This window comes from Enoplosus armatus, chromosome 11 (assembly GCF_043641665.1).
Source record: "Enoplosus armatus isolate fEnoArm2 chromosome 11, fEnoArm2.hap1, whole genome shotgun sequence".
NCBI lineage: Eukaryota > Metazoa > Chordata > Actinopteri > Centrarchiformes > Enoplosidae > Enoplosus > Enoplosus armatus.
The window spans coordinates 16,487,453-16,559,541 of record NC_092190.1 but is presented as its reverse complement, the minus strand read 5'-3'; the positions used below and the strand labels follow the sequence as shown (position 1 = coordinate 16,559,541).

Below are 72,089 nucleotides of genomic sequence, written 5' to 3'. Positions count from 1 at the left end.
GAGGCCCCTGGGGGCTCCAGTGTCGGAGAGATGAAAACTGACGCCCAAAGGAAGTGCATGCGGGACCCAGAAGATGCCCCTGCCATGAACTCCCCACAGATACGAGAGCTGGAGATGTTTGCCAATGACTTCAAAATACAGAGGATCAAACTTGGTGAGCATTATACTAGAATGATGATAATAATAGCTGATAGATAGATAGTAATTACCCCACTATCCAACTGCACCAATACTTTACCACAAATGTTTCTGTTGTGTGTTTGTACTTGCATTGCTGCTTCTCTGCTTTTGTGAATTCTATAAAGTGTTTCTATTTCTGTCTCATGTTGACCTCCAGGCTACACGCAGACGAATGTAGGCGAGGCTCTCGCTGCAGTGCACGGCTCAGAGTTCAGTCAGACCACGATCTGCCGCTTTGAAAATCTGCAGCTGAGCTTCAAGAACGCCTGCAAACTCAAGGCCATTCTGGCTAAATGGCTCGACGAAGCTGAGCTGGCTGGAGGTGAGTCACACACATCCACTCCACTACGTTGACGCCCATGCAGAGCTTAAATATGTCCTTTACCTGGACAGCTCATCTATATGTAGTTAATATAGCTTGTAAATGACAACCTTTTTGCAATAATTGCAGTAATTAAAACAATATCTTCCTGAAAATCACCAGCATGCTGAAGTAACAACATATTATTTTTCTTTCCTGCAGCCTTGTACAGTGATAAAATAGGAATGAATGAGCGGAAGAGGAAAAGGAGAACAACTATCAGGTATCAACTGTCAGGAGCAAAGATTCGATGCATACCATACAATGACATTTAGTTTCATAGAGTTCATCCTCATTCTCTTTCCCTTGTTCCCCACTGCAGCCTGGGAGCTAAAGAGGCTCTGGAGCGGAGCTTTGTGGAAAAAAGTAAGCCATCCTCCCAGGAAATCGCCCGGATAGCCAAAGGCCTCCATCTGGAGAAGGAGGTGGTCAGAGTCTGGTTCTGCAACAGACGCCAAAGAGAGAAACGGGTCAAAACCAGCCTCAACCTTAGCTCCTGTTTGACCAAAATCAGTCCAAACTGCATAGCACAGATGAGTAAAAGGCCGATGGCATAACTGAAGGTTCAGTCAGTGAGTGTCAGTTCACCTCTAGTCTGATGGAGGCTCCTTCATGACCACAACGAGTGAAAATGTGTTGTTTTTAAATCGGATGCCTGACACAAAGTCATTCTACCACAAAGTGGGAGAATTTTTCCCAACAGGAAACAGAAAAAATGAAGAATAAAAACTGCCCTCACCCTGCATTAAGCTGCTGCTGATGCACTTCAAACTATTTCATTCATTTAATACTCAGATAACGGTTTATATCCTGTGATGGTCAGCCTGGTGAAAACAAAAAATACCTTGAAAAACACTGAGTCATTGTCAGTTTGTAACTTGAATCCAAAGCATCAAATGTTTGTTTAATTTGAAGAGACATCCCTTATTGCAATGTGCACCACTTTTCTTAATGTCATTTTAATTAAATGTTGTTATTTTTTCTTATTTACTTGAATAGAAATGTTTCTTTACAGTACTTTAATCAGCCATTATTTTTTATTTCTTGAAGTTGAGACTGAGAAGATAAAAGGTTTTCATTAACCGCATATGATCTGCTGCTTTGACGCTGCAGCTGCCAGACCTAACACTTAAATGTACTGAATCTTGGCTGTGCCTTGTTTGCTGAAAGCATATTAATTACACAGACCAAATCTATTTTATTTAATCAGCACCAGAGTGCAGATGAGCACTCATATACATCAGCCCTGTGCCTTTCTAAAAACAGACATTAGCAATACTGTCCTTCGCTTTGAGAAGGGAAGGGAAGTGTAATTGTGGATGAAATGTTCTACATTTAACAGCAGGACTCTTTGTGTTGTAGTTGTGTTTGTTTGTGTGTTTGTAGAGCTGATGCCTCTGTGTCCTCTCATTAATAACCTGTCTTATGACAAATGTTGTGACCATGTAAATGTGGTCAAAACAGTAATATATTTAAAGTGTCACAACAACCTATTTATCTGAGATCTAATATATTATGTTGATCTACTTTGCTGAGTTCAACTTCTTTGATTTATGGCTTTGAAGTCAGGGACATGGGAAACTTTTTTGACATTTTTGTCAACAAATGGATCTGACGTCTGCTGTTTCCCCGTCGTAAGATGGATTTAATTTTTCATACTGTATTTGTTGATGTTATGTTGTTGTTGTTGCTTCTGCTGCTGCTGCCTTGACAAAGTGTCACACAAAGCAGAACATCAGCCAGTCACGACTCTGACCTGGTTGGGATGACTAATGTGAAACGTCTCAAGTGAAGAGACAAGCCAACACACCACAACTTCCCTCTCAGACTAAATCTTTATATTCAACTTCCATCAGCTACCAGTAATTGGTGCTTGGAAGAGATGGAAATTAGAATGTCAAGGTAATATAGTGCAGAAAATGATAGAACATGTAAGAATGTATTCACATAGACAGATAGATATGAAGTGCCTTCATTCAACTTGATTGAAAATATCAGTAAATATGCAAAAGACATAGCTGGTTAATACAAAAATTTGAAAAAAAATACTGAACAACTGTAAATCAGTTTAATTGATTTCTGCCAATAAAGGAGAGCTGTGCTTGATGAAGAGATACATGTACCATTGCTCATTTTAACTAATGTCGTTATACTACCCTATGAATACATACAGTCTGGTCATGTGTACAGCACTGAAATGTACAATTCATGGGTGTGTCGCTGCAGATTCATAAATAAACATCTTAATTCAGAAACAAGCCGTTTCTACTGTGATTCATGCACAGCTGTCTAACTGGAGAGCCGTCAGGGGACATAAACGCAGCGAGGTCGTCGACTGCCGACACATTTCTGAGGCTGTACGTGGAACGTTATAGGGGTTGTATGCTGAATAGGATAAAGCTTCTCAGTGCTGGTGTCAGAGACGCCTAAAGCTATAGCACGACTGCTCTTCAAGATATACAACTTGGATTGAAAATGACTCTTGGTATTTTTCTTCACTTTTGTATGTATGTAGAGAACATTGTGGCCATATCACTTAATTGTTGCCGATGAGCAATCTCACATTTTTCCAGACGTTCTGAATGCATATACCTGATGCAATATTACTAAAGAATCAGCAGAAGTAAATGCAGAGTGATCAGTCAGTTTGTATTTCAGTGTCTTGCGCTTACTGGTGATTTTGCAGGTTTTCTCCAATTTACTACAAATCACATACACTTCACATATAAGGTAGCGCTTTTGCAGTGACCAAGCTGTTTTTTTTTTAATACTTTTGGATGTAGCTTTCCACCAGTCCAGCCATCTATTGACTTCTATGCATTTCTGTATGACATGAAAATCTATTAGCAGACTCTTGGTAATGCAGTTTCATTGCAAATTGATTTTAAAAGTCTGCACTGCTTTACTCTGATGATGCCACTTTGACAAAAATAATGAAGACTGCAGTCTGTCATTCATGTGGAAATGAAAGGGAACCAATGGCCGTCTGGAAGCTGAGTAAAAATACATCGGAGTATCTAAAAATATACAGCAATTGGGAAATGGTCTGTAGAAATGTGAAAAGTATACATTATTTGTAGTTAAGGAGCTTACCTTGAAAAATGCTGGAATGGAAAAACATAATAGAGGCTCACCAAACTATACCTGAAGAAACTTTATTCCTTATAAAAGCCATAAACCCTTTACAATGACTAAAGAAACAAAGAGTATACATACACCTTTTAAAAAGGATGGAGATTTGCTAACCATGGAACTGCACTCAATGTCAAAATCTGTTAAAACATTGTTTCTGCTCACAATCACAATAGACTGTTAAAAAGGTAGAGGAAAGAATGATTTACAAAAAAATCCAATGAATTATGTATTGCAAATGTCAGATACATGCAAGAATGAAAACATTTTCAATTTGTTTTGGCAATGGGAATCAATACGGGAACAAAAGTTCAGAGACAGAGAAAAGACAGAGACTTCATATTATGTCTCTGTCACTCTCGTTGTGAAGCTGGCTGACATTAACAAATCACTGAATAGAGGAGTCCGCCTCTGCTCTGAAGAACAGAAAACATCTCTTGGATCACAGTGACATTTTAGCAAACACTTCTACCATTTTGTTGCTGTAGTGTGCGTGTATGTTTGTGAGTGAGGCAGCTTCAAATAACTAATGACAGTAACTGCACAGCAGCTGAAAGAGAGGAGGAACTGCAGGACCAGTGTAAATCCCATGTCCAATATAAGATTCACAATCAGATAGCAAACATCAACCAATGAAGCCAAAAAAAACCTCATTTGATTACCCAGTAGTACCAAACAATCAATTCAAATCTCTTTGATATGCCAGTCTTTCTTTAGTCCTAATTTGTGTTTGATTAAGTTTTGTCACACAATCTGTACAGCAGCACAACTTCAGCGGTGCTAATGAAATGCTTTCCCTCAGATCAATCCATCTTGCCATCTCATGCATTATTTTGAAGTTAAGTGAAGGCCTTACCCTCGCCCGAAGGCGTCAGTGTCAGTTACACATTTCACATGCATATGCTTGTCTGAGTTACATCAACTCCAGTATCTATGGTGGCATGTCTAAGGATTTATAAAAACATGATAATTAATTAGCTAGTTGACCAGACGACGCCTTTTCTTCCTCTCACTTGCATGACTAAGTAACTGTGTCCCAAGTCTTGACCCACCAGGATATTTTACCCACAGAACAATGACAAACCTGTACATAGAGTGGAGGGTAGTTTGCATCAGATGGGTTTTAAATTAACCAGTGGCAACACATGAAAGCAGGTGAATAGCCCCATCTGGTTACTGACAACCCTTAAGCTCTTTTTAATTACCATATTTTACTAATTTAAACTTTGCCGCAGAAAAGACCATCCATCTTCAGTCCCGTAAAAGCTGATAGATTACATGACTAACTAACTCAAGTTTGGCCAAAACATCAGATGGGAAAAGCCAGATGCAAGGTCACATATACTGTAGCCCTTATAAAGACAAAGATGGGTGGTAAACAACAGCGTGGGTGGTTCAGAACTCTTGAGGTCAAGTATCTATTACAGGTCCACCTTCAGGCTGTGGCCACTCGTGTGTCATCATAAATATTATTTTCACGTAAATAGATCAGATGTTCTGCCCTAATGATCTGTAAGGCAACCTGCTGAAGAATGCGTGAATATGTGTGTGTTAATATACATGTCAGCCCGCATGCCTTCGAATGTCTTAATGTCTTAATGTCTTAGTGTGTGTGTGTGTCTGTTGGTGCGCACAGTTTGTCACACCTGTAGCATTTGAGTGATGACAAAACCAATGTGACTGACAGAGTCTGTATCAGTAAGTACTAATGTTGCACAGGTTTATGATGTGAACATTAATACGGAGAGAAGACAATTAGTCCACTCCCAGAGCTCGGAGCTGTCTCTCGATATCGTCGTCAGAGATGGTGGCTTGTTTGGAGGAAGCAGCGCTGGGGACACTCTTTCCTGCAGCTGGAGCTCTCACCATCTGGAAAACACACATGGGCAGAAAAATTGCCATTAGCAGGCACACTCATTTCAAACTTATCACATACACACACACAAAATCACTAAGCTTCATACTTGTTGCAAAATTGGCTGCCATGTACAGCTGCCTACTACAGCTCCAAAGCCAAATGTAAAAGACGATCACACAATTATTGTCAATTATATTGGAAAACTATTAACAGCACATAACAATTCAAATGGCATAAATACTTTGTGATGTCTCTTTAAATTACTGTGGTCCACCTCCGCTGTAATGCAAGTGGGAGTCAGTTACACAAGCGTTATTTTTACAACATTAATCATCCTTCATTTGCAAGAAAACAACAGGGTAAAGTTGTAAGAAATCACTTTTCAACTTTCTTTAATCTCTCCTTTAAAAGTATGGCTTTCTATGTTTGTTGGTTAATCTTTGAATATTGTCTGTGCTGCAACATTCTTCAAGCTTTTTAACAAGTTATACAAGTGTTACAACAATCTGGTACTCATCACCAAAAGGCATAATTAAATTATGTGGCTCTCAAGTCAAACTATTATTGAATTACAGTTGTATTTGTGGAGAGACTAAAGCAATTTACCTGCATTTGTTATTTTCCATACTTAAAACCATAATACATTGAAAGATAATTCTACTGAACATGACAACAACACACATGGCTGCTTTCTGACTTAGTTTCTCCTCTCAAACTACCATAGTTTATGAGTGTTGAAACTTCCTTTCAGCTTTAGGCTTTCAGGGTTTATTGTTTCGCTTTTCCAAGAAAGTGCATGATACGAGTACATTCAGAGAATTATCTGCTTGGTCTATTATTGTGACGGAGCAGGAAATTAAATACCCCCACAGTTTTGCGGATTTTATTGAAACTTGCCTGTTTGTTCTCTCCAGCTGTGGGCCATTTTATGGGACAATTTGTGGGTTTGTACATTGCGCTATGAGAGGTAATAACTCACGAAGCCCCCCAGGGGGAGACACACACACAGCAGATGGAAAGCCTGGCAGTTACACAGACTACAGTGTACGGGAGTTAGAAGAGCTGAGGGCTAGCCCCACCATGTGGCAGCTGGAATATATTTTAAAAGTTGAGTAAAAGCCATGTGGACTCCTTATTGTTCAGTTCATGTTGCTAGGGCATGTGCACTCCATTAAGACATGTGTAAAATGTGTGGTAAAACCTTTAACTTCTATATTACCAAAAAAATTGTTATGTTGTGGAACAGGAATTGCCAATGGGCTTCAAGTGTTTTCTGTTCATACAGTACATAGTATAAAGTTAAGGTATGTAGGATATATAAGGTCAGTGGTAGTTTCTCTGTCTCTCTCTCTCTCTTTTTGAATTCATTACCTTTCCTGAGATCTCAATGCCGATCTCATCCAGAACCTGGTTGACAATGTCCTGAGACTCTTCTTCATCCCCAGACTCATCAAAGATCTCATCCAAAGTGTCGTTGACTGGACAGATAGTGAGACAGGGGGGTGAGGAGATAAGGACAGACAGGTTAAGTACAAGTCAAAGACATTGATTTTCAGTCCCAGTGTGGACTTTAGAGTAAGCTAAAAATGTTGCATTCACACAAGGAAAGGTATGTATGTGTGGATGCTTGTGTGTTGGCATTCGCACTCTCTATATACATGTCACTATCACATGTTCTTATTTATCTTACCCTCATCAAAACACAGACGTCAGCAGCAACACACTCCTCACACCATTCACATAAATCCTGACAATCTGGTTTTGGCAAGCCTGTAAATACTACAGCTCTTTGTGTGTGTGTGTGTGTGTGTTCTCTGTCCTTACTCATGTCCTCGGTCATGCCCATCTTCATGTTCTCCCTCTGGAAGTCCTGCATGGTCTTCAGCGTCTTCTGTGGATCCATCTTTTTGTTCACTGCTTGCATTGTCTGTATACATTATAAAAAGAAGGTTAGAGAATGAATGTTGAGGTTTCAAGCAGACACTGAGGAGAAGCAACATACTGTAAGAGCTGCTCTTGAGCAAAGATGTAGCAAATAAGCAAGACATTCATGCTGGACTTTTTTTGGAATTAACTCTTACACAGCCTTCTTTTTCATCATAGGATAGTGGTAAAATATGTGCAAAAAAACAAATTAAACTAAAATTTAAGTTTGAATCAATTGGTCGTCATATAGACAGGACCTTCATTCTCACAGAAAATACTCCAGGTAAATTACATTACTGCACAAATCAGTGTGTGTCGCAAGAAAATATTACGGCTTGCTCTGCAGTCATTAGCATATGAGGATAATAGACTATCTTACAAATTATGCATCTCCTTCCTTCCTGTGAAAGATCAGCACAAACGTGACTTACTTCCACAGCCGAGCCTGACGCAACAGATAAGATATATCCCTCTTTCCACTTTACTGTCATTCTCAACATACTGCTGCAAAGTATACGAACCCATAGCTCCCAATATTGTGGGAGAAAAGCGCTCCACTATTCATTGAATAAACTGAATGGAAGCTGCAACTTTTTTCAAGGAAAATCTGTGTGTGTGTGTGTGTGTGTATGCAAACTAACCCTAACGTCTGACATAAAATAATTAACACACACTCTCTCTCTCCATCTCTCTCCCTCTCTCTGAAACACAGCCACCTCATCACACTCCATTAATCTGAAGCCTAATTATATTTGACCTGTCTAATGTTTGCTAAGTCTGACTCTGCACCGTACATCGCTCCTGGCCAATTACTACCTTTCACACTTCATTAACAACAACGCCATGAGACTTGGCTTTAAACATGAACAGATCCCACATTAATACTTTAATTACGACATTAAAATATTGATACAAGTAAACACTGAAACTAGTTCAAATGCAAAACGGAAACACACCAAACTTCTCTCACAGTGAGTTGAATATAGTGGATATCAAATGTCTAAATGGCCATTTAAGTATTAATCGAAGTGCGGGCAAACATATGCAACAAAGGAGTTCTAGTTGTCTGCTTATTATTAGAAAAGAGAATAATTTTGTTTGCTAGTAAGTATACTGTATCTATCTGTAAGATACGCACAATTTACTTAAATAAAAAAGATGACTATGAATACGTATAAACAACAAATCCAGAGACAATAAACTCAGCAGCCTATGTTGGTTGTTATACAATGTGCAGGTACTGTTTTTCACAATAGCTTGTCTTAACGCTAAACATTTATATATTTTAAAACCTGACCTCAGACCAGTTGAACTGGGTCCAGGCTCTTACCTTGGCTGTGGTGGACATGGCGCCTGCCATCTTCATTTGGGAGTTCATGACCTTTGTCTGCGTGGACATGGAGGTGACTTTGGAGCTGACGGCGAATGTGCGGTTCTTTTGCTTCCTCAGCTGGATCAGCTGCTTGGCGAGAATCTTGCATCCCTCCTTGTTACCGCTCCTAGCCATTTTCTTGATTTCTGCCTCCTGAAGGGGGAAAAGGAGAATTTGGGATATAAGGACACTTAAATGACACTCATAAAGCTCTTCAGTGGTGTCTGAATTTGAGCATAATGTGCAATTAGTGTGCACAAAATATGAATGAAAATTGTAAGAATGGAGTCCATGTTCCATATTACAGAATGGTATTATATGACAGAGGAGGAAGCAGATGGAGCAGCCTCTAAAAGCTCCAAATTGTAATTTAACTATACTATAGATATCTGGAACAAATCCACAGAGGCTACTGAGAGCCCAAGTGTCTCCTGATTTTATGGTTAAGGTTTATTAATTATAAGTCACCTGCCTAACAGCGAAAATAAGCATTAAATTTAGAGATAATGTTCCTGCGTATAAGCATATAAATTAAGAAAAGGGGGTTTTAGTGCTGCTTATATTGCAGATTAACTGTAGCAGAGCAGCTACTTTACACAACAGATACACTTCTTTAATGTAATGTTTTGTAATTTTTTTGTCAGTGAGTGCCACCAATTTTCCATCTGTTTCAGCAATACAACATGCTTAACCATGTCACAAGCCACATTTAGGATCTTGGAGACTCAGGATGGAATAATCAGCAGCCTTGTCAACTGCGAGGAGATCACTGGTGACCCACAAGTACTCGTGCATGCAAATGCGCACTATGTATTGATAAACAAACAGAAACATAGGGTTAGCTCCAGAGAGACCAATGTGTTTGCAAATATAGACATAGTAAATAAAGTCATCTGGATCGGGCCTCACACACTGGCAAGCAAATACATGCTTTTAGCTTTGGTAAACATCAGAAAACAAACCGATGCCCACAGGGAACCTGTGTGTGGGCATGTGAGTGTGTGAGCATCCCAAGAGACAAGAGTGGAGCTCCAGGTTACAGTAAGCTAGCCAGGCCTCTCAGCACTGCTACGTACAGCAGCCCTGGCATGTGTTGTTTATTTCTTGGGTGTGAGCTAAGAGCATCTTCAGGAAACAACAATCAGTTATAAATGTTTGATGAAGCAATAGACGTTCCACACTCAGCTCAGTGTCTCTTTGTCACACACACACACACACACCACACACACCACACACACCACACACACACACACAGGTTCAGTCTGTATTTGCTTGGTTGTGAGAGAAAATTCAAATGAATGCCGTGGAAAAAAAACTGTAGAACGGTGAGAGAGGAAAAAAGGCACAGCAACAATAATAATGTCATCTGAAAAACTATGAATGCTTTACAGATGAGACCATGGAACTGCTGCTGATGTGAAGCTTATGATGTCTTATTTACTGCCCTGTCAGAAAAGCAGGAAGGGGGTGTGATGGATGCACCCCTCTCAGAGACATGAAGGAATACAGCACACAAGGCTCCAGGCTTTGCCTGCCAGGAGCTGGCAATCTTTATGTATTAATAAAAGGCCAAAGATTTTTCTGAACAACAGCTGGAAATGTTTTAAGGCCTTACATTCAATAATATACATTACTTGTTTTTGCAAACTTGTAAAAGGACTTATGCATGCCATGACCTCCTGAATGTGGACCTTCCTGACATGTTTGTTTCCATTCTCTTTCTAATGTATTAAGTTCTACAAAATACACGGAAATCGAACAACTAGGCTTAAAATTTTCTTTTATTCTGGGGTTGATAACCTCTGCCCTGTGCCACTTTTAAGCAGTGAATGTGTGAGTATGTGCATACACTCACATTTGAAGCATGCATGGTGGGGGGCAACAGACACGATTGTGCTAAACTGCAAATATATAGGTAATTTACATTTCTTAGCAAAAGTATCTTTTATTCAGAACATGTAACAAAGCTTAAAAAAAAAATAGACTAATTAGTGGAAAGCATTAACGAAAAATAAAAATCTGGTTCCCCAGGGAGGTAATTATGTCCTGTATGATATTTACTTAATACAATAGAGGGGAGAAGACACAGCCGTCTTCTTTCATCTTTCAGAAACAGGAAATGTTTTGTACGTCTGGGAATATAGCCTTATCGTGTAACTCTGTGTGTGTGTGTGTGTGTGTGTGTGTGTGTGTGTGTGTGTGTGTGTGTGTGTGTGTGTGTGTGTGTGTGTGTGTGTGTGTGTGTGTGAGAGAGAGAGCGTAGTCTCACTTGCCTGAAGCAAAGCCATCACACCAGACCATTCTTGTCTATTCATTTAGACCCATTAGCCAATCAGGCTCAATCCCAGATTAAAGGAAGTGGATGTAATATGCATCTCTAGCCGTGTGTGTGTGTGTATTCAAAGAGCAAGGGTGTCTTAATAAAGCATTGATGCAATATGTAGAAATCTATGGGAAATGCCTTGCGTAGAGATACTTTTGTTCCCCAGACTCTTTGTATGCGTGCGTGCGTGCGTATGTGTGTGCGTGTGTGTGTGTGTGTGTGTGTGTGTGTGGTCCCACCATTTGTTTCTCTTGTTTCTCCAGTGCTGCTCTGTCCCTGGTGATCTGTCTCTGAGTGCCACGCAGCTCCTTCGACTGTTCCTTGATTATGTCTTTGGAGAAAGACAGGAAGGACGAAAGATTAAAGCTAAAACACCTGCACATTACACACACCTGCAGGTTACATGCATGGACTTTTACTTGTGAACTTTGATTAAATATGTATGAATACAGATCAGTTGTATTTCAACATGGAAGTCAAGCTAAAGCATTTTAGCTTGGTAAAAATTGTCCTCTGTGGTGACCCTCCCAAAAAAAAAAAATACAGCTATGTGCCATGTGTGGTAAAATAATTCCTGTCTCAAAATCTGGCTTCACTCATGACTTGCATAGTCTACATATTCAGAAGCTGACAGCTGAACAGAAAGCACATATAAAAGACCAGCTACAAGAATGTGGAGTACTATCTTTTTTTCTTCTTATGTGTGATTTAATCATGGACCGCCCTCTACCCCTCTCTCCTGCCCTGTTTCTTTATTCTCAGTGCAGTATAGGTGGTGTAAAATTGACTGAAAATCAGGACAGATGATAACGTTTTCACCGTGTTTCTTGTGCCATCCAGTTAGAAAGGGCGGGGTCTACGTCAGCTGCACAGCTTTGGAAGAAATCTAAAACTATTCTATCTATTCAGTGCCTGAATGGTGAGCATGTTTGCATGTGTGTGCCCACATGCACGCGAAATACCACAGAGTAATAAGCTGCACATTGAGAAGACACACTGACACTGGCAACTGTGGAAGTGCCTGGACAGCTCACACCATTACTGAGTCAGCTCTAAACCACCCACACAAAGACAGAGTGGCATCATGTGAGATAATGTATGACCCTGTATGTCACACATTCATCCGTGACTTCTGAACAACAATGCAAGCAATCAGTGTCTCACACACACACACACACACCTTCAGGACGTCCAGAGAGAAAGCAAATATAGTTGCAGGTGTTGCACTTTCAGTAAACACTCTATTGTACGCTTGGCACTGACTACAGAAAAAATACAGTTTTGAGATTTTTCTGAAATCAGCGGCTTTATAACCTGCACCAGAATCAGGTTAAATTTGGAGGTGCTTTTGGATGTTGCAATATACAGCACAACAGACACACAATATATCTTTAGACATTTTAAATCTATAATGAATCTGCAAGCATTAGATAAAGTTAACATTCAGGATAAATAAATACATAACTTAGTTAATATAAATTAATATAAATTCAAGTCAACTTTATTCACATAGCAAATCTGTGATCACTACATTACATATTTGCAGATACCCTTTAGGGAAAAATTTTGGGAAATAACAGAAGAAACTTCAGAAAGAGCAACAGAGGAGGGATCCCTCTGACAGGACGGACAGATGGGAACAGATGAGTACAGAATTACACAACATCTCTAAACAGCTGTATGTTCATAAGTTGTGATATAATACAATAGGTAACATCCCTTTTTGGAAAAAGTGAACCTCTGCCAAAAAATGCTTATTCTTTCTGAAAAGTTCAGCAATGATGAACTCGGTCAAGACACGTCAGTGCGTTGGACCACTTGTGGGAACGACGCATGTACACGTGCAAGGTGACGTGCCGCCAACGTCTCAAAGTGGGAGGGATATCGTCCTACAAATATGTGTGATCTAATCCCCCCCCCCATTCGCCAAATAACCACAAACCACTTCGACCACCCAACCCAGGGCAACGACGAAAACACTGTGCCCCGTGAGCGAGAGATGAGAGAAGTGAAGAACATGATATGGAGACTGCGAAATGTCTGAGAAGACCTGACAATGGCCTGGCATGGAGTGGAGGTAACAAAGCACAGTGAGTACAGTATGCAGATCGGTACGGGTGAAACTGGAATGCCAATGATGGGAGGAGTAGGTAGGCGGTGCTGTGAAAAGATGTGTGTTAACCCACAGAGGCTATTTTAAAACTGCAGATAAAAATACTTATTTATTTTATACTTATATATTTTTATGGAATTCTCCACACAAATAAGTTTTGGGGTCCAGAAGAGGTGAAGCTAAATCTGCCCTCCCCCTGTAAATCCTAGGAGTCAATATAATCAGTATTTGAAATAGAATAATTGATTCATTAAATCTGATAAAAGAGAGGCTGGTTTTTGACCTTGTGAGGCTGATTGCCTAGCCTGGAGAAACATATTTAAATATTTAGATTGACAGGCTTTTCAGAATTACTGTATATTACAGATTCAAATTACCATATCCAACTATGAAGACAGCATGACATAGTGTCATATTTTAACAGCCTTTCAATTATATTATAGAATTTTCTCACACTGTTTGTGATAAATTTGTATTTATTTAACCACAACACAGCAAGCCAGTTACCTTAGAGCTTATGTGTCAAACACAAATGAACAGTAATGTAGCTTATTTAATGTCTTCCTGGGAGAGAAAATGTGAGAGATGGAACTGAGGTAGAATAGCCCTTCGACTAATCTAAATAAATAAAAACCAATGATAGAAAGTACAAGTTAAAACAAATGTTATATCTGCTAACATCTGTTATATTCAACGTTTTGACATACATTTCATGATAACTGGGGCTTATGTTTCTGGTTTCTGTTCAGTAATTGGAAAACAATTACCTAACCTTAGCTGAAGTGTAGCAACACAGACACCTTCCTCCTATATGGACATAATGTTAACATATAGCTAACGATCAGTTTCATCTGTAAGTGGGACCTAAACGACCCTTGTAACAAGGAACAACACATATTGTTGTTCAGAGTTACACTGTAATCTAGCGATGTTACAAAAATAGCATGTTCACCTAAGCTATTACATTAAGTTTGGCAGCGCTTTAGCGCTGGTTTTAGACTTCAGTCGGCAGACTGGTGACTCAACTACACCCGGAACAGGTTAAACAAGTTAGCGTTAAATAAGGATGGCTCATGTAAGATGGGAACAACACAGCAGTCTGTTCACCCGGGCTAAAAACAAGTTAGCTAGCTTTTTCCACAGAGCACTTACCATCGACAGTCTTCTTCTTGAAAAGGGAAGCCATGTCGCTGCTTTGTATCAACTTAAATATTGAATACAGGTCCCGTACTGGTATACTGAGTGATTCCTATCGTTAATACCGCCGTTTAGCCGTCACACCGAGGCGGTGGGTCAGTTTCGGAGCTTCGGTTTCCTGGTTGACTTTCTGTTGTCGGAGTTCCTCCCTCAGCTGACTGACTTAACGGCTGCGGGTGACGTCACGGCGGGACTCTCATGCTGCCTTCATATGTGCCTCGTAAAATGTCTCATGATCAGAAAAGTGTATTACACCCGTCGGAAAACTAATTAATGAAAAATGTCAATCCGTTGTGTCATGTCCTCCGTCTATTTTCTGTTGGACTGTAAGCCCTATCAATGTCTGGACTACACCTGAAAGCTAACGTGCATGTTTGGACCCAGAGATCTGTGTATCTGTGTACAGGGGTGGAACAGGAAAAGCCAGTTAACGATAGCCTCACTGTCATTACCACTGTAGTTGAACCTTACGAAGTGGCCACTCCAATGACTAAATAATAGTAAAATAATGTGAGTTGAAATTGAGACATTAGTCCTGTTTACCACTCTTTTGGTTTATTGATGTCCATTGGACATAGAGCTCAATTTTCCATGCAGGATGTTAAGGCAGCATAGGATGCAGAGGAACTGACAATAAAATGCTCTTTGGCAACAAAGACATTTCTTAGTATTGCTTAATGATAAGGCTAAGCAAGCAAACGAAGTCCTATTGGCATGTGTGGGTCGATCGTTTACAGTTTGCATGGGTTTTACTTTTCACATTTTAATATTTAATCCAATTGATGTCTTAATTGACTCTCCCTTCCTTTTTAGTCTTTCAAGTGAGTTTTTGCATGTAGTGTATGCGGGCAGTCTATGCATCTGGGCATGTTATCAGTATACACACTGGCCATAGCACACAACTGTTGTAAGGAAACAATCCACAGAGAGTTAGTGTCTATAAAATAACCCCCACAGCTTCTCACAGCCTCATAAATTCCGTTCTTCTCAATTTCCCTCCTCATCTCTTTATCCCAAGGGGCGAGGGTTTTCATTCACTCCTGTATGTATTCATATATTCGTATTGACTTGTTTCATATTGATGCTGAGAGCAACTTTATGTGGGACTCTTGAACCATAACCAACTCAATTTGGTACATGTGTGTGTCTGTGTTGGAGGTGGCGGTGGGAGGTAGCACGGAAGATGCAAGGTGTGTGGGGGGGGGTCTCAGCCCAGAAATAGTGAGAGGTGCCAAGTTATGGCTGAAGCAGAGGAGAGAGGGGTGACTTTGAGGAAAAGGAGAGGAGGATGGGTAGCCCTAAGCTCTTTTCTCTATCTCCAAGGGGATGTGTGTGTGTGTATGCGTGCACGCACTTTCCTGTGTGCATCAGCATGTCGTCCTGAGGCGTTGTTCTTGTTAAGGTTATTAAGGAAGATGTTTGGCGCTAATCAGTTGAGGACTACGGGGACCCCCACTAAACGGCCTCATCATCAGAGGGCCCCAGTGGTGATAAATCTAGCCCCAAGCACCCAGAGGGCCTGCAGGTACAAAGCCTGTATCTGTCTCTGGCTTTGCTGCTACAAAGTAGGAGCATGTAAATCAATACCTTGGTATCAAATTTGAGCCTTTTTCTACTTGTGATGGATATATTGGAGTTTGATTAAATATGCATTATAGAATTGATCAATAGTACACCATGGGAAGGCTTTAGCCTTTACTGTACCTTAAACCTTAAAGTTTACTGTAATGAGACATTTTAATTTGATTCCATATACATATACCTTGTGTCTATTATTGTTGTTAATGTTAATACCACTTTTTAAGGTGAGGGTTTTTCAGTGTTAATGTTTCAGAAGCTTCTGCAACCCAATATAAAAAGAACACAAAAAGCAAAGAAAATCTTTAGGAAACAACCATTTATATTTAGCAAAACTTGTCCACTATACAGTTAGTGAACACTGGTGCAACACATTAGTGTGTAAGTTTATTAGTATGTGCAACCAAGGAAAAGGATGAATTAAAATAAAATCAAACAAATAAATAAAATGCAAAGAAATGCTTCTCTTCTCTTTTTCATTTTCACTGTCTTTCAGCATCACTTTCTCCCCTTTTTTCCTCCACTTTCTTCAACTATCTATCTCACCCATTCTCCTCCTCCTCCTCCCTGTGATCTAGCCCCGGGGCAAGCACACACGTAATGTTAAGGCACTAACTACAGAGTGTATGGACACACACACACACACACACACACACACACACACACACACAGCAGAGAGAGAGACGTTCATGTGTGAAATGAGATCTCTGCACAATCAGTGGGAGTCGCAGCCATAAAGCACATCAAGCTTTTCAGCTTTAAGGTATCATCGAACAAATCGCACAGATCCTTTCATCTGATGACTGTGGAGTTATTCTTGTAACAACTGTGTTTTTTCTCCTCTTTACAGATACCAACCATTCATGGACATCCAATGAGTTGGGTCTAGCAGTTTACTTAAAAGGAAATGAACTTATAGTTTGTACAGAATAACAATTAACAACAACCCCCCATGCAGTAACTGCAAGTATTCAATCTCTCTTTTATTCTTGCAACTTTACAGTAATATAATTTAGACACATGCAGTGTTTTTACGGCAAAGATCCGCCCCATATGTCAGCTAAACCACGGATCCCATTATTTTTTTCTGTTCTGTCATTTGCAATAGAATTTCAACAAAGCTCCCTCAGGATGTGTATCTCGTTCCCCATATTTATCAATCGTAAATTCTGAATCATAATAGGATATAAGATATGACTGTATGCCGCATTTTTCCCAGTGTCCCTGACATGTTAGTAGGCTGAAATATGTTTGTATGCAAACGTAGAGAGACAAGGGGCTGTGATGGGAGGCACGGGACTTCAACAGTACTTCTTCTCTCTGATGGATGGCTATATCACTGCTACCCAGATGGAGAGAGACAGATAGAAGGACGCAGGCAGGACACAAGGAGTGCCAGGGGGATTAAAGGAAGAGGAGACTAGAGGGCAAATTCGCAGAGAGGAAGAGAGGGATGAATCAATGGAACAATCAAAGATAAAGGCAAGGAGAGAAGTTGCAGTTTACAGGGTGACAAAAGTCTGGAATTACTAGGAACCCTTGTTCTAAACAAATACCTTGGATTCACAGTAGGCTCATACATATATATGCTTTTTATTGTCCCTATCAAAGGAACCGTTTTACATTTTAAGAAATACACTTATTCGCATTCTTGTCGGAAATTAGAAGATTAGAAGATTGATACAACTCTCAAATCTCTCTAAATTTGAAGCTACAGCCAGGAGAAGGTTATCTTAGCTTAGCGTAAACTGATCTTTTTCGTTTGTTTAATCCACACAAAAACTAAATAGTAAGAACGACAAGTTTTAGTTATACAGGGTGTTATGTGCCAAATGATTTCCTGGCCACAGTAACTTGGCCAAACAGTTTGTCAGGTTGCCCCACGGTGATGGCTAGACTACAGGAGGTCACTGCACCCGCACAAGAAATGGTCAGACACATAACCCCCATAACACCACAACTTGTCATTTTTACACTTCGGTTTTTGTATGAATTAAACAAAAGAGAACATGTTAGTTTGTGAGCTTTCGAGGTGCCGATAGGGGGATTTTGTTACCATTGGACAAACCTGGAACTGTTTCTCCCTGTTTAAAGTCTTGATGCTAAGCTAAGCTAACAGGCTGCTGACTGTAGCTTCAAATTTGTTATACAGATATGGGAGTGTATTGATCTTCTCATGGAACTTTTGGCATGAAGGCAAATAACCATATTTCCCAAAATGTCGAACGATTCCTTTAAAAATTTGTATCTATGAGAAACGGTTTAGAGGAATAATTTCTAACATGACTTTTTGATCAGTTTCCAAACAAAGTATGTAAGTAGTGGAGAGGATTTAGGACATATGGAAGACAGCAGGTGGCTGAGAGAGCGGGAAGAGACTGGGGATGGTAGGAAGCAAGAAGACAGGGAGACAGCGGGGGAAGGCAGGGGGCAGGGAGTTTGGGATGGTCTAATAAATCGAGTGAGTGACTCCGCTCATTTCTGCCCGTGGGACGAATCTAGGCGCACTCACCGGCGTAGCCCAGTGTCAGGGAATTGTGGGTAATGAGAGATTATTCTCCCCTGTAGTGTTTGCTCATCATCATTGCCACCTCCCCAGCCTCCCACAAAGCACACAGATTTAACATTCAGATGCAGGTGTGGAGATATACGTATATATGAACACTTGCAGACACACATACACTCAGTGGCACACACATCTTGCAGACATGCTGTTGGTTTTGTGAGTAAGGTCAAACAGCGAGGTGTTATTGTTTAAATCTGCTGCTGGCGCCAATTTTGGATGTCACACTCAGTGAGGCGCGCACACACACACGGTTCAATGACACCCTCTTTTATCCACAGGTCCTTTTTGCCTGAGGAGGCCAATCTGTCTGCGGGTGGATTCTACATGCATCAAACCAGAACCTTCTTTTGCCCTTTCTCTCTCTCTCTTCTGTCTCTCCAGTCCATGGTCCTCCTCGCCCTGGGGCCAGGCTGGGACCACAAGAAGTAGGCTGGTGGTCCCAGCAGGAGCCGAGGCTAAGACACACCATTAGCATGAGGGAATTAGAGTCATTACAACTGGAAGGGCAACAGAGGACAAGTTCTTCGCACTGCAGTGGAGGGAGGAGGTTTGGGAAGTTGTGTGAGGGAGGAAACAGACAAAGTGGGAAGCATCATTAATCAGATAGTTGAGAAACATGTGTCCAACATGTAGTACATGGATTTATTTATTTATGGAAGAATGTGTTTTAAATGAATGTATTTTTATTGTAGATATTGCATTTGAGATGAAAGTCTGTGTAATCCATGTAGCGCAGTGAAATTTGTAATGACAGCTGAACAGGTAGATAAGGTGAGTTTGTCATTTGAGAATCACCATGAGCTAGTATGTTTTAGATTTTGGTTCTGGTGTAATAAATGATGATGAAATGTTGAAATACGAAGGGTCTTCTTATTCTGCAATACAATTACACTCATCCAAAACACATTGAATATGTATATATATTATATATACATATATGTATATATATTATATATACATATATGTATATATTACTTTGAATTAATTCATGTAGAGTCTTGGATGAACGCAGAAAAATCTCACCCAGAGCACCCAAAAGGCTCAGACTGGCCGTGTCCCTCATTTTTACTCAAAGGTGCCAGCACAGCAAAAGAAGCTTCCTGTGTCTCCATGTATTCCTTTGTGTTTTCATTCATGCTGGAGAGCATTTTCTCACTGTCACAGATAATATGAATTATCTACATTCTTCCCCATGTCATTGTTCAAACCAGACATCAAAATCTAGCTTGGAAAAGTAATAGAGCTGAATGGTGTGGAAAGGAACCTGTATGTTTAATTTCACACAAATCCGACGTACGAACCCAAATGTTCTGAATAAACAGTAAGTTTTTCCAATTTGCTGCAGATTTTCAGATTTAACATTTTAACCCATGTCCATCTTTTGTTTTAATGGAAAATTCCTCCCAATTTTAACCCTCCAAGGGGGACACACATCTGTCAAGTGGATTCCCCTCCATCAACGTGACCCTGTCTTTGAGTCTCCATCATCTCATTAACTTCTGCCGGGCAGCCTGGGCAGTTTCCTTTATCTTTATACACACAGAATATGAGCTAAAACTGGAGGATAAACTAAGTAATTATCTGCTTTTTAAGCAAGGTCAGCATGGTGACTCTGAGGGAACCCGATATCCACTGGTCACTTTGTTAACAGACAGACAGACTGTGTGGGTGCAGGACACACAAGCACGCACACAGTGAAGGAAGTACTTTTCTTTGTCTAGTCTTTGCAATTAAAACTCTCATTTCCATTTATAAAACATGCAATAATGGCTAGAACAATTAAAACTGAACATGTGAGATCACTGAGATAATAAAATGGCGAATGCGTGGCGCTTTTGTTTGACAAAAAACCCTTGTAACAGTTTTTTTTCCTTTGGCTTAACATGGAAATTCCATTTCCATTAACTTACAAATGACTGTCTTTTGCTCATTAGAAGACACACTGGTGCTACAGCGCTAATGATCCCACCACGTTGTTTTGTGTCTCACTTAAACTGAATTATACATCAAGACTCATGTTCTAGTTTTAAATTAGAGGCAAATTGTGTTGTGTAAGTAGCAAGTAGTTTTTTCTGAATATGACAGTGAATAAAAATCACTCACACACACAATTGGAACCAATACGTCAGTTGTTTTATTTGAGCAGATTGGCTTCTTAGATATATTTCCTTTGACTTAACGTCCCACAGGTTTATGACAATGAAATATGAAATGAGTGGTGGCACTCACTGTAACACATTTCATCCACATTTTAAACTTGTCATCTTTGCCATCAAAACCCTAAAATACCGTAAATGCTGTTTTGTAGGATTTTCCACAATTTACCAAGAATATAATCATAAATATATAATGATATATAGTCAATGTCAATAGTCAAGTATCCAAACGTAAATGAGAGAACCTGCATGTGCAGTGTTCATTTTGTTTGCTTTAGTGGGCGCAGGAGCCTTGTGCATCATCGTCCTCATCATCATCTTCATCATCATCAACATCATCATCAACATCATCATCATCATTGGTGTCTTCTTCAGGTCGTCCAGAGAGTCAGCTCAGGCAGGTGTGTGTTTCTACATACTCTCTCCGGGGCAGAAAAACGATAGCAAACGCACTACAAAACTCATGATGCTGCAGTCTGCTTAATGTGAGATATCATCATCAACAGCACTCAGCGTTATCTCACACCTGCCTCATCAGGAGCGCAATGTAAGGTTGAAAATGATCATTTTTTTTAACCTGGCAGGATACTGTATTGTACTTTATGGTTGGTAAAACTGTTTTTAATTGCCAGTGTCAATGTCTGCAAACTTAGAGGGTCAAACTTGCTGTGATCTTTTTTTCTTTTACCTCTGAGACTCAGATCTGGGACACAACACTCGTGACCTGTTTTTTTGGTTTCTTGGGATGTATCCCCCAAAACCTCCTCCCTCCCTGAGAAGATTGTTCCTCTGAAATGTGTCTGTGATCTGAAGTAGTGGAAGTTTATTAGGCGTGTGAAATTTCTTTAGATCTAAAAGCACTGGAGGTGCCCCTCATTCTTTGAGGGGGTTATAACAGCAGAAAAAGCAAACAGTTCTCCAACTCTACTTTAATTTCTGTCCCTTCCCTTCTCCTCCCTCCGCTTTCCCCTCTAAAACATCCACTAATAATCATCTCTGTGCCTCATTAAGGAGCAGAGGAGTAGAGGCACAGGCTGCTCCAGATGTTTGGTAGAAAACCCCTGAGGTCCAACGTCTGTGTCAGAGAGACCCGCTTGTATCTGTCTGTTGTAATGTGCACTACCAAGTGTGCATGATTGCATGAGAGTGTGCATGTATGTGTATGCGGCACCACTGTAAATCTGTGCATTTGATACTTCCTGCACTGTCTCCAGGCATCACTCTGAGTGTCCCACTGCCCCACTTCCAAAGCAAGCGAAGGCAGCGAGGGAAAAGTTTTCCTCAATGACAACACTAGATGGAGATGTGGACTAACGCTGCCATCTCTGTTTTGATCTTCTAATCAGTCTGTTTGTCTGCTGGTGTTTGTCACAGTGAGCGATCCGTCAGGTCAAGACATGCAGGTGGCAGTAGGATATGTTTGATTCATGGGGCTGATACTGACTGTTTATTAAAATCTGCCCTGGTCACTGTCTTTAAATACTGTTTTTTTCCTTCTGGAGGACACAATGTGTACTTGCATGTTTGGCAAAAAGGAGCACAAAATCCACTGAAGAGTTTTAATTGAAACATTTTCACATCATGGTCCTTGACGAGCGCAGTTGAGCTCTTCTGAAATAACCAAATTCCTGTCTAAGTTCTTTTCTTTTCAATATGCTGCCCCACTTCCATGATGTCTAATCGCATCAGCAGCTTGTGACTGAATAATTCACGCTCCCGTCGTGACATCAAAGTGAATGAAACATGAGTGAAAATGATGAGCCTTGTTATTCACTAGTCTCTGAGGTCTCATCAGACCTGGCACCTGGCAACCAGCACACAGGGCTGATCCAGGAAATAAATAATAAATCTTCCTGTTGTCTTTCCTAAACATTTACCTTTCACCAGATCCCACAGCGGGGGAACACTGCACACGGATGAAAGGTAAGAAGGAGAAGAGAGAAATGAAGAGCAAAGAGAAAAATTATATCTCTGATGCAGACATTGAAGCAATTCTATAACAAAACTTTTTTGCCTCTTTGCCTTTCATGAGTACAGATCCACTTAATTTTCAAAAGGATCTATGGACAAAATATTATGTATGTCTTTGACCTTTAAAAAATGCCTCAATTTCAGGGTTCTGGTATTGTGCATACTGGCTCACTGTCACACTGTCACAGCTTACAGGGACACTAGAATAGAACATTGTTCATGTTATTAGTAACTTTTAGTAAGTATCTTCTGTTGCTGTGACAAGTCAGAAGGCCTGTGTGACTACATGATGGATTGATGTATGGTGTGTGGGTCTGTGAATGGAAATGGGAGGGTATATTTTCAGTATGTGTGGCGAGGCTTCAAAGAGTACCAATGGCACTCAAGCTGTTCAGTCCCAAGCACTGGGTTCATTTATGAAAACATAAACTGCTGGCAGGGCTGATGATCATGGAGGGTGGAGTAATCCCCAAGAACACCAAAGCACCCAAGGATGATAATGGGGTTAAAGACATTCAGTCTCAAGAGTTGTAATTGAAGTAAATTACACATTGCAAAATAATTTTTTATAGTTTAATAGTTTTGCAGGTATTTAGTCATAAACCAAAGTATTCGGCAAATTTATATTTTGACCTGACGATGGCGCTGGAGGAAAAGTCAGGGGATAACCAAAGTCAATGGGATTCACCCTCTGGGGACCAATACCTGTACAAAATTTCCTGGCAATCCAAAAGTTTTTGACATATTTCAGTTTGGACCAAAGTGGTGGACCGACCCACAAACAGATCGACATCACCATCCACACCAGTAACATGGCTAAAAATCCCTGAATCCTGGAACAGGTACTTTATTTGCTATTTCCTGTAGCCAGAACCTACATGTCCCAATTTCACACTACACTGTATACATTAACCTTCACAGTATATCACTTAACTAATTTGATATATTCTATGTGTACTTTTTTAACAGGAAATCATACCTACATGTGCCAATAAATGTCAGTTGAACTGCAAATTCGGAAAGTTACTGCCAACTTTATTAATCTAGAAACTTAAAGAGCAATATTTTTCAAAATATATACTCTTTGTAATGTTTCTGGAGGTGTCTCATTGTCTGGAGCTGAGACACAGCATGCTGTCCGATCGTTCCTTGCTCAACAATAGAAAATTCACAATCAATGAATATCTGCTTTTCTATCTTTCCAGTTGATTTTAATACACAGGTTTGGGTTTTTGACATTATTTTGTAAAGTAATAGATACAGAAAGTGTCAAAATGTAATGTCTATTTTGTTCTTGAAATATTTCATTAAGATTTACAAGTATAAGGAAGTCAAAATAAGCTTTAGCTTGATAGTTTAAATAAAATGATCACAATCAAAGTTTAAACAGGGTTCAGCATACCATTGAGAGGGCAATCATGCCACATCATACATGAGTATGAGTCTTCAGGTTTTCATTGCAACCAAAAACCTCACTGATTAGCTTGAGGAAAATTACCCAATAATGTCATGTATACTCTCTGCACTTCACTGCACATCTATTCCTGCTGTAGTGCAGTAGGGGGACAGTAGACTCTGTCAAAACCTGAAAAATAAGCTGTAACATGTACTTTAAGTAGAAGCACAGCTATGATTATAGTAAATCAAGTATGCATCTCATTACTGAACAGTAAGTATTCAAAGTAGCCTGGGAATCCCTTCTCATGACTATGGATAATCTGCCTAATTTTAATGACTTCATAAGAACAGATTCACAGATTGCATTTACTTCACATTCATGACTCAAACTGACTGGAAGAAACTTCAAACCAGTATTGAATGGAGTTGATGTTTATCAGTTTTGAGACATTATCTTCAGCAAATGGTCCCGCATTATTTTTTGTTCACTTCAATGTGTAATCTATTCATTTTTTTAAATATCAATATCTCCCATTTGGGGTCATTTGTTTCTATAACAGATGGCATGGATGTGTGGCAGGTGTCTAAGGGTCAAACTGAAAACCATGTCATGTCATTAACCAACAGGTGGCAGCAAACAGCTCAACTCAGTCAATCAGGGAGCTTCATTTAAAGAGGGACAACTGATATGGAACAGTCCCAGTATGGCACATGGCAGTGATCAGGGTGTCCTGACAGCTGAATGGTTAGGGGACATTACCACTGCAACGTCTATGGTTCGATTTCAACTTACCCCTTTCTCTCTCCTCCTTTTTACCTCCACACTCTCCTATGAAAGTGAAAATCTTAAGAAAAAATATGGCAGTGATTTGAGCAACTTTTATTTTAATTTAAACATGTTAAGAACTGAAGACATAGAGGAAGGAAACCAAGATCAACAATGGTATACGCACAAACACACAAACAATGCTTTTCAACAGAAAGGTTTTTTTTGTATCTTCTTTTAACTGTAGCTGACTTTAAGACTAAAATGCACCTGGCTTTGAACAGCACCTGTTGCTCATCGATGACCTGCAGATGACATTGTTCACACAGGGTGTGATACATTTCATTCAAATCTGCTCTTTCATGGAACATTTCAAAGTAGCTTATCTGACTAAAGGGATGTAGGAACCCAGGGGGAAGTATTGCAATCTACAATTAAACATGTATATGTATATGTATATGTATATTATATAGATGTATATTTTTGTGTGTTTTGATGTACAGAATGTTTTTAACATATAAATACATTAATAAAGGATTCATATTGTTCCTGGAGAAAGCTTTGAAGCACCTTCATGATGAGATATAACATCTACTGACGATATAATTGAGCACTTAACGGAATAAATACAATGTTCAACTTCACAAAATAAATGTTTAGGTGTCAGTAACAAAATCCTGGCCAGCTCTGACAGGCAGTCCTGAGGTCAGGAGTCTCTGAACTATGAGATCTTAATATGACCCACAGTAACATATGAGTACATTAAACTTTGATGAATGAGAGCCACCAGTGGGTACAGAACCCTCAGACTCCTGCCCGACTCTCCTGCTCCGTGCAGGCCCTTCCCCGGTGGGCGTGAGTAAATGGCCCCAGCCCTCTCTAAATATAACTCCCCTCCAAAACAGAGAGAGAGAGAAGGAGGCAAAGGAATACCCACCCAATCAGAAGCGGTCTGAAAACTTGACAGAGAAGAGAGTTTTTTTTCTTTCTTTTTTAGGATACAGTGTGTTTGTCTCATAGCCGTTTTGATCCAGTTTGTGGGCCCGGGTGGTGCTGGTGGAGCGCACAGCGGGAGGCGCATTGTCTGTATGCAAACTGGACGACATGGCTATTGTATGCGTTTGGGCATATATGGAGGCGCCGATGGCTCTGAGGATACAGCCCGTCTGAAGTCTCAGAGGTGGAGAGTCGCCCTCGGCTCTGTTGTGCGCGTTTCTCTCTGCTCTTTAACCGCTCTGCTCCGTCGCTATGAGTTGCCTGGATGTGATGTACCACCAAAGCTATGGAGCGCACTACCTCCCTGCAGCGGCGTACAAGGCGACCTACTACAACCACCATCACCAGCAACAACAGGTGAGACATCCATCTACAACTTCTGGAACTATCGAGTGCCACAGAGTAACTTTTGTTTTTTTCATTTGAGTAGAGCACAACTTACTGTAAAAGCAAGCATTTATGATACTAACAAGGTGTTAAAGAAACCCACAGAACAATTAGGAATGTAAGTAGAGAAACTTCGGGGATAAAGTATACCATAAAGCTGTAAAATGTCACCTGGCCTTAAGGAATATTTTTGCAAAATTTAGATAAAAAGAATCCATTTCCTTTCGCTTTTACTGAAAAAGTTGTTTTTTTCTACATTGCCTGGCGGCTGTTCAGGACACCACCTCGATCAAACTTTCCTTACGCCTCATACACACACCTCTTAACTTCACTTTCAGTTTTGAATGATCAAATTCCAGTTTGAGGCTCGGTATTCACCTCAGGTCAGGCGTGATGACACGGAACTATTAATCCTGCGGTCAAATGGTGATGTAATGACAGCCGGTCAGTCACTCAGGAATGTGGATGAGGCACATTGGGCTTTACAAATAGTTGGAATGCAGTATGGGAAAAAAGAGACTCATTTTCACACTCCCAAGCTGCTCCCAGATACAATAATTACTGCCATTTATTTATGATTTTACTGCGTGGATTGTACTGAGTTCTGTATTTTATGGCCATAGAATAAACACATAGAAATTCATTGCTCTAAAAACACCACTAAAATGTAAGTTCTTTGCTATTCTATTGTAGTTTATTTCTGGTTAGTTAATCTCTATCTGTCTCTTCCTCCAGAGGAAGCTGAGTGTTTACAGTAAGATGCAGGAGTGTATGGAGCAGCAGCAGCAAGGAGGAGGAAGAGGGATGCTTTCCAGGGATCAGGGCCTCCGGCAGGGCCCCGTGGCACCAGGAACCGAATCTGGCCGTAGATCCACATCTGACTCAGAGCTGAAGGATGGTACTCAACCAGCAGAGGCGGAGTACTTGAGCTCCCGGTGTGTTTTGTTCACCTACTTCCAAGGCGACATCAGTGACGTGGTAGATGAGCATTTCTCCCGGGCTCTCAGTCAATCCAGCAGCTTCAGTGGCGAGACCAAACCAATCAGAGTGACTCAGCCGACTGCTGGCGTATGGAAAGGTGAGGGGGGCCAACAGAACAGAAATTGTTCTCAAAGAGCAAAGTACTCTGGTTAAATGATATTAGATTCAACTCTTTGATTTGCTTTGGTGAATCTTTTTTGATTGTTATACTTATAAACACTGAAATAGTTTTTGTGTGCTGAAGTATAAAGTCTTTGTGGTGTGCTTGTTTCAGATGGTGGGTCTCTTTCGGAGGATCAGAGCAGCTCAGTGTGGAACAGCACCTATCCATCCCAGTCCGGTTCTTGCCTCCCATCAGTCTCTGTCTCAGTCCACCCAGACTTTTCCTCCAGCCCCGTTTCCTTTAACCACCCGGACGGAGCTCTGTGGGCCGACCACGTGCTCTCCCAGGCTGGCCTCCCACCTCCAGCAACCCTTCCTGATAGCTGGACCTACAGCCTGAATGGCCAGAGCACAAGTGGCTACCCCAATGTCCACAATGTCTACCATCCTCACCCCCACCCACACATCCACACCCGGCACCACCACCACCCCATGCTCCATTCATACCCGACCCACAGCCCAGCATTGGATCCCAGGTTTAATCCTCTGCTGCTTCCTGGTATTAGAAACCAGAACCAGCCGACCGCCAGCACAGGGAGTTCCCCACACAGCGAGGGGGTTAAGACCGAGATGGAGCCCGGCAGCAACAGCCCTGCCACAGCTACCCCTGTCACCTGGACCCCCTCGGCCCTCCATGGATCCTTGGAGGTGTATGACTCAGGTACATACTACAAAGCAAATTCTTAACAGTATATACGCTGACTTGCAAGCCTTTGTCTAACTTCACATGTACTCTAACTTGAGCAGTAAGTGATAATAAGCACAATGATCACTTTACCTTGTTTCTTTCTCTCCTGCAGCTCTTGATCAGACCAAAGCAAAGACGTCAGTTTGGTTCTAACTGATGTCCTGAGAACAAAAAGGAATATCAATTCACACCAAAAAGGACCTACTATGTGGCTCTATCGAACACCAGCACTGTAATGTACAATGTAGATGGCTTATTATAGTCCTGCACTGTCGACCAACTCACTATGGAAACGAACTCAGGCTTTGAACTTAAATGATACTGTTTGGCTGCAGGTCAAGGCCCTTGAAGAACGAGACAAACAGACTACTAGCTTTAAGAATGGGAGGCCTCTTCTTCTCTGTCAGCACAAAACACCATTTCTTTTTCATGCAATGTGAGACCAAGTGGTTCTGTTTCAAGAACTTGATTTTTGATCCACATTTTGTTTTGTACAGTAAATTGTTTGTTGATGACTGTAAATGGTTGTGTACAGTTTTGCCATGCTAAGTTGTTGTTTGCTGGATGACTTCTGCTATAATTTTTGGCCTGAATGCTACTTTACTATTTCGCTTTCGGGGATTGTGTAGTGTAAATATTGGCACTGTATGTCTAAGTAATAAATTGTTGAACTGTATTTGCAAATGAAGGTTCTTTTTCAGACATAAATTTACTAATTTCCCCAAAAAATATGTAGAATTCAAACAGAATATTCCCTTCCAACTAAATCTTCTATATTCAAAAGGGTATTGAGCACATCACTCAAAATTTAAGTTAGAATCTGTTTATTTATGAGAGCATATTCATATAAATTCCTGCTCAAGAGGCTCTATTCTCTGTTAAAATCAGGAAAAGTCGGTTTCCTTTAGTAAGACACCAAACAATATTGATGTGTAGTGTTTTTGGCAGTGTTCCAGTGTAAACAAATGATCCACATACTCCAGTCAGATTACCTTTTTTGGCATTTAATCTAAGACCTTTGTCAGTCTTTAACTAAGATCAAAATGGTGAAATATTTCCAGTCAGATGGAGTCAGATTTTCTACCATCTCTTATCTAAGCTAACACATTGCAAGAGCAGACCGACAGAAGTAACTATGAGTAAAACAATTCATGAGATGTGGCTTCAAACCCTGTGATATTCAGAGGGTTTGATGACCAAACCATAATATTAGTAACAGCTGAAGCAGCAGTTTGTGAAACTCTTAGGAGGTCATTGTTATCACCAGCAAAGATGTAGATTTGTACCAATTTCAAACACCATGTCTTCATAAACACTAACCCACCTGACCCGGGCTCAAAATAAGAAGACATTATTGGTTGTTGCGGTACTTAATAACTTTAGTGTTTCAGGTACTGTAGCAACGTGTTGTACATTATGGACCAGACAGGAGCTGAGTTGTGGCACCAAGGGAAGTGGGTTGCATTCCACAGACAGTTATTGTAAGATACCATGACATGTCTGTCACACAAACACACACGTAAAAACACACACACACACACACACACTCCCAGACTGACAAACACACACCAAAGAATGCATTTCCTGTCTGGACAGGAAGTTTGTCAGAGAGTGGCGGACTACTCAGACATTCAAAGACACACGCTAAAAGGCAGATTTCAGGTGCTACAGTTAATGTTGGTTTGGTTTTATTCTGATATAGACTTCATTTAAGATCTTATGCACTCACTGAGACCACCTGGAGATCAGTGTTTGAATGAAGGTCTGGACTGATCTGCATTTGTAAAGAATTCAAGAAGTGATCACAATGTTTATTGGTATGAATTCTGAAAAAACAAATTGCTGCTTTAAATACATGTTTCAGGCTTGGTCCAGTGCCAGGACTAGCATTATTTGTACCCACCCTGACATAATCAACAGCTGGCTGAGCTTGTGGCAAACATTGGCTGTGTGTGTGTGTGTGTGTGTGTGTGTGTGTGTGTGTGTGTGTGTGAGCGGTCTGACCAGGTGGTATGATCAGCAGTAGCAGCCCTCTAACATTCCAGCCTCCTCTCCCACGTCTCTCATTCTCCATCTCCACTAAACAGCGGGGCATAAAATCTGCAGCTGCATTTCCATCCACAGTATCAACAAGTCATGATGCACTGAAGTGGAAAAACATGAGCTGAAAAGGTTAATTTAACAGTATCAACAAAGCGTTCCAAATGTTCGAGAAGTGAAAAGTGAATTTGGATATTCTAGAAAGTTAAGCTTCTGTTCACCACAACCTTCCACACTTGTCAGATAATGTCACTCCAATGATACTATTAGGCATTCAGTGGACTACCAAATTCATAATTGCGAACATGTAAGTTGCTTATATTGTTTAGTATGAATCGATGGACAGTTTGAACAACATTATCTGACACAGAAGTAGAAAGTAGGAAATGCGTTGTTTATTATGCCATTAAAAATGCTAGAAGTCAGGACCATGTTTACATACACATTAATAATTTAATAATTTTATTGACTACTGAAATCATGTGATCACCCTTAACTAAGTAAAATCAGAGTAACCAAAAATTAATTGACATGAGTAGTGATAATTCTTTTCATTCACTGTTCCACGGGGAAGCTTCACAGAATGCAACACTGCACCCCTTCCTAAAAATCCTCCAGCTGTTGGTGAATCTCTCATGCTTGCTGCAGTTGTTGATATGTGAAGATATACTGCCATGTAAATAAAAATAATAGGCTGCAATTAACATGTAAATGGGAATTATTCATTCAGAAAAAGTGTCAGCAAATGCACATTTTTATACAGTATTAAATATATAATAATATATATATAATATTTGAGAAAATGAAAATACAAAAATATTTTACACTGAACATGCGAGAGTAAAAAAGAGGAAAATGTAGAAAAAGATAGAGAGATTTAAGAAGATTTTCCACCAAAGTACGTCATCTCCTCTCCTCCAGAGCTCCTAATTAGCATTAGCATGTAGCCTCTGCATCAGCATGTAGTGTACTTATATGCTAACAGGCATCCCACTGGCAGCCTTGGAGAATCACCACAGGCACTTCCACTGCAGGAAGAGCACTAACATACAGCCATACAGAGCTGGAAGCTACATAAAAGTGAATTAATATGTCAATTATTAAAAAAAAAATTAGGAAGTCAGAGATTTAGGAAATGTTGCCTGTGTAGCGTTAGATTTTAATTAAAGTTTAAACAGCCAATGTTTTATGCTGATATTTAAGATCTTCAAGGCAATAATTGATGACATTGTCATATAGTATACTTGCGTGTATACTATACACCCCCCCCCCCCCCCCACACACACACACACACACACAAACACACACACACACAACCATGTTTCCAGGCACAGAATATACCAAATGAGAAAAGGATGAACCCAGAGCCAATCTGAGGCTTTGGATCCCATCTCCTCATTGCCATGATTGCCTCCTTTGTAACCAATATCTATTTCCTTTCTGTAACAGAGAATTGCATTAATTTTAAGAAATGAGAGGAAATAGTTGCATTTTCTCTTTTATTTTCTTGGAATTCACATTTCCTTCTGACCTGAAGTGAGCCCTGTTTGAATCCCAGCTCAGACTGAACTTCCTGTCATTGCTGCCCTTGCAACCTCAGCCTAGTTCTTATCATCCATTTAATTTACTAACATTTCAAATTGTGTAATTTCTTCATTTAGAAGTAGTGCAGAGGAAAGCTGGATGGCCTTTATTAACTGAACACTAAGGCAAAAGTTTAATATCTGGGTAAGGCCAACAAATTCAGTCTGCGCCCTCCATGTTTTTAGCTCCAATAAACAGACACAGCATCCACTGTATATACATGTATAACACTGGACTGATCAGATGGCCGTAAACTTAATTCAGTGGTATTGTTATTTGTCAAATACATCTACAACAAACAGTAATTTTGTATTTCAGGTTGCCAAAAATTGGTAATCTATTTTTACTGGTAAAATTTAACTTTTCTTTGCAGAGCCAAATACTGTAGGTGGTTTTCAAACGCACAAAACACAACATAGCAGAAAACTGATCCTGTAGTAAATGTGAATAATTTTTCAGGTTTTGCTATGATAAAGTCACAAGGGAATATCCAGTGTATCTGTGACCAACCATTGAATTGAACTGAATTGAACTAAACTGAACCGAATTTGACTGAATTTAACTAAATTGAACTGAATTGAACTGAACTGACTGCTGAAGAAACAGCAAGAGAACGGGAGACAGAAAACAGATGCTGAAAGAGAGTAGGAGAGAGTCCACAAAAAGAGATGAAAAGAAAGAGAGCGTAAGAGAGAGAGAGAGAGAGGGAAAGCTGATCAGTCATAACACGGCCCAGCTCCACATTCCAGAGTAATTGAGCGGATGATTAGTCTCACAATCAGCAACACAACCCCAGCTGTCTGAGCACAAAACTATATAAATACAGAGATCAGGGTGGAGAGGAGAGGAGAGAGAGGAGAAGAGAAGAGATACAAAATAGGCGAGTAAAACAGGCATATGGCAATCATAATCTCTCCTCACATCCTTCTCCCTCCCTTTTCCTCCCGGTTTCCTTCAAACATCTTTTTCTCACTTCCACGCCTACAAATCACTGTGGTAATTAGAGCTAATTTGCCCTCCTCGTGCGAGTATTAGGGGTATTAGTGAAAGGCTCCGCTTTCACCACTGTGTTTGTCAACAGGGCAGCCTAATGAAGCGTGCTGGGAGTGTCACAGAACACTTGTCCTGCTGATTACGCTTGATTCGCCAAGTCTTCTTTGTTTTAAATGACACCTGAGTCGTTACTAAAAGACGAGGAACACCCAAGCAGAAGAGAAGCCGGTGAAACAGCAGATTTTCCTGACGTTCAGCCTCTCAAGGCAAATATTATTAGAATTAGTTTTAGAGCAATAATAGCATTATTGCTTTTATTATTTTTTTTTTCTTAACCACCAATAATGCTGCAGGTCCAATGAACAAATCGTGTAGCCTAATGGATGTAAGCTTTCTAATCAAATTCAGTTTAGATTAGATCATTACAGTTTAATCTAATCTAATTTAGATTGGATGAAGCTATAATTATACCACAGAGAAAAAGGGTCACAGCACAAGAGAGGGGGCATTAAGAAACTGCTGAAGGTAGGAAAACAGGAAAATCTGTGGTCACGTGAGCAGATGGAGGTAAATGTCCAAATGTGAAAATGCATCACAGAGTATTTACAAGATCATCACAATATTTTTTTTTAACTTAATATCAACTTGCTCAATAAGATAAACTGGTAAAATAGCTGCATCTTTTAAGTCGTTTGTTCAAGCTGTAATAATTTGGTCGCGTGAGGGAAGCATAACAAGCTGGAAGCACTACATTACATATTATTACCTCATGAAGTGGACATGGTGTTAGCAAAGAGCAAAATCAATATTGGGTGCCTTTGCTCCTCAGGATCAGGATAAATGGGACCATTTCACTAATCATAAGAACCAAGTTATGCAAACCAAGCTGCTAATTCTGATCAGTCTATTCCAGTTTGCCCACTGCTGCTGGAAACAGGGTCAAGGAAAGCTGTGAGACTGAACCATAGCAGTGAAGCTGCTGGCCAGATCATAACATAACAATTTGATGAAAGATGGTGAAATGCTCTGTAGAGCTGAGAGGAACAGCAGAATCGGGTGATCAATGTCTGTGGGTTTGTAGCTATTAGGTGCCACTGTCACATCACACATAGTCATTTGGTCCACTGTGAATATCCAAATATTGATTAGAGCAGCTTGACAGCTTTAATAGCTTTGTTTTTATCCAATATTGATCACTTTACTTTTCTTTACTTCATCTTTCTTGCCTTTAGACAGCATCGGTTTGGATCAGACAGCTAAGCAACATGGTTCATCAGCAATGCTCACTCTGTTGTTCTCTTACAGAAAAAGGAATGCTCTCAACAATTCCTTCAGTGTGGCTTCACTTTTATCACTTCAGGATGTTTAATTAGAACTGGAGGCAAAAACAAAAAAATGCTGATGTTTATAGTCCCATGTGGCATGAGGGAGGGAATATTTGCACAGATGATGATCCTGAGCGTGGTAAGCATGGGGTCTGTTGGAGCTCCAACAACTGAGAGCGGGCTGTTAAATCAAAATTCAATACACACTTACACCACAGCAAAAGATCAACATTTACGCCTGTTTACAATGTACAGCAAGAACATCCACCCATAACACAGGCCAGCCACATTCCTCTGGCTGCCCACACACAGAGCGGACAGGATACATGATGATGTCTCCCCTCGCCAGATTTCAGATGATGGATCTTTGAAAAAAAAGTCTTTCACAGTGAGAAGTAGAAATCAAATTCAGCAGAAGAAGTTAATGCATTGGAAGAACTAGGGTCAGGAGAAGGTCTGACTCCAAATATCACCACAGAGTGAGATGGTAGGCCGGCTGGGCGCTTCACTTATTCAAATTATGAACTGCTTGAAAAGAGCATGGAGTTCAGTTGGGTTGGGGAAATAAAGATGAATACACACAGCATACTATAAATTCATACTTTTCCTTTGCTCTTGTTTGTTGCCAAGTCCATTTACTAAACCAAAATCCTTCTTCCATCAGAGGGAAAGGCACTCCATTCATAAAGGCCAGAGCAGCAGCAGCAGCAGTAGGTTGTCTCTATCAGCGCCACTCTGGGTAATGTGCCAGTAACCACAGAGGCCAGTACATAGCTGTCATTCCTCTGCTCACTGAAAGCACATTTAGCAACCAACACCTGTTTCCCCTGCTCAGTCTCCACTGTGTGCTGCTCCACTGCAGTTCTGCCCAAGGGCGTAGAATTTGGTGGTGGTGAACTGTCCCTAGCAATAATTTAGATCAAAAAATTAAAACCACTGTTGTCCATCACTGTCTAGTCAATGTATTGTCTGTGTGTGTGTGTGTGTGTATGTGTGTGTGTGTGTGCGTGTGCGTGTGCGTGCATGTGTGTTTGGCAATCAGGCTAATTTGGTGATATGCAGCCAATAAAAGAAAGGTGGATATTAGGGTTAGGGTTAGGGTTAGGGTTAGAAGTATACAAATATTTTCTGAATTGCTAATATGTAGAGTCAACAGTAACAGTAATAATACACAACTGAGCCATACATGGTTTTCCTCACTGATGTCATATGGCATCCATCAATGTGTTATTTTGTCAGGTGACGGAAGCAACCATGTCGTAGCTCAGGCAGGTGGAGAGGCAGGTCACAGGTGAGGTTGAATAATGACTTGATGATATGTTAGCAGTGAGATTCAGTATCATGATAAATGTGAGTAAAGAATTTCTTGTGTTCTGTGATTACGGGACTCACTTACACTGGACAGGGAGGAATGTGCACCATTGAAAAGGTAGACTGACTGTTCGGCATCCACTTTTTAATAAGGCTTGTATAGGTTTCACCCACCATGTTAATGTTCTACAGAAGCTTTCTATTTCTAGGTTCTTTCATTATTTTGACCTGGTCTTCATTTCAGTGCATAACAGTGTTTTGCTGATCCTCAGAATGAACTCAAGCCATTGATAATGTGCTGAACAAATGGCAAACATTAGTGGTGTGGTGCAGGGAGGTCAGGGTCTACGGAGGACTATGGAGCAATGCACCTTGAGATGATGGGATTTCTCAAGGACACTGCAGCTTGAATCTTCTCTACCAATATATTCCAGTGGAACTTCCCCACCTCGTTCTGTTTCATTTTCATCATCAAAACTCATGGGTTACTAAGCCTGGGTCACTGTATGTCAGTCTGACTCTGTTGTTGCTCCATTTGCTGTCCCCAACTATTGACAACCGCCTATAGAGTTAAATCTCCCTAATCCCTATTGTAATGCTCAACAACCAGACAACCATTTGATGACAGACATCCGTGAAATACCTAAGAATGCACTAGAATCTGTGAAATGGCAAGAATTTTCTTATATTGTGATTATTGTAGTACCAAATCAGTTGAAAAGGAACTGAAAACCCACAGTTACTCAGCAGTGGGGAATCCCTTGCTCTGCCACCTGCTTGTCAATCATCCCAGCCTGTGTTACGTGACCCTACCTGCTGCTACTGTCCCATGCTGCCCATAATGACCATACCACACATACCAGAGCCACAGAGGGGCATTCCTGGACCACTGACCTAGATTGTTCTTTTTGCTTAAAGCTGTCACAGAGACCAGTTTTTCTCTGATAATTAAAACAACTAAAGGATATTTTGAAATATAAAATGCTGAGGGATTATCTCTATAATGAAACAAAAATGATATCTGATATAATTCTGAAATAACATTTCTCAATAATGAGTTGAGTTTTACATTTTTCTTTTAAATTTATTTTAAAGATTAATTTTTTTAGTTAATTTAATATTGAACACTTCCAACATTTCACTTGCAAACCAGTGCAAGCTGACTCTTACTGGATCTGCCGTAAAGTCCCCCAAGGTATTAGTTTCCCTGGGTAAACTGGGTGAACTGTCCAAACTCTAGCAGTCACCTGTGTAACTATAGACAGTTTGATATGTGCTGGAAAAACCATACGATCATCAGTAATAACAAAACTAAAGAGTAACTTACAAGTGAAACGTGCTTATAAAACATATTATAGAGAAATATCCAGACCTTACTGGGAAATTTTGGTGTTAGGAGGTAGACAATGTCCATCAGGTCAGTGATATGCTTCCAGTGTACTTTGCTATTTGAAATGCCAAGCAGTGAGAAAAACGTAAGAACTTAATTTTGTCCTGCCTATCTGCACAATTTAGTTTAAACTTTTTGGACTTTTTGTCTTTTTAATACTAGCAAAGATTACCCTGAAGAAACCAAAAAACAACATGAAAAAAACAATGAATCTATCCTGCTAACTATTATCGTCCAGCCCTGTATCTCTAGTAAATACATCCATATTGGATGTTTGCGGACCACTAAGACCAACTAAAAAAAAAAAAAATCATATTCGTTCTCTAACTCTAATTTACTGTAATTTAATCCAAATAAGAAACTGTGCTTTTGGTCAAAATAATACAAGATTAAATGCATCATTTTAAATGGCTGGAATTGCTCATATGAATTAGATTATCAATAGCATTACAATTTATCGATGTACAAACTGGAAGTGTGTCTGTGTGTGTGCCTGTGTGTGTGTGATCATGTCAGTAGAGAGTGTAATCTGAGGGATAACATGGTGCTTATCCAGCTGATCCCCCACCTCCCCGGGTTCTGACAGGTTGACATCCATCATTCTTCACATTAACTTTGCCTAATTGGCAGGTAATCCCCCTCTCCCCTACCATCCCTCTATTGTCCTTGTACTTAGCCCCTACTGTCTAGGTCTTTATCCACCAATCTAACCAGGCACCCTGCAGCCAGTAAGCCCCTCAGCAGGACTTCTTGTCCAGGCCCTGAGTCTTGGCAGGCCCTACCACTATAACCTGGGGAAGTGAAGTTGGGAGCTTCCTCTGTCATGGTGACCCCCATGCTGGGAAGCTCTCTACGAGGCTGACAGGAGAGCCGGCCCCAAATAATCTCAACCTGTCAGCATCTGCTGCCCTCCCACCCCTTTCCACACACACATCTCCCGAACTACATTAAGTTATTTGGATATCACAATTATGTTCAGGCAAATTGGTTTCCCAATAACTTTTAATAAGATAGAGCTGATGTTGTCCACCTATGATGTTTCCTTCATGTCTCACCCCGACTTAAAGAGCAGTCTACGAAACTGATATAATGTAGATATGGTTTCCAGTGGAGAGATTAAGTGACATTTTCAAAGGTGAAACAAGAGACTACTAAATGTTGGCACACAACCTCTGAAAATAAAACAGGCAGCATCGTTTACTAAGGACCAAGTGCTCTTCTCTCACACAGGCTTTTCTTCCTCACTGCCACATTACACACTTTACACCCCAAATTCTTTATAGAAAAACACACATTTACAGCTGTACTGTAGCTCTCGTCCTGCCTTGACAGTGATTGACAGGTGTTTGCAGAGTCACTCTTCAAAGTCAGACATGAGACATATGGGAGTCCCGCCCTCCTGTCATGTCCGCCTTCCCATGAGTCCTTTGTGGCTGAGGTGGAGGTGGCAGGAGCAGTCAGGAGCTTGTCAGAGCAACAGGAAGAGGCTAACACTCGCTCTCTCACACACACACACACACACACACACAGACAGACAGCTTCCCTCTCTCTTACAGGAACAACCCTCATACACTCTTGCTGTCAGCCCCCCAGTGAGTGTGTCAGCTGTCATTAACTTCCCAGACTTCCAGTGGGCAGGGGAGCTTCCCCTCGCTCCCACCCCCTCACAGGTGACTCTCACTAGGGGCTCCATGCTGGGAATGCCAGCCTCTCTGCTGGAAGTCTCCATCCTGTCAACACAGCCCACCAGAATAAGAGAAACGAAAGTGAAAGAGAGAGACTTTCTCTATTGTTTACATATATGTATGTTACATATGGTAAAATACTTACATGTGTATGCATGCATGTTAATGGTGTAATCTTGCATTTTTGTGTGTACCTTTTTGTAGCCGTTTTGTGTTTGTGTAACTGTTCATATGAATGTTGTATGTGTATATGTATTATTAATATTGGAAGTAAAAATACAGAGCACATATAATGTTTTGGTGTTTGCATCTTTATCTGTGTATAAGTAGGTTGTCTATGTGAGTGTGTTTGTGTGTGTGTGTGTGTGTGTGTGTGTGTAGTGGGGGGGGCATGCGTGGAATGTGTGTGTGATATAAAGGCTCTTTCCTCACGCCACAATGGTGTCTTTGACAGGCGGGAGAAGGGAAGGCTTTGTTTGGTGACACCACACAGTGTTGTGAATGCCCGACATAGCTGCCATTCCTCTCTCTATGCCCTCCGCCAGGCTACTGGCTTATCAGGGATTCCTCTCCTTTCTATCTGCCCACGCACACCCCTCACTATGTGTGTGTGTCTGTATGTGTAAGTGAGGGAAAGAGTTTGTGAAGCAGGGTTGCTAACACCAAGGAAAATGCTAATGAGCTCTGGAGGAGAATAGACCCTCTGTTTGGTTACATATTTCTCCACAAGTGGACCACTTTGGCTGCCACATTTTTAAACAATCTCAAGTAGCTGGTTAGCATAGATTTGATTTGATTTGATTCTTAAGTGAAATAACGAATTATAAAACACAATAAAACAAACTCAATATTTATGCAACCTTAATTGTGGTGATGATGATAGAAATAATGACAATATTGGTCAAAGCACACAAAATAGATAGGCACTGATTTTAAATCAGTTACACATAAAAGCCGACCTAAATAGCAAATTAATCCAGGACCAAGAGAAGTGCATGACACATAACTTTTTACACTCCCCAAGTAATAGGTTCTGTTTTTACATCTATAGTAATTTGAATTTAGACAACTCTGCGCCACCATGCTGCCCAGCTAGATCACGGTCAGACAAACATAATTCCTTGGCTACTGGGCTGTTAGGATGTGGTTATCTCTGGTTAAACTTGATCAGTTCGTATGGGCCTTGAGCTAGTTTCTTCACTCAGAGAACCATAGTTACACAAGTAACCTTCCGTTCAGCATGCCTGACATTAACAGACTTGTTTAACTTCAGGGACACACCAACCTCTGATGGGCAGCTGGCTGCTGCTGTTTTCTGTGATTGGAAAAATGGTACAGATTGTGCAAGCGTAAACTCCCCAGTCAGGTTGTTCCAGAGTTTATACTTTTTTCCATCCTCTAATACTCCTCTGTCATCATTCTGTTTATCTCATAGTTACACTGTGAACTTGTATGTTAGGGAAAAACTCCTTCTTCTCTCTGGTCTCAGTAATCATACAGTTCCTTACAGCTTCCCCACTAACATAGTATTTGCCAAGATGCCTGATACCCAGATTAAAGTAGGTATGGTGCCCACATGTGAGCAAATTAGGAATTCACTACACATTAACTCATGGACACACACATTTATGCACAGCTGTTTCTCTGTCTTTTCAATGCCAGGGTGTTGTTGTATGTTTGATGTCTTTACAAGACCTTTAATGGGCCTTAAAGAGGCTTGGCAGCCTGTAAAGTAGGATTAGACCAATAGATACCAGTTTGTTCAACATTGTCCTTTAAAAGCATAATCAGTATGTTTTTTTGAAAAACATACATTTCAGACACATACTGTATCTCTGAACCTTCAGATGAAAAACAAACATATAGAACCTTAGCTTGAATGATCTTCCATTAGGAGACATCTTGCTGATCTGAACCTCAGTTGTGTGTTATTCCACTTTGTGCCAGCCATAGGCTGTCCATAAAAACACCATCAAACAAAAGGAGGCACCTAAAGATAAAGAGTACAAGAGCATTCTAGGCCACTCTGTCATTGTTTCATCAGACCTGTGACACACAATTGAAGAGTTGGTGTCAGTTTATCTCCATCTGGTGGTGAGATGGATCAGATTGAAGGGGAGGCTGACAGACGAACTTGGTACACCCAAAACTTGTGTTGGGGCTTTGCTGCAAACAGCTGCAGGAGACTCTGGAAAGACTTGGTTGGGGACATGGAGTCAGAAGATGATGGCTGGTGAAAGGTGTCAACCTGAAGAAATGAGCCTTCTGAGTAGTGGTAACTCAGGCAACTCCAGACTTCAGCAGAGAGAGACCAACAGGCCTGAGAGGTTACAGTTTGTGGTAGTCTTAGGGTCATTAGGGAATGGGAGGATGTCACCCAAGCTGTTTTGGAAGAGAAACGCTGGCCTTGTTGTCAGAAGATGGAAGGAGCTCTTTAAGGAACTCATGAAGTCAAAATGACATGCTCCATGGACTGAGGCAAAGAGGATGATGGAAGATTGTTGGGAGTTAAGAGTCCATCTTCATGTTGGCAGGTGTTCAGACCAAAAATAGTACAGCATTAAGAAATGCAAGGGGCTGCATTGGTCTGGGTGTGTTGCATACAAGTGCAGATGCAATACAATCCAGGAATTCCAGAATGAGTCATTGATCAATGAGTCAGAAGGCTTATCAGACACTAAAACACTACACAGCAGATTTATGAAACAGGATTTTATACCACTCAGAAAAGTAATTGCTGAAAAGGTTTTGATAGATGATGTTTGGACAACAAAATAAGAACCAGCGCTGTAGGGGAATGGTATGAATTGACAGAGGAACTTGGACGGGGACAGTCTCTGAGATGACAGGAAATGTTAGAGACTGGCAGCCATGGAAAATGGACAGAAAAATGCAGGAAGATTATGATAACACATGTGATGTGACAGCCATGGCTATACTTGTTTTATTCTCTGTCTCAACAATGGTAAGCTAAACAACAGAAACCCACTGTTGACGTTACAATGTAATATAGGAATGAGCACTAAAATACGTATTTGATTGGCCAAAGCAATGCATTCCCAGATGACGTTCCATTCTGGCAAGAGATGAGCCATGTTCAACTTTTTTGCCAGAAATCTTTGGCATCAGGAACCCCACTGTGTCAACACAAGGGATCTCACTGAAAATAATGTGGAGGGTGTATTATTTTGATGCAGAGCTATTGTTGGTCAGAACATTGGTTGTAGAGATTGCTGGAGTAGTCACTAAAACCTCTGCCTTCATTTTCACAAATACCTGCTTGAACACTAAGAATTGTAATGCACCTAATTTTTAAATGAGGATGTGAATAAAAAACAGAGGTTTCTGGCAGATAGTTGCATATTTGAGCTGTTAAAAAGGTCCACCTAAAAAACTTGGAGATCTCACAGTGTAAAATGTTAAATATAGTCCTAAAAGGAAGTGGATGCATTTTCAAGAACTCTGCAGAATGTAGTTATTATATTCTTGACATTAACTATGTTAGGAATTTCTTACACTTCTCACCTGATTCTGAGACAACCAGGACCAAGTCAAGATTTGAGGTCATACATTGTTCATTTCAAATATCACAATTGAAAAATTGTGATTTGCAAGCTCATAGACAGTTCAAAGAACAAAAGTCTCTCTCCCAAACAGCCTTTTCCTCAAGCCATTTTTCTGCATTTCCAGTTGTTTTATCAAACACACACACAAAAAAAAAGCAATATTCAATCTAGAGCCATTCTAAGCTGTTGCCAGTGTTTCTGCTGGGATGTGGGAGGTTTGAGTTATTCTTGTCACTTTCCTAACACTGTGCCTTTAGGGAACAATTGGGTTGCTTTTATGTTGTTGTAGCTTTTTTCATCACACTCCTCCATTGGTCCTCCTTTTTAGACTGAAATACACACACACACACACACAAACAGATGATAATGTGAACACACATGGTCCATTAACTCTACCAGTCTCCCAGGAGCCTCCTGCAGTTGAATCGCAGCCATTCCATTTGACTCATCAGCACTGATGTGGGAATAATATTAAAAGAAAAGAATTAGCCTTTCCATTGGCCTCTTTCTCTCTTTTGAAACACACACACACCCAATATCTGCCCCCAGTGTGTGACATGTAGACTATTTGCTTGCATCTGTACTGTACATGTGTTGTGTCAGTGCCTGTGGCCATGAGTGTATGCATGTGCATGTTTTTGAACGTAACAGCAACTGGGAATGCAGTGAAAATAGAGAGCATTTTTTGTAATGTGTATTTGGAAACGTGTTTGTGCATGCATGTGAGTGTGTGTTGTGGATTCGCAGACTTGCTGCTCCCACGTCCCTGAGAATGAGGCCAATCAGATCGGACAGACAGTTTATTTCCAAACACTAGCGTCTGGCCTGCTGCCTCACACACACATTCCAATACTTCCAGACAGACTTTCAGAAGCGGGAATTAAAAAGGCATTGGAGTTGTTAAAACATGACATTCCCAAAAAAGGGCTGCTGGGCCCCGAGACTACCCAGAAACATCCCACATGACTCAACGCTGCAGGAATGACAGCACCGCCAGGGTCGCAGATGAAGGTCCTCTCATAGATATAGTTTCTCTATGACACTCCTTTCCTCTCTCTATTTCTGTCCTTCTGTCTCCCTGTCATCATACTCTCTCACATATTAGATCATCCTTAACTGAAATGTCTCTCTGTGTTTTTGTTTTAGGCAGTGGGGGTTTAAGGGCCTTGCTCAAGGGCACGTCAACAGTGGTAATGAGGGAGGGGCAAATGTTGCTCTTTCACCTCCCAAACCAGATTTATTCTAGTGACCTAACCTTTAGGCGACTGCCGCTCTACGCAAGTAAACTGTATATACAGTAAACACATACAAAGACTAACACATGATCACACGTTTTAAGTTAAACTGACATACAGTAGCGTCTATCACATACAATGCATTACAAACTGATTTCTGCTTCCGATAAGGGGGTCTGATTATATAGTATCTATCATGAAGTATGGGAGGACTTAATTCTGTCGTGAAACATCTTTGCCAGATTCCACATAAATATGAACAACAAAAACAATTGAAGTGTAGTTGATTTAAACTAGGTGTTCCTTAAAAGTCTATAAAGTAAACTCATTAAATAATTTTGAAATGAAATGATATCAGCATATGAAAAATATTCGTGTCCATGTCGGCCTTCAAAAGCCGTAGTGCACACACACACACACACACACACACACACACACACACACACACTCGGAGGAATGTTGTATGTGTTGTGAGTGGGAGTTGAGGTCAAACATCACTATCAGGGACTGTGTTAATGTATTCAACTCCTATAGAGACTGACTCAGGCGGATATCTGTTTAACAGTGGGTTAATTCATCCTGCTAGCAAAGGGGATCACTGGGATAAAAAATGGGGGCATTGACGCAACTGAAGTGACCGTTTCAAAGTGTTAAAGAGGTCGATCAACTTCCTGTCATGTCCGGTGTTTCCCTCAAGAGGTTGCACATACATCACCTTGAGGAGGGGTTCATTAAAAGTACCATGATAAGAAAAAATCTGGTAATAACTGAAGCAGGAAACTGGTTTTATCCATACTTGCCATTGTGGTTATATCACAGGTGGTTTTCTTGACACATTTAATGCAATGCAATATGCAACTCTGAATTAATACAATTACATAATATTGTTTTACATGTATTCTTAATATTTAGTTGCAACTGCCTAACTAACCTTATTCCATCTATCTACAATACATCTCCCTCTTTGTGCATGATCTGGATTTAATAAGACAAAATGAATAAGGCATAATGGCCTTTATCTGGATTGACCAGATCAGTAGACTAAATGACAGAGAGAAGAATTCCCCATGATATTTTGCACATGAACCGTACATCATAGAATGAACATATAATTTTTGACAATCTTAGTATATTTTAAGATTTGAAACATTAGATGAACATTAGCATCAATAAAAACTGATCACATCAAGACAAGCTATTCAAAAAGACACAAGTGTAAGAAGTACACACATGTTCAATACACGACCTGTTCCTACAAGAGTTCGAGATATTTGTCAGTTAATCTTCAATAAAGTCCTCAAGCAGTCCTGTAGGTATCAATTTCAATGGACCTCTAACCTGATTGCAATTCTCTCTTGTCTTTCATATTGACAGCTTGGACCGTCCAAACAAGTTAATCAGCACATGAAGTGGTCTTTTCTTTGCATTTGTGTCCAAAGAGAGAGAGAAAGACAGGGGGAAAGAGACCAAGAGAATTAAGACAGAGAGAGAGAAACTAAAGCACCAACGAAGACGAAATCCGAGGTCCATTTAAACAACAGCACGTAACTTTTAGTAGCATATTACCAGGAGAATAACACAAGGTAATCACTCTGTAATACAACCCTTTTTCAAAGCTCTGCCACACTTAATCTAGTGGTATTCTCACCTACTTTACTATAATCAGTAAATCACATTTATGTTTCACCAGAATAATTAGACTAATCTAAAAGTCTGATTAAACTATGACTCCATTGAATAATTAAAACATTTTCATACATTTCCATTACAAAAATAAGTGGGCTTCAAGGGGCTTCCCAGGAACAGGATTTACTTTACTCCTCCTCCCAGTTTCCCAGGGCCCCAAAGGCCTTGTACAGTATGTAAGGGATAAACATTAAAATATTCATGTACCAATTAAATCTGTAGAAATTAATCTAATAAATATAACCGGACAAAGCTATTACGGGCTCTTAAACACCAGAAGTTATTATGAGGATAAATCCTGCAGGGCTTTGGTAGCAATGCTGATTGTATGAGTAGTCCTGACTAATACAAATCTATAGTGCTGGGCTGGAGAACTAGTACCAGTAGCTCTTTTAATGAAGTGCTTTACAATTCATTTTAGTGCAAGTCGATTATGAACTAAATGAGAAACAACATAAACAATTAAACAAATGTGTTGCTTTAGTTTCAGTGTGTCATTTAGTATACAGGTGCACCATTAAGTATTGAGCCTCTTACGATTGCAGTTATTGTGTTTAGCATGTTTTGATTACTATCATTATCTCTAATTGCTCTTTAACTGAACCTTATGATACCTTACCTTTTTAAAGGGTCAGTTCACCCTGTTGATACCAAGGTCCTTGGATTATCTTGAGTGACCAGAAAGTTGTTTCTAAAATGTTTTTTTCTTCACTTTGAGCATCACAAATAAAATTATTTTCACCACCACCGTATTGGGGTGGCAGCACAAGTTTCACAAGTTCACAAAACACGGGTACATGAAACTGGAACTATTTGCATGGCTAGATGCCACATGGGAAGGAGAGAAAATATGTTTTTTCTGATTTGGCTAAATTGACCCTTTATTTGGGAGCTACACATTTTCTACATTTGGATGGATTGTGCCTTTAAAAGCTTTTAGCCTTATTCCTAATTCATGCCATTTTTCATCAAAGGCCAATATTGCTCCTTTATACTTATACATCGATCTAACCCTAAGGTTGGGCCTCACATTTACAGCTAATCCCTATGATGTCTCAAAAATATATTTTTAATATGGAAAAGCCCGTAAAAGTGCCTGGCATACCCAGGGACACAGCGTCTTGTCCGGGCTCTAAAGCACTGTAATTGCTCCGCGGGCCCCCCCCCACCCATGAACCCCAGATCCGTCTTTACAGCTTGCATTAGCATACATAATACTGCTCTGTGGACTCAAAGAGTCATGCCAATTGAAATGCAATCATTTTCACAGCAGAGCACTGCCATCACCACTTTAATTGAGTGTGAGAGCTCTTGCATGTGTATGTGCATGACTTTATATCATGAGACAGGGGATAATTGCTTTTGCAATACAACATAGCAATATCTTGTTAATTGCTTTTGTCTAGTTGTGTCCCCTGGGCTGGCTCCTGTGTTTGCGATGTTTGTCAGAAAACAGAAGGTGCAGACGATAACTGCCGGCCACATCCCTTTAGACTGTCTGCACTGTGTCTGTACCAGTTTCTCTGCACACACACACACACACACACACACACACACACACACACACACACACACACACACAAACATACAGTACACAGGCAAACACACACAACAAAAATTATTTGAGCTGCATGCTAAAACAGGGTCTATAAACTCTGCTACAATAAACGGAAGAATTGCGCTTTTATATGAATATCCCACTGTTCAGTGACAGTCAACCCCAATTATCTTATCATTATCTGTGGATTGCTTTTGACAAATTACAAAGTGGGAAAACAGAGACATGGCTGCATTTCAGATTAAAAGAATGGCATGTCTGCTCTTTATATCTCTACAGACTGTCTCTGTCCCTCAGTGCTGTTTCAGTTACAGTATGTGGCTGCAGAGCAACATGATAGAGATCACATGCCCTTGACTACGTGGCCTTTAACCTTAAACTTGGCCATACATTTAACCCTTGCCCTAACCTCTGACCTGATCATAACTAATAATAATACCAAAACCCATACCCACATGCACATAACACACATCAAGCGCACCGCTGATGGTCCAACACTGTCTCCCTTTGGCACAAATGGACAAGCAAAGCTCTGAATGAGCAACTTATAAGACCAATTAACATAACAGAACAGTCATTTCCATATGAGGAGGACAAAGCAAATAGCTCTCTAATGAAGATCAGTGTTGGTATGCTTGCCGGCTAATTTCTCTCAACGTCAGCGAAAAGCCTGCAGGGACAAAGTGATTGAATCATGAGAACGTGTATTAATGGCAATGGCTGCTAATTAGCCAAACAGAGAAAGAGGGCATTAATCTTAAAGCCTAGTTGTAGACTATTCAAGTCTAGAGTAAACTTGGCACTGCTTGCCATACATAATGGCCAAATGCTATGCTGTGGGCTAGAGAGGCGCTCAGAGTGCAGCAAGGTTAATCTGTGGGTATCCCAAACAAAGACTCACTGTAATATCTTTATTTTATCCCTGTAGCTCCTCTGAATGTGTCCATGTTACATGATTTAGTGGTACTGTATTTCAAAATGTATGAAAATGTAATGCGAAAATTACAAATTCTTAATTACAAATTATTGAGGAATTTATGTGATTTTTTTAATTATTCAAAATTATTGCTGTTGTTATTTATACCTTTAAATGGATATAAGCAGTTCACGGGTCATGTAATGTTCTTATAGAAATGTATGTTTTTACTACATAATTATGCCCACAAATATAATTAATATTAGAGTTTTGTTGTGATATGTATATGATAAAATATCTAAAAAATCAGGACAAGTGTGCTTGCAGAAAACAAAGATATGTGGATCAGTATTGTAGATGAAAGTGAGACATTTTGTAGATTGGCACCGGTTGTTCGCAAGTTTCAACTCTAGGTTGAAGATTGGAGGCAGCGGAGCAGACTCAGTGAGAGCCTGATCCTGCTGTCTCTGATGAGGCACTGACACTCTCTGGCTCATTGGTGTAACTACAGTGTGGCTGAATGGGGGGAACGCACTCCATCATCCATCAGCCTTAGAAAAAAAAAAGTAGTTTGCCTCAGGACATCAAAAACTGAAATTAGATGAAATTTGTTCATTTATAAAACTCAGCCCAATGCAGGTTTTAGACCAAATGAAAACCTTGATTGCCCTTTTCATCTAATAAAAATGCAACATAGCTCCTTGAGGTTAATGAGCTCACAAATATAGTAAATGTTACCAGTACAGCAGATGTTAGCAGTAGATTTTACTAAAAACCTATATTGGAAATGTAGTTCTCATATACATTATTAACTTGAAATGATGTATAGGACACAAATATCACAGCAAAACTAAAGTAAGCTACATGTTGAGAGGAGAAGGGTGTTTTAGACAAGGTGAAATTAATTAAAATTCACTTAATATTGGCATTACCATAAAATAAGCTATTGCCAAAACACTGTATGAATATGCACATGAACTTACGGTACATTCAGGACATTGTTGAGATAAGAAGGAAACAAAATACAAACAAAACAAAGTATGTAATGTTACAATTCAAAGAAATTTGAAGAAAATGCTTTAATAATTAAGTGCAGCAGTTTTTGTTTTGTTTGTTTATTATCTATAGCCTGCCAACAAATACTGTTGAACTGCACATGTTACAATCTTTATTTTATTCCACTTAATATCATATTCAATCAGCCTACTATGTGGATTAGAAAAAACAATTTAAAGAGGTTTGGGAACTGACTTTTTGACGATTTACTGGACTTTACCAATGTTCAGACTCTGTCCTCCACTGCTAGAGGGCGCTACTCGCCGGGAAGAAAAAGCTTCAACATCACATGATCGTTCATCCGCCAAGTTTGGATTGTGTTTCGTTTCCACGCAGCCGACAAACAAGGCTGGTTGGAGCTGCGTCAAGTCAACAAACGTAACTAGTTAAGTAGAGTGATACAATTTCAAAATAATGTACGTGAAATAGCGAAAAGAAACCAAACCAAAACAACAAGAAAAAAAACTATTCATATTCGTGGTTTTTAATTCGAAAGTGTTAACCGGAAGTTACTTGTATTTTGTGGTTTCTAAAGCACAAAGAAGACTGCAGAGTTTCTACAGCAGTTATGAACCTGCAGATTAAATACACCGATGTGGCTGATACAGTCGAGAAGCTTAAGCAGAAATATTTGGAGAAGAGGACCCAGGTTTGAGTTTAACGACAACTTAAAGTGTTAGTCAGACAAACTCAGCTTGTATGATAACTCATCGGCCACTATCCCTTTGAAGCAACGCATAAGTTAGTTAACTTGCGTGTCCACTCTTGTGTCAGTGGTCCAGCCGTGTATCACCGAAGTAATGCTAACCTAGCTTAACTTGCTTCCATAATCGAGGCCGTGAAATGAACGTTAGCGCTTTCTATCGTTAACGTTACGTTACTAACGCCTTGATGTCAGTTTACCCTGAATCGCTAAGTTAGCTAACGTTAACTTGTAGCATTACTTATTTACTGACAGGCAGTTGAACACAGTTGTGACATTCTCGCTCAGAAGACGATAACAATATCAAATCGCTGCTGTTTTGCGCTAAAACAAGTCGTTGTCCTGATTTTTAGTTGCCGCCGTCAGAAGACATGACCTCAGGGACCAGTGATGGTGAGTGCACTTAACACAGGGCCTCCACATGCTCTAACATTATACACACCTATTTATATTCAACAATATTTCACGTTCTTGCGAAGTAATGATTGAATGAGTAATGTGAAGGGTGACTACAGTGAGTATAGCTTCACTCTCTTCCTTGCTGCCTCCTACAGTATGTTGCAAGACAGGCTTTGTTTTGAGTCTTACTCGAATCACACTCATGGGTCTAACCCCACATCTAATTTATTGAAGATGGAGACGCCTTGACCTTATTTGCCTAACACTGCTTTATGGTCACTGTTTTAGAGGCAGTGCAAAGGCTCATTGTGGCCAACAGATCCAAACAACCAAGCATAGAGTTGAAATGCTACAGCAAAGCTTTACATGAGCTGTTCAAAGCAGTTACCAACCACCCTGACCAGTAAGTCCAAGGAGATTACTCGTACAAATACCATTATTCATGTTTGCAATGAGTATTATGCAGTGATCAAAATATGTTGCCGTCTTTTCCAAGGTTTGGCAGTGATCGTAGTCTGCACGGCAGTAATGAGGACCTGAGTGGGGACTTTACAGCTGCCCCGCTTCATGACTCTCAGGTGCTGTTTACAGAAACGGGTGCGTGTGTATTTGTGTGTGTCATAGCAAGATACCAGTCACCAGTGTTTGTGCTTTCTGAGGTAGAAGAACTGACGACTGACCACCTTTTATAGCAAACTCAAAGTAGCAGATGCTGAAATAATTTCAGGGTTCCTACTTCCTGAGGAAGATCCTTTGAAGCATAGTCATGTTGATATGATTGCAGTTTTAAAAGGAATGACAAGATCATGAATAATAAAATAGGCCTCTGTGATTTATCCTTGAATTCCTTGTGTTCTTGCTGTAACTTTTCCTAACTGCCTCTGTTATAGGTAGATAATAAGCTAGCCGTGGGCTTACCCCTATCATACCTCTTTTTACCCAGATGTGACCTTGCCTTCCTGTCTGGATGGTAGCCCTGGGTCCCAGGAAACTGAGGCTGATGGGAAGTTTCAGAGAGGTCACCAACTCCCTGACTCATGCCATTCCTCTTCCTTAGTACTAGCAAAGGTGTACCAGGAGATGATGACCATCTATGAACAACTAAAGGTGAGACAGCACAAGTATTGTAATGTCGGTTTATCAATAAATTCAGGTGAGGGAAATACAAAACAGAGAGACTGAAAAGGTGTGAGGTTCCAAGTGTGTTCAGCATTACATACCAACTTAAATGCCGAGATTATGATACACAAGGGTGCCTTTGTATTTGGTTTTGCATTTTCCCATACTTTTTGCAATTGTGAAGAGTAGTTTTGAGTTTTAGAGTCAAAGATTAGTTTGGGTTAGAGAAGGAATGTTGTATCTTATATGAAACATAGTACAGTCAGTTTGTGTGTGTGCGCAGGCAGAGCGACAAGGCCAGCAGCAGTGGGAGAGGGAGCTGCAGGAGCGAGAAAGGAGGCTGAAGCAACAGGAGGAGGCTTTTGGGAGGCTGGCTGGGCTGGAGGAGATGCTACACACTCGCATACTGGCTGTAGAGGAGGTCAGACACACACAGTCTCCATCCATTCACATTCAACATAAGGGATGTGTTATATATTTCTTCACCACACCTTGTTTCCGCTCTTTCCACCCTACCGCTTGTCGCCTTTCAGGAAGTAACTCTGTGGTCCTCAATCACAAACTTCCAAATTATTTAGCTAATTATTAGCTAGTCATACTGTTCTATCATGTAATTCAATCCATGTAAATCTGCATTTTATATGTATGATAACAAGTGTAAACGAATGTATGTACATAGGTTCTAGTGTTCTTTTATTTCAGGTAGTGAACCCCAGGCGTGTTTTCAGGAAATGCAATAATAATGTTATAATAATTTTTAGCCTTTGATGTTGGTCAAACGAAATAATCAGACTAATTAAACGGATCAAACTAAGCCAATATGATCTCTGTCATGGTCAGTAAGAACTTCCTATTACATAAGGGGAGGATGCAATGGACTGACTATTATAGAATTTTAATAGCAAAGTCAGTGTAATTCATCACTGAGGTATTCAGGCATTGTTACCGTGGTTGCACTGTTCATTATGAATGTGTATGTTTGTGTCACCAGAAACACCAGCAAGAGGTGAGCCAGCTGCAGGATCTTCTTCGAGAGAGGAGCAAAGAGAACAGGAGGCTCAAGTCCAGCTTTGACACCATCAAGGAGCTGAATGACAACATGAAGAAACAGGTTAGAAATGTTCACATACAAGCCAGGATTGTGTTGGTATATCCAAGGTCTTGATAAAGTCCTACAACAGAAGTCAGCTAACTCTTGAATACTTTCATTTTGACCAGCAAGTCTACAGATTTGTGAAGTTCTTTCATCTGATTAGAAGCTCATTATGGATGGAGGAGTAGAAGTTCCAAGGCACAGTTAGTACCTGTTAGTGACCACAGGAGGGCGCTATGGCATAACCCGCTTGTATTTGGATGTTGAGTAATACAACAGTAATGCAGATTCCTTGATTTTACATTTGTTTTCCAAGCATTTCCCAATATCTGTTGGGAAAGTGCTTTTTCTGCTATTGAATGAAGCCTTCTTTGCTTGAAGAAGTGGGCAGATTTGTTAAACAAATGGAGGAATGTTTTTCTACACTTCTTTCTGTTTTTAAATCAACAGTTGAATGAGATCAGTGAACAGAATAAGAAGTTGGAGAGCCAGTCCAAGAGGGTACAGGCCCGACTTGAGAACCTGCAGGTAAGAACATATTAACCAATGCACAGATGGTCGTGTTTTTTTAATAACTAGAGTCAAGGCAGTTTTTTATGGAAAGCGCTTAAGTTCTGACATTCAGTCTGACAATCAGTTTTTAGTGTATCGTGATGGTCTGAACCCTGTTTGAGGCCTTTCCACCCTAAAAATAATTTCAAACCATTATTTTCTTATAGCATGTAAATCAACTTCTTTTGAACTTCTTTTATTTCTAATATATTTTGTTAAAGTTAAAGCAGATGTTCTTTCATACATTAATTAATTGACTTAGTAATTGATTTTTTTTTCAGAGGAAATACGAGCACAGCATAGCACTGAGAGGCTGTCAAAAAGTCAGTGTTAAGACCACCGAATGTATTAAACCATTCAAAAACGAGAAAACTGCTGCCTCTGGAAAACCCAGCAACAAGGTACTTCAACAACCGTGTGTGTGTGTGTGTGTGTGTGTGTTACAGTTGAATGCACTACCAATCAGTAGGATTTGCTCTAATTAAGACTGCATTACTTTATTTGTTGTTAATGTGTTTTTTGAACGAACACATCAATTAGCATGTTTATACACACTCGTTTACACATATCCGAGCTGGAAACAGTACATGACTCAGTCCTTCTCCACAAACCACACTCATCCTGCCAGCTGACATGGTAAATCATAGTTTGTGATTTTGTTATTTTATCACTGTTGTTGATAAAGATTAATTATCAGTGGATACAGTTGAGCTCTGAGCTCAGTGCAGCTGCACTTGTCATTTAAAAGATTCTTTCTGTCTTCTATTCTGGGAACACTGACTGAGCCAAACTTTCATTCCCTTACCATACTTTTTCACAGTTTAATTTACACCTTTAGGCTCCCCAGTGAAATCACAGTCTTGATGTAATGTTCACACTTTTCCGAATGCGCCTGTATGTCCTACAGCTGAACTTCAAATAGATTATAGTTATAAATTCTAGTTACGTTTCTTTGAATCTTGACTTTTTTGCATCACTTAGGTGCTCATTGTGACTCCATGCAGGACATATTATAGAAATCAGATAAAGATGTGAACCTGACAGATGATAAAGGTCTAATTAGAATAACAACTATAACTATAGTCACTTTAGCAATATGATTTAACCCTTTATATTTTCACCCTTCTGTCTTCAGAGGAGCTCCAGTCCCACCCCACTAAAGCTCCTGGCCCTCCTCCTGGACTGGACACTTGATGGACAGTCATTGTCATCAGTTGCGGGACACAAAGGTGTCGGCCGGTATCTGCCTCCAGAGGTCGTACTCAACGAGAGATGCCTCAAGGTGGCATGTTCACTGTAACTTCACTGTAGCTTCACTGTGTTCTCTCTTTATTACAATTGTATTTTAATGCATATTTTGGAGTAGTGTCCTTTTGTACCCCAAAAGAGCAATAGATCAAGACACATTAAAGTAATAAATTATCTTTGGTTCCCTAGGTGCTGCCGTTAGTAGCAGATCAGCTTCATCACACTCCGCTGTCAGAACCTGACCTCGTCCTCAACCTTCTTCGCCTCATCCACTGGGCTTTGAGACACATGGACAGCAGCACACAGGTAAAGATAAGATATTTTTATTCCTGTGGGTAAACTGGGCTGTTGCAGCAAGTAGTTATATGATACGCTTAATGATATGCTAAAACAAGATATAATCAAGACAATGATCTAAGGGTAGCTAGATAATAAGTTCTACCATAAAACAAACAGGGAGAAGTACTGTTTTGTTTTTATGCTATTTTACATGCTATTTTATTGCAACAAAAGCCTGTTTACATGCTTTTTAGGTGACTGCCCTTTAAAATTTGTTTCGCTGAAAACTTCTGATCTCCCACATGGCAGCCAGGGGGAGCGTCAAAATTGCATTGTATTACAAAATGCTGTTAATTCTGTGCCCTGCACCTTCCTTTAGTTGTTGCTGTTTGGCCTTGGTAGAGTGTTATTCTACAGAAAGCTCCTGGGTCACTTTAACAACATCACGCAGCAGAAACCAAACACGCCTCACGGTTTTCCCTCGACACATCGCTACACATCAGAGGAGTACACATCCACTTCAAGCAGGGGATATCCCCTCTATTGCTACATGTCCCTTCACAGCACGGCAGGCTTTAATGTTTGGAGGTCCTGTCGAGTTCCATCTTGTGTTCAGATGAGAAGCATGGTTATCTAAAGTCTCCTGCCTGTCTCTGTGTGATGAACAGAGTCTAGGCATTAGAACAGGCTGTCCCTGTCTTTGTAGATTTGATATGGTTGTGTGCCCCACTCCGTTATACCGCCACATGACCATGAGCGTCTCCAGGGGCCCTCCATGACAAATACTGTACATCATCCGCTCCTGGTTGAATTGGTGATGGGTGATAGGACAATTTTACTCTATTGCCCTGTCCCACTTGGTCGTCTGGCTAAATACCAGCCTCCAGCCCTTATCCCTTACCTTTAGCTCATTGTCCAACCTACCAATACAGACGATGAGCTAGTCTCCAGCCTTCGCCCCCAATTCTCTACCCACAGCCTCCAACTTCCAAACTGGAATCACATGCTCCTTTATTGCTGCAATATGTGTTCACTTTTAAGAATAAAACCAATCACTATTGGGTCACGATGCATTAATAGAAGAAGGGAGATAAAGTCTGGGGTCCCTGTGGAGCTGATGGAGACTTTGGGGAGGGGATAGTAGACAGAGAGAGGGATGTAGTGAGTTTGAAAACCACTGCTTTGGAAAAGTGTAAATCTTGGATCGTAGCTGTAGTGTATTGCGCTGATGTATTGGCAACATCGGTTGTTTGGAGAAGTCGCAGAAGAAGCCTGCTGGCTCCCTGTCAGGCTGACCTTGTATTCTCTACACTGGTGTTTGATGAAGATCATTGTAGGCATATCGTTCCTATTTTTGACAGTTATATAACAAAAGCAACTCAGTGCAGACACAGGATTTTTTTTGCAATGACCTATGTGTGTGTCTGTGTGTGTGTGTGTGTGTGTGTGTGTGTGTATGTCTGTGTGTGCGCGCGCGCACAGCATGTAGCACTATCTGCCACTCTGCGGCGGATAGGAGAGGAAGTATCAAAGCCCCCGGCTCAGTTAACGATGCCTCAGTCTGGAGATCCAGACCTGCCCAAGTCCTGCAGGAGCTGGCCCCTTTACCGCAGCCCCTGTCCCCACACACGCATCCTCTCCACCCTCATCATCCTTCGCACTGTCACACAAGGTAAGCATTATATTTGGAAGAGGCAAACAGACGTTAAATCCAAAGATATTTGATTTACAATAACATGAATCTGAAAAGAGCAATAAATGTTCCCGTTTGAGAAACAGGAACCAGCAAACCATTTTTGCTTGTTAAGTGACAGTTTATCAGTGATCAGTGATTTGCAAGTAATTTTCTCTTAATCAGCTCTTGGCTGTGGGAAAGTGTATATTATTAATATTATTATCTATCCATTTATTACACCTCCTTATTGGTCACTATTTTTCAACAGAGAATTTTACTGTCACCATAACTGCAAAGATGAGATCTGAATTTCCACAGGAGGCATGTTAATTCTCCTGTGTTGAGAAATCACAGAATTCATATTTTATTTATCTACTTCTGACCTCATAGACTGAATTGAAGCGATTAATAGAAGAGTGTTTTTTGCTAAAAGAAGACAGCAGACATTAAGCAGAAATGAGAACAGTTATTAATCCTTTCATTGTGTCTGTGATCAGTTTGTGATATAGATACTGTCTTATATATCATTTGACGTGTATAAATTAAATAATCAAAAAAGGGAACAGACAAATATTTGGGAAAAAATGGAATATGCTCTCCCACTCTGTCATTAAGCCAAGAACGATGAAACCATTGAAATAATGTGAAAAAAGCTTTTTGTGATTAAATTTTTATACAGATTACACTTAAGCACTTAGCAATAGTAAATCACAGAAAGTAAAGGTACTCACTATATGGATGTGGTTGTTGCATCCATGGTGTCATGGAGCCTAATTTAAGTTTCAGCTCAGAATCATAATCAGACCTAAAAAATGTGAGCGGTACATCTGTTGTTACTTATCACTTCCCACTACGCTAGCACCCCACCTGTGTAGGTGTGAGTCCACAGAAACAGCAGGGTGTTAAAACATGTAACTGAGTGTTGTGTTCTCACACATACTTACCATGCTGTGTAAACTTCTTACTTCATAGTTTAATTAAAAAGCCCATGTCGCTGCTAATACTAGAACGTATTTCAGTTTGAGAGAAGAGACGACCAAAGCTGAACTGTACTTTATTGCACTGTCCTGTTTGTGCCCTCTGCACATCTGTTAGAGTTGATGAAACACTGCTGGTCAGGGAACGTTTGGACATTGTTATTAGGTCATACACTGGTTTTTTAGCCACACAAGCACAGTGGCACAAGGGATGACAATATCTGTCAGCCCATCACTGTAGTCCAGACTGAAATATCTCAGCAGCTATTGAATGGATTGCCATGACATTTTCCACATGGATACATTGTCCCCAAAGCATGATTTCTAATGACTTTAGTGAGGTTATTTTCAGTGAACTGTCTTGACCGGATTGCTCTGAATTTTGGTACAGATACTCAGTGTCCCCAGAGGATATATCTTAATGACTTTGGTGGTACCTTGCCGCCATTGACATTTTTAGTTTGAAGTGAAATATCTTTAAATCATTAATATTGGATGGATTTCTATGAAACTGTTTAGTACTAATTTGCAGTAAATGTTAGTATGCTAGGATGCTAAAGCAGGGTTTCCCGCAGTGTTTTATAGTGGAGGTGCCTCACCTCAATAAATTAAATAAAGAGCACCTCCGCTAACATCAGAGGAAATTATTACATTTTTATGAAATATAATATGTGGCTTATTAAGCTTCAGGGAAATCACGCAGTGGACAATGTCATTATGAGCATGTTGGCATTGCAACCACTTCCACCACGATCACTAATCTGATCAAAAACCATAGTTGGACCTCTACTTATGTCTATCTTACTTCCTTTATAAAGAGCTTTAGTCTCTCAGAGCTGCTGGCGTGGCTCTAGGTTCTTAGTCTTGTTCTGATACAAATATTTGAAAACTGGCAAGGAGCTTTTAGCTACATCCAAATTTAGCTTCCTGGCCTTCCACACTATAAATCTTTGTGCACTCATTGGGTGCAGCCTACATATCCTGACATCTTTTATGAAACTCTCCTCTGAACTGACCTTCCATCTGCTCGTAATGCTCGAGGCCTCCGTCAGTATGTCTCTATATAGATTCTTTTCTATCAAATCTGCTCTCCAGGTTTGCTTTTTCCCCCTCTCTGGATTGACATGAAACCAGATTGAGTATAATGGAGAGATGTGCCTTCCCCCTCATATTTGCTAGGGTTTTACACATAATAGGTACCATTCTGAGACGGAGCTAACCAAACTCAGTCCAAAATGAAAAAAGAAAGCTTTTATCCCTTGTCAGGTTGTGTAAATCCAGCACTTTTGGACATTTGAAAAGCATTTTCTTAGAACTTCAGAAATTCTCGGAACTATTTGAGATGATCACAAATCATATGTTTTAATTTGTCAGGCAAAATGGGTTTTGGACTTGACTGTAGTGACTGCAGAAGAATGGCTTGCAGTAAGGCCACAAGTACAGTGGTGGAGTGTGAGAAAGAAAGTAAACACAGCTTGGATTGTGGGGATAAGATTGGAAAGGGTAGTTGGAAGACAAGTTTCCTGCTACTGAACAGGTAAAACACTAAAAAAGAATGTATAGTACAAAGGTGAGATTAGAGCTGCAACGATTAGTCGATAAAAATAAGATCCAACTATTTTGATAATTGTCAAAAAGTCATTTTTCAACCAAAAATGCCGAACATTTGGTGGTTCCAGGTAGTAAACAGGGAGATTTCCCTCTTTTATTGGTCAACATTATGGTAAATTGAATATTTTGGGGTTTTGGAATAATTGTTGGACAAAACAAGACATTTGTCGATGTCACCTTCTGCTACAGGATAATGTGATTGGGCATTTTTTGCTGTTTTCAGATGCAATTCATTTATTAGTCGAGATTTGTTTGTTTGTAATATTAAATTACATCATTTAGCTTGTATTCTTATTAAATCATTTTTTTCTTTATGACTCAGCTGATTCATGGACGATAGTTTCAGCTGAAAGACTAAAATGAGACTTAAACACTGGATTTAAAATTGAATCAAGTATCTCTGTATGTATACGTGTCTCTCTGTGTCCTGTCTGCAGCTGATGTGCTGGCCCAGGCGGTGGATAGCCTCCATACCGAGCTGATGTCTGAGGAGAGCCGAGGCCTTTTCATCCACTATGAAGGAGTGTGTGTGCTGCTGTCGATGCTTCGGGCTGGCCGTGGAGGTCTGCACACACCTGTAGACATCCTGATGCAGCTAACTGAACAGTCCCGTAAGTAGGCATGTGTCACATGAGTGTAGTGTAAAACCCATCACCCTTGCATATTTATGAGACTGCCTCGAGGGTGATGAGCAGCAGCATTTTTGACATATAAATGTAAGTAATTCCTTCCACAAATTCCACACCAAGCCAACCTTTACCTGGAGAATCCATATGATGTACATCAATTTGATATTCAACTGCTCCGGTTATATGTGTTAAAACCAGAAAACAAATTTTCCCATTGCCAAAGAGGGTTCAGGCAAGCATGATAAGCTGCGGCTGTCAAAGGAAACAACACAGCAAACTTAATGATATATTTCTGTCACCACACACTGTGCAATGCAGTTTCCTTAGTCAGTTAGTTTGTTTTAATACTGCTTGAAGATTTTCATCCTGTTTCAGTAATTGTTGAAATAAAAGTATTTGCCATGACAGCTTTTTGTACACTGAGTAATGCACACATTTTAGAGAAGTCACAGAAAAGTAGAAGCAATATATAAGGAATTTATAAACAATGTCAATGTATGTCACAGCATTAGAAGCAGCACTTTTTTGGAGTTAGGAATTACATTAAAGCAACAGCAAGTGTTGTGGTCTTGTCCAGAAAATCAAGTTATTGTTAAATTAATAAGTAGGTAGAGTTATATTTCCAGCACCTCCCTGGTGACCTCAGGACTCATTTTTACAATTCACTGTGCGCAGGAAATGGTGTGGGGTTGACGTAGCATTGAAAGCTGCTTCTAGCCCAGATTTATAGACTGTCTTTACTCTCACTATTTACTTTGATTTATACCAGTCCCTCCTGCAGTATCACTCCGTATCATCCCCACATAAAAACCACATGCGAAAACAGTGTTTCCCACAGGATTTTGTGAGACCGTGTGGACCTCAGACCCTCTAGGGGTGTCCGGGGGCATGCTGCCCTGGAAGAAAACTTTGTATATTTTAAAGTTAAATGCATCAATCTGGTGCACTTTGAGAGCAAAATTAAGAGACTAGATCGATGAAGAACTTTTTGCTGTTGTAAACAGTGTTGTTCTCTAGTAAACAGATTAATCATTAACACATTGGTTGTATAGATATCAATGGTGATGACATGGCAAAAAAGTCACACCCACAAAGCATGGTAAACGAGACAGAGTTTAACGCAATTAAATGGTAAAAACAGAAATCCATTAAAGAAATTAGGTAAAAGTGGTGACCCGTGGGTAAGCATCAGTGATAACTTCTGCGGTCACATTATCTGTTGGCTGTCGTACATTGATAATGATAAAATTGAGTTTTGACTAGTGGATAACTGCAGTGGATGCTGTAATGTTAGTTAATGTTACTTACCTCAGTGCTTTAAGTGGAAAGTGCTTAAGTGCTTGTACTCCCCTTACTAACATGTTGGCGTGTGTATTGGCCGCTGTCAGCAAATCATTAAGTATTACACAGGCTCTTCGCTGCCAGGAGTGGTGCTAATGTTAGCCTGCTGCTCCCGGCCTGCATTTAGTACTGGTTGGGTAGGATTTGATTTTCAAAGCTCTGTTGTCTCATCATCTGACTTTGTTCGTGTTCTCTTTATGCCCTTTTGGAGCCAGGCCAACATTATTGTAAGGTTAATGTAATGTAACTTAGACTAGCTGCTGACAGAGAGAAGCAGGCAGGTGAGAACGGGAACAGGTGAGCGTCATATAGTGCCCCCTCGAGTCACTGACTGACTGGGAGTGAGAGATGCTTTGCTCAAGCAATTGCACAAAACACAATGTTAGGGATCTTTTATGTTATTTTGAGAGGAGTAAAAATATTTTTTGTCCATTGTGAAACTGGCGAGCGGCCACAGTCAGGGTAATTAATGGGAAAGACTGTGAAAAGTCACAGTTTGTCTGAGCTCACATCAATCACATGCAGTGGTCAGGCATTAGACTTGGAAGTTGCAGTTATACAATTTTGGACCTCCACCACCTCCCGGGTCTTTTATAGAAAGACAAAAGACTTGACAGAGGTGTACGTGGAGGAGAGAACAGCTGCAGTGTGTTTCCATGGAAAGGCGAGTTCGGCAGGGTCATGAGCCATATCATTTAAGACTGCTGTATGCTAATACGCAGCAGAGCCATATGCCGGAGGCGACTGGGGCCGGAGCTGTGAGTGACTGAGTGAGTGTGTGTGTGTGTATGTGTACATACAGTTGTGCATGTCAAGGGTACTGTAAGTCTAGCAAGACTTGCTAATTATTGTGTTTTACAAGCAGTAATGAGGGGAGACGGGAAAGGGGTGAGGACGAGGGGGAGAAAGGTTTACAGCTGAAGGTTGCCAATAAAACAAAACAAAACAAAAAGGTCTAGTCGAACACAAAACACACACATACAGGAGATTTGTGGTCATACTGCGACAACTTGACTGCTTGTTTAAGGGTCAGTCACACACTCCATCAGTTACACAACACATCTCGTGAATAGCACATTCATGGATCGCAAAAATGCAGTTGGCCACCTCAGCACTCGCAAATACACAAAACACACTCAGTAACAGTGTTTTACTGGCTGTGACTGATGTCTGCTAAGCAGTGGGTACATTAACTACAAAACTGCCTCATACAGTATATTTAACTTCCACAGTCACATATGGACCTACTTGGCGTGTGTGTGTGTGTGTGTGTGTGTGTGTGTGTGTGTTTGTGTGTGTCTTTCCATGCATGCAACTGTAGAGAAGTATTTATTGTTGTTTGATGGTGTTGCAGGTAAAAAAAAAACCATCCCTCCCTGACATGGTTAAATTACTTAAGACAAGGGCTTCTTACCTTTGTTTCTTATTATTTTATGTGTCCCACAGCACCTATGTTGCCAACCATTACACTCATGAGGAATGTGTCTGTATTTCTGTGTCTCCATCTGTATCTGTATAGCCACGTATGTGTAGAATGTAGCACACATCAAAAGGATAAAGACCCATCAGAAGACTGGGCAGTGTGGGCTGAGGTGCTGCAGGCGTTTGTTTGGTCTTACGATATTAGTGCCTCTGAAACGGATAATAAGAAATTTGTGCCAGTCGCCTTTTGTGTCATCTCCTCATTGCTGAAATGATCAATTAACAGACAATTACTAAAACATTCGATAATCGATTAATCGATTTAAAAAAATGCCAGACACTTTCTCGTCTCAGCTTCTAAAATGTGAGAATTTGCTGCTTTTCTGTTTTAAATCACTTTATCTTTGAGTTTTGGACTGTTGGTTGGACAAAACAAGCAATTAAAATCATCACTGTGGACCTGTTACACTGTTTTTTGACATTTTACATTTTTAAGTGATTAATCAGTTAATCACAAAAATAAAAAATAACTGACCATTAGTTGCTGACCTACACCTCTAAGCAGCTCACAACTTTATTTATATTAAATTAGGATTACATTCAGCTACAGATACATAGTTTAGCTAACAGCCACTACATTACACTAAATATTCATCAGTCAGCAAGTTTTAGTTTAAAAAACGCTGGAGTTTGAAACATGCATGTGGAAGACAAACTGTAAAATGAATGATATATAGTAGTTCTATAACCTTGAGGTGAAGTGATGTTACTGCTGGAAAAAGACTGACCAAACTATCCTCTCCTGCTTTATCCTTCTCATATTATCAAATTCTTCCCATCTTATCCTTTCTTATCTGAACCTGATCCTATTCTTCCCCGTCCAATCTTTCGCTGTGATTTGATGCCAGCAGAACCTCTCTACCAGCCAAAAACAAGTCCCTCTGTGGCTCAGATTGGATTCCCTCACCCTTGTGCGTGGTCTAAGATGGTGGAGAGTTAGTTTTTGAAGGAGCAAGAATGTGGCTTTAGCAGAAACAAATGTTTGTTTACAAGAAACTGACTAATTTTGGGACTTCATAAGGTCCACATTTGTTTTTATTCATTTAAAAATGTGCAGCTCCCATCTGTGTGGATTGATGCTGTTATCCTTTCTCTGTTTCATCTCCCTGTGTGTGAGTGTGAGGGGGGGTGAAGGGAAAGTCAAAGTTAACAGTGACAAGCTCTTCCAAATACAATCATCACAGAGCCACTCTGACCATCTGTGTCCCTGTCTAACTCAGTTTTGATTGTTAAAGTGTTTTCATGGTTTGTTTGTGCGTCCATGTAGTTTTCATTTATATGCAAATCTGGAAAGTATGGCAAAATGAAGTTGATAATAATCTCCAGCTCTTCAGAAGTTTTAACATTAAGTAAAAATGTGCAGTTCATTAGAGAAATTTGTTTTAATAATATCCTGCTTTCTATGCTCTGCTTGTGTTTGTGTGCTCGCAGGCTACTTGAATCCCTTCCTGGAGGCATGTAGCTGTGAGGAGTTTTTCCGAACGGCCTCCCAGCTTCTTAAAAACTCTCGCCTGGAGCTCTCGTCGCTGGAGAAGCTCTCCATCCTCCTACAGAAGCTCTCCAGCATCAGGTAGACGCGGGGATCTCCATTTTGATAATATAACACACAATGTATCTGGGATCATGGGTAGTAAATACCTGCATGCTCGGATGTATGCAACCAGACGCTTGTGCACTCTTATCATTTCTTGTGTCTTTAAAAAGTTGTTCACAAGAAAAAAAAAGCAAAGATTCGAGGAACATCTGAAAACATAAATATAATTTTGTGTAGTTTTTTCTCCTACCCTGTTGTCGTGACCTCTCAGATTTATCTTGTGGCCCCTTGGGAGCGTCCCAACCCCCAGCTTGGGAACCACAGGATTATTAGGCCAATCATAGCCACAGTTTAGCTTGCAGCTCTTTTTTAATCAAGTTATTTCTAGATTGTGGCGGTCATGTATTTATTTGCTCTGTGTGTGTGCTGAAGTCATATTACAGCCATGTTAGCGATGTGGCTCTAGGGATGGAAATGTCGTTTGGTTAGTCGAATATTTTGTACAGACATTCGTGGTTCCCAGACAATGAACCCTGATAACTGACTTTTCTGGAGAAGTTTAGTAGTGTGTATTTCCCGGACACAACAGGTCAGGTGTGTTCATTAATCGAGTCAACTGGTCATCAAGTGTATTTAAATACATCAGACTAATGAAGTGTAAATCCAGCCAAAGATAGCTAGTGATACAGCTGTAGTACACTGGTGAAGTAGAAGGAGGTGAGTGTGACTGACTCATGGGAACATGTTTCACTGACTGACTGACTGGTTGTTGTGTTTGTATTTCTTTGATTTTGTCCAGGAGGAACCGACGTCTCTTTGAACTGTCCTCCCTCCACCTCCAGATACAAGAACTTAATCACAAAACCAACAACACACACACCTTCCTCTGCCTCAACCTCAAGTCCATCCTCCACAACCTTAAATAATACACACACTCACATGTGTTTCTCTGCCTCATGCCGGATTCAAGGTCTCTTTAAAACTTCAGACTTCCCAGTTAGGATAAAGATGACTTGCCCCTGTATTTCATGACTTCAGCACGCTGCTTGGTCTTTCATGTGTGCTCAAACTGTAATTACCATATTTCCAACTGTACAGTACTTCAAGGCTCCGCACTACTCTACCTCAAATAACAAATGCAGAAGCACATTCTTTATTTATATAGTGATGTGCTTTTGAAGTTCTTTTGTCTGTCAGAAGTACTTTTTTTTGGTGTTGTGTATGTTTGCACTTCGTGACCCGTCTGTTTTTTCGTTCCACATTGTTAATCTGATGTCTTGTCCTCTGTTCTTTGTGAATCCCTTTTTCTTTTTTCTTTTTTTTAACGAGTGTCATGCTTGCCAGTGGCCTTAATGGGTGTCTGATGTGCTCAGAGGAAGAGAGGCTGTGACTGTGAAGCTTTTTAATGACAATAAACAAAAAGAACTGAGGGACGTTAAGATCGGACTGCATATGAAATGCTGAAATCCATATGTTTCGTATAAACGTTCTTATTTGTTTGTTCCAGAGCATGGGTGGGTTGATGGGAGTAATGGTCTCAGGATGGGACACACTGGTGGTGTTGGTTGATGGAGGAGATTGGATGGGCTGGAACAATTACAGCTGATACTTAAAACATGCTCGTTGAAAACTGAATCCGAAGTGCTTGGCTGGTCTGAATTTGAAAGGGGTGCAGTCAATTTATTAAGGCCCCTACATCATCCGAATTCCTAAATTAAGTGCATGTTAGTTGTGTGAAACAGTGTTCTGGTCAGGACTCGAAGACGGTGAGTTTGATCAAAGATTTGCTTGATATTGTGTACAGTATACTTGGTTGTCTACTGTAACAAGGCTCTTGAATTGAATTGATGAGTCTGTACATGGTTTGAACAAATCTGCTGATAACAGGACAAGCCTTTTGAGATGTACATCTTGTTTTCAAGACAGTATTGACAACTCAACATTTGACCAACTACTGGTTAGTGCACGGGGACATTAAAGCATTAAATCAAATTAATTCAATCACGAAAAATGAAATCAAAATTAAATATTTTCTTGTTATTTACTTGACGCAACAGTGTTGACGGTCCGGAGGCTTGCTCGAGAAAACATTAAAAAAAAAAGATGTTTGAAATGAAATGTTCTGCCAAAGTAAATGCAACCTGTTTTAGATATATTTGAGTTAAAGTAAATCCTTGAGTGATTGCAGACACTTGGAAACTGTCTGCATTACAGTTATAGTAGAGCCACTGGTGGAAAAGGAGACACATGGTGGTATTTAAGTGAAAGGTAAAAAATAGTATTGTACAGTCAAACTACAATGGAATACAGTATGATAGTTTTGAAGTATGATGATTTTGAGCATTTTCTTAAACTGTTTTTTCTTTTCACCTGTTTGGAAGCTTCTGGATCATGCAGCCTATGTTCAGCTGTGAGAAAGGTTCAGGAGGGAGCTGTAGCTTATAGTTTAGCCCATTTAATGATATGGAATGTTATTACCCCAAATGACTTTGGTTTCCATACACTTTACGTGTTATTACATGGCAGGCACCAGATCACATGCAAGAACAATGTTAAAAGTTCAGTTTATATGCAAAATGACTGGAAAACGATTTCATTTTAGTGCCCTTTTAAAAATGATGGTGCTGTTGTAAATAAGTAGTATAATTTAAATCTCCACTGGGGGTGAAACAAAATTTCCAGGGCACCGATGCAGAGACCAGAATGGGGAAATCCCCCTCAGTCCTACAGAGCAAATCACCCAGATTAAGTCGTATTTTACCTTAAATGATTTTCTTGCTTACATTTTTACTCGTTCACTGTCAACAGCCATAAGAAGAGGAGGCTATGTTCTACATAAAAAAGGAGGTCATGTGTTGCTGGCAGTATTACAGAGGAGAGTATTTACATTGCTTTCCCATTGTGGCTGTTGTTGAATTTTGTCGCATCTGGACGATATCAAATGGAAACATCAGGCTTTATGATCAACAGCGGAACACACAGCCACGTAAACACCTCCTCACCTCACCATCCTGTGACCTCCGTTCTTCACCAAGCCTCCCAGAGTACATGTGCAGGTCCGACCCTCGGAAAAATTCTGTTTGTCTTCTGTCACTTCAAGGCAGATGCAGGGTGGTTAATAAAATCACTCTGTCAAGATCATCGTATTCTCATCAACCGTTTCTTCCACCTCTTCAGCTCTCCAAATTGATTGAGAACTGGAGCTCACTGTGAAGCCACTCATCGCTTTCTTTCTCTATCAACTCGTCTTTTGCTTTGCCAAAGCTCTAATTTGGAGCCATTGAGCAGAGTGGTAACACATGACAGCCGATCAGAGCTGCACCATTTACCGGCACTAGTGCTCTACTTTCGTTTGTTTGAGGTACTTGTGCTTGACTTGAGTGTTTTCTTTTCATGCTACTTAATACATCTACAGTTCAGTTGGAAATATTGTATTCTTCACTCCACTACATTTATTTGACAGCTTTAGTTACTTTACAAATTAAGATTTTTGTATACAAACCATATGAAGAGTTTATAAAATACTTTTTTATAAATTAAAGTACTGTACCTAAAAAATATATACACCTGAAAACATTAGTTGATTGACAGAAAATGAATGGCAACTATTTTGATAATCATTTAAGTATTTTCAATGCAGGACTTTTACTTGTAATGGAGTATGTTTGCAATGTGGTATTAGTACTTTTGACTTTAGTAAAGTATTTGAATACTTCCAGAAGTGGCGAAGTGTGTTCACACCCAACAATGCTGTTTAAATTAACTCTGGGGCACGTCCCTGTTTGGCAGACCTGGCAAATAAAATTGTCCTAATCTCAGTTTTGTCCGCACTTTCCCTTATAAATCAAACTGTTGTTTTGTAGGTTATACGATTCTCAGACTGGAAGTGATCAAAGATGACCCTAAAGTGACACTCTGCCTTTTCACCCTCTGCAGGCTTGACAGATGGCTGTAAAAGGTTTGTAGTTACCCACGTTTAGGGAAAGCTGTTGTCAATTTGAGTGTGCGTCTGTTACAAAGATTTTAACAGTGACAACTTTTCACATCTGAAAAAGAGAAATATTCAAATATTCCACTTCACTTTTGTCCATGCATATGCTCGCTCTATCTCTCTCTCTGGATATACAGGCAGTGGCCACTTTATTAGGTACACATGTAGTCTAATGCAATCCAGTACAACAGCCATGGACAAAACATCAAACATTAGAAACACCTCTCGAATAAACATCATTTTAATACCTTTTTTTCAGAGCTTTTGACCATGGCCGCCTTCAGCAAATGGAGTTTATTTGTTTATTATTACATATTTGTATTCTCAAGGTCGAGACTGAAGTTATGTTATGTTCATATTAGATGGTTCTGCACCTCACACTTTATGTCCAACTTTTGCACAATTAATGTTCACTTTTTATGATCCGTTGCCACGATTAATAGTGAGAGAATAGAGAGAGTCACATTTTCACCAAAATACAGGTAATACAAACCTTCTGTCTGAGTTTCCAGGCTTCAGGAGGGCAAAACAGAAGCAGTGTATTCTGGCAAAAATATGGCTGGAACACAGTGAGTACTGGATGGACAGTGGGGACAGAGAGAACTTGTCAAAATTGGAATTTATTGCAAGTGACATGAATTGAAGCTGAAGGAATCTACAAACTTCTTCCAGCTGCTTTTCAAGCCTGAAGGCTGCAAGTATTTGATACTCAAATAGATTTTGGGTGGAGTATCACTTTAACGTGGCCTTATTGCTTATATGTCTACTCCAGGAACTGTCGACGGTTGATTTATTTACTTTCATGACTTCGGTTGAGTCTGGTCTGCGCTGAAGTCGGCATAGCGGTGTCTGGTCTGTGTTCCCTAACATGCTTAACTCTGCCAATCTACCCTGCGCAGCATCACCCACACGACTTAATACACTGATCTTGATTTATGTTTGGGTTTCTTCAGTGGACCAAAAATTCAGAAAATTACCCTAAAGAGTCGCCCTGCTCTGGTCTGGCTGGTAAACCTCATTAAAAAGTTATTTGGTAGGTGGGAGGAGGCTGGCAGGGGGAAACATTAGCGGTTCCACTTCAGCACAACCATAAAGTCGAGTCAATCAGCGATTTGACATGGCAGACCACCAAATGTATATTATTTCCACCAGCCGCAATATGCATACATATGCTGCTTGAGCAATGCAATATGCACATGGAGGGTCTGGTAGGTTACCTGACTGTAAATGAGCTAGTGTGTGTGAAGGAGCTGTGAGTGGAAGCAGCTGTCAGGGGTTATTTATGGTAGACAGGCTGGGATCGCACTGGTTTCCAAATTCCAGTTTGTTTTAACTTCTTTTATTCTGCTTTAAGGCTTGCATCTGATAACAATTGGATCCATTAAAGTGAAGTGTCAATCCTGGTTTAGGATTTCCATACATGTTGCTCATTCATTGCTGCCTGCTGTATTTTTTTTTCCAAACTTGCTGTGTGTCCCTGTTTGTTTTCTGTTTTCCTACTTTTCTTAATCTTGCCCACAGGTGATGACTGTATACTTGCTAGTAAATAGTTCATTCGAACCACTTATTTTATCATTCATCAATAAGAATACTGTCTAGAAAGGAGCTGTTCTGTTTTTTTCACAGCTGATGTATTTTAAAATAACTGGTGTAAAAGCGAGCTGGATTGCTAACAGTTGTGTCAGTGGATATTTAGCTGCAACACTGTACTGCAGTTATGGCTGTTGAAAGCAGTTTAATTACCAAGAGTGCAAACACAGTTCATCCTGCTCTCTGATCCAAGTTATAGAGAATACACCTGACTGTGGTCTGGACAGTACCTGAACTCCTGCTGTTTGATGTGTTTGCAGGTGACTGACGAGGATGAGTGTGTGCATGTAGTAGTAGTTGTGTGGAGGGTGAAACTGTTGCTGACTGGCAGAGGTTTAATTAGCCTCATGGCTGGCACTCCTTGCCCTGAAGTGGCTCTCTATGGCTTCATCCTCCTCATTTAAAGTCAAGCCAAGCGCTTAAGACGCTAAAAACAGACCCTGAAGACATGAAGACACGCACACTTCTTACCTATACTCAGTGTGTGTGTGTGTGTGTGTGTGTGTGTGTTATCAGACTAAAAGGCTCTTCAATCGGGGTGGATTTGGGGGCAATTTTGAGTGTTTGAAACATGATGAGAGAAAGACCTCAATGCTGCCCCAATGCCCCACAGCAGCATCACTGGCATTTCCAGTGCCAGGCAGACTTAAGATCCCCAGCCAGCACATACACACCTAATCGCTTAGCTAAGGCCTTGGGAATCTTGGCACAAATACACACCCACACACCATGACAGCCTGATGACAGCGTGGTGTGCAGCGGTGACAGCTGCCACTGTAGTGATGTCTTGTTTGTGAAGAAAAAGAGTGGGTGCAATGTAGGAAGTGTTGAGAAAGCTGCTTTGTGTTGGTGCAGGTCAGGTTGCATCATTTACTAATCTTCTGAAATTACAAAATATGATGCACAAATCAAGTCTCAAGTGTCTAGAGAATGTAGTTTTGTTTTATTCTTTAATGTTTGGTAACAATAAATAATAAAAAATATATATATTTATGTAGAAACCTTCAAACAAATAATGCTATAGAATAAAGAGAAATAAGTTATTATCTTTAATTTGAAAAAGAGAAGTGGTTTGGCTTCCCTAACGCCTTCTCAACTTGCAGTAGCAAGCCATTGACAGAGATAAAAGAGCGAGAACTAATGCCTGAATGAAGTTATGGTCTACTGATCTTGTCCTACAGTGTTTTTCCAATGAAATCATCTCTCATTTGATGAACCATCTAGTTAATATGTCACATTTAATGATCTATAATTAACTGCTGGAGTTTCGAATGAACTGGAAAATTTTGTGATTAGCAATTTTCCATTCGGTGTCTCTAAGCCATTAACAGACCGTGTCAGTGTCTGCTGTACGAGATGGAGGAATTCCCATACTGTGCTAGTTGTTGTTTGCTCATTGTGTCGTGCCAGTCAAGATGTGTGTGTGAAATCTGGAATCGCCCAATTTATTCTTAAATTATGGCTAAAAACCTATTTTGAGCTCACAATGACCTTTTGACCTTTGAGTCAAAGGTGTCACCTATTGAGTGTCTGACCAGCTGTGAAATAAGGTCACAATCGCCATTCTCTTCCTGAGTCATGGTGTTGAATAATGGGCAAAAAAGTGAAGTTGACCTTTGACCTTTTGGGCCATCAGGGCCATCAATCAGAATCGGAATCAGAATCAGAAATACTTTATTGATCCCCGGGGGGAAATTGTACAGTACCGGTAAACTTTAGGTCAAGTCAATATTTTAGTTCAATACCTGCAAAACTAATGTCATGTCTTCATCTTAGAGTTGGACTTTTGTCCTTATTAGCAAATGTCTACGTAAACTAAGATGGTGAACATGGTAAACATACCTGCTAAATATCAGCATGTTAGCATTGTCATTTTGAGCATGTTAGCTCAAAGTACTGTGGGTCCTGATGGTCCAATCCAGAGCCATGCAAAATTCCTTTATCAGATATCAGCCAAGATAAACTGTAATAGTAAAGATTTAATACTTTATCAGTCAGTTATTGCATTATAAAATCCAAATACCAATTCATTTTCATACATCTTTATTCATGTATACATTATGTACAATAATAAGTTATATATACAGCTATACTTTGGTTCGGTGATGAGTCTGTGTGTGTTTCTACATATTCTACTATACTGTGTGTGCTACTGAGGTAAGTAATTCATGTTTGGCTTCTGTATATTGTCCTATCAGCACAATATATGTCACACAAGATGCTGCCTGTCTGATAAACAGGCCTTGGGTCCATTTCATTTCAACTCAATCCACCAATTAGATTATTTACAAAAGTTCAACAGCATAAAACATCATAAAGAAATAAGTAGTTAAACCTGTTTTGAATTGAATTGGATTTGATGAAGACAACCCTGCTCTAAGAAGGCAGTATATTTCAGTGTGAGCTTGTTTGCCTTGACAGGAGAGATTAAAAAACAAAAATTATGAGTACATGCTTGATAAACATGCACATTTAATTTAAAGTGCTGGAGTCCGGCCCCAGAGTTTGCAATGTAAAATATGAGCAAAAAGCCGTAGAAAAAGAACAGAACAGCGGGTGATGTGTTTGATTTTGTGCAAAGCAGTCATGGGACATTATGCTGACAACATCAGACATCAGATAAAGATCAGTCCTATTCCCAAGAAATGAGATCAAAGTAAGTCTTGGCTTAGCTTGTTAAAGTCGGCCTTTGGAGCTTACTGCTAGAGAAAGTTAACATAGTCTGTTAACATCATGACTATTAATGGAGCTAAGATGAGCACTAACGTGACGCTCTTCACAATTAAACTTGATGCGTATCGGAGCCACCCTCAGTCTCTGTACGTACAACACTTAACTGGCTTCAGCTGCTTTTCAGAAGAGGACAACCCGCACAACCTGCATATTGTTCTCATTTGCCATATTGGTCCCATAGGGGAGAGGGGAGCTTAAATCCTGTCTGAGCATGACTGAGCCGACCACAAAAGCTGAGTAAGGTCAGACGTTATAGGACGACCGTAGCGCTGCTTCCACCACGACCGGCTGCATTCTTGCACCGTTCACAGTGCAGCAACCCCGGGGCCAGTTAGTCATGCCTCTGCTGTGGCATCTCTCTTTTTAATGCAGGGTTTTACAGCTTTTCCACTGGGCTTTCAGTGGTTAAGTGGCCCTAAATGCTTAATTGGGTGCTGGAAATCACAGGCACTTTGCACCCGCTCTGTAAACCACAACACTTCAGCCTATTAGGGGCCCGGGGAGCCACACGCCAAATAATTAGGGCTGGCGGCAGCACTAGACCGCAGCGTTGGGGTAAAAGGGGAATACGCGGGGAGAGGAAGAATTATGAGGGGAGGGGTCACAGACTGGGTCACTGCTGAGGAAGTAGTTGCAGTAAGAGAGTATGTTGGTCTGTGTGTGTTAAAGTTGGGGAA

At 40.3% G+C, this 72,089-nt stretch overlaps 4 protein-coding genes across 4 annotated transcripts in view; 3 read left to right on the top strand and 1 right to left on the bottom strand.

The window, feature by feature from the left end:
* pou1f1 (POU class 1 homeobox 1) overlaps window positions 1–1,098 on the top strand; it is a 9,061-nt gene extending 7,963 nt beyond the window's left edge. Inside the window, exons 4-7 of the mRNA XM_070915029.1 lie at window positions 1–154; window positions 338–502; window positions 704–764; window positions 864–1,098. The exon at window positions 1–154 is cut by the window's left edge and continues 110 nt beyond it. Coding sequence (XP_070771130.1) covers window positions 1–154; window positions 338–502; window positions 704–764; window positions 864–1,098 — 615 coding nt within the window. The remainder of the gene's footprint in view (window positions 155–337; window positions 503–703; window positions 765–863) is intronic.
* Window positions 1,099–3,680: 2,582 nt separating this feature from the next.
* chmp2ba (charged multivesicular body protein 2Ba) lies at window positions 3,681–14,583 on the bottom strand. The gene is made up of 6 exons (XM_070914975.1): window positions 14,418–14,583; window positions 11,392–11,483; window positions 8,788–8,982; window positions 7,356–7,458; window positions 6,903–7,009; window positions 3,681–5,542 (listed from the first exon to the last, which is right to left on the bottom strand). The coding sequence occupies exons 1-6, from the start codon at window positions 14,449–14,451 to the stop codon at window positions 5,429–5,431; spliced, it is 645 nt and encodes a 214-aa protein (XP_070771076.1). The 5' UTR covers window positions 14,452–14,583; the 3' UTR covers window positions 3,681–5,428.
* An 11,402-nt stretch (window positions 14,584–25,985) lies between these two features.
* vgll3 (vestigial-like family member 3) lies at window positions 25,986–28,264 on the top strand. Its single transcript, XM_070915339.1, is given in 5 exon segments — window positions 25,986–26,078; window positions 26,080–26,250; window positions 27,016–27,358; window positions 27,536–28,084; window positions 28,224–28,264. Coding segments are annotated over 5 exon segments (1,197 nt in total).
* A 20,760-nt stretch (window positions 28,265–49,024) lies between these two features.
* LOC139292863 (coiled-coil domain-containing protein 138-like) lies at window positions 49,025–64,108 on the top strand. Its single transcript, XM_070915258.1, has 15 exons — window positions 49,025–49,105; window positions 49,513–49,552; window positions 49,847–49,961; window positions 50,055–50,155; window positions 50,502–50,665; window positions 50,961–51,098; window positions 51,669–51,788; window positions 52,221–52,298; window positions 52,604–52,723; window positions 53,458–53,604; window positions 53,760–53,876; window positions 55,332–55,521; window positions 58,550–58,723; window positions 62,996–63,134; window positions 63,898–64,108. The coding sequence occupies exons 1-15, from the start codon at window positions 49,025–49,027 to the stop codon at window positions 64,022–64,024; spliced, it is 1,851 nt and encodes a 616-aa protein (XP_070771359.1). The 3' UTR covers window positions 64,025–64,108.
* The last annotated feature ends 7,981 nt before the right edge of the window (window positions 64,109–72,089 follow it).

Coding starts and splice junctions, on each gene's coding strand:
- chmp2ba (XM_070914975.1), bottom strand. CDS start 14,451: ATGGCTTCCCTTTTCAAGAAGAAGACTGTCGATG. Junction 11,484..14,417: donor CAAGAAGAAGACTGTCGATG/GTAAGTGCTCTG, acceptor CTTTCTCCAAAG/ACATAATCAAGGAACAGTCG. Junction 7,459..8,787: donor CCATGTCCACCACAGCCAAG/GTAAGAGCCTGG, acceptor TAATGTATACAG/ACAATGCAAGCAGTGAACAA.
- LOC139292863 (XM_070915258.1), top strand. CDS start 49,025: ATGAACCTGCAGATTAAATACACCGATGTGGCTGATACAGTCGAGAAG. Junction 50,156..50,501: donor GGTGCTGTTTACAGAAACGG/GTGCGTGTGTAT, acceptor CTTTTTACCCAG/ATGTGACCTTGCCTTCCTGT. Junction 53,605..53,759: donor TCAACGAGAGATGCCTCAAG/GTGGCATGTTCA, acceptor TTGGTTCCCTAG/GTGCTGCCGTTAGTAGCAGA.